Below are 72,089 nucleotides of genomic sequence, written 5' to 3'. Positions count from 1 at the left end.
TGTGGTCATGGTACAATTGTGGGATTTGTAAATAAAGCTTGTGTAGTAAAAGTGTGGGTGGTGTGCAAAAAAAAAATATTGCTATATGCAAATAGTTTAAATTGCAGATGTGAATGTGCAAGAGGTTGGGATAAAGGTTTTTTTTTTATTATTATCTACAGTAGATGGATATGGTGTTGCTTGGCATCACAGTGTTGGTCTGGTTTTTATTTTACATAGTGTGTTTGTTAAATGTAAATTAGAAATTTGAAGTAGTCACTGCTGTACTTGTATAAGCTGCAAAGATTGATTTTTATTCATAGTAATTAATGCATAAGTTGAACTCCTCAGAATTTGATTATCTCTGCTTTATCTTTAGATATATCTTAATATAAATACTATCACTTTTGTATTTCTTTAAAATTTGAATTCAAAATACCTTTAAAGGAAGACATCTAAACTGATTTTCTTATTTATTTATTTATTTTATTATTTGTATTTATATATGTTTCTTTGGAAATCTGTCTGCTTAATTGGATTAGATCTTTGCTAAAGGTCTAATTTTTTTTTTCTTTCCCTTCTTAAGACATAATATTAAATGAAGTGAAAACAGGATATTTTATAGCTTTTTTTTTTTTTTTTAATGGGAAGGGTTTTCTAATTAATGTTGAGGTGTACTTTCTTATTGCATATCACTTTAAAAGAAAAGAATACCAACACTAAAGTGCACCATTTAAAATATTGTTGGGTATACTAATTATATTGCCTTTCTTGAAAATACTGAGATGTCATAATGAAATAAGTAGTCGTAAATCAAAATATTTCTCAGTCTAACATACCAAGAATGAAATTTTTCATATCTCATTTTATACTAACTTTTCAACTTCTTGTGAAGAGATTTTGCATAGGAAAAGCTATTCTCTATCTAAATATAGAAATTTAGATTAAACAAAATCATTTAACCATTTATATTTGTGCCTGATTATTGAGAACTAACCTTAAAAAAATCTTTTTGCAATTTTTGTTAACATATAAGTTGCTCTGTGTGTGTGGAGGAAGAGGGAGAGTACCGAACGGGCACTGTTATTGAGAGAAACTTTAATATCCTGAAAAAATAGTTTGTCCAAAAGTTTAGTTCAAGTAAATTTATACCTACATTTAATCAAATATCAACTTTAAAAATATTTATTTTCTACTGTGTGATATTAGTGAATTACTATAATCACTTGGATTTTGCAAGATGCACATAATCCCATATACTGGTAATTGTTATTATATGTATTATGTGAAGGAACATGCATAGCATTGTTATTTGTTTGATAACAATTGAATATCCTGATTTCATCCATTTGAAATTGCATTAAGTTTCGGATTTTTACTCTCCATTTTTTTTATGACCAGAAAAATCTTGTGTCACCGTCTAATAAATAGACTATTTTAAAATAGAGAGTTTTAATTATATTTAAAAAAAAAAAAAAAAGCAATTACTTTATTATTCCAAATATACTTCAGAATATCCTTAGACAGATAAAACCCAGATTGAATCTGTAACAAATATTGAATACTTGAAAACCAGACCTTATGTTACAAATATATATATGCCAAGACTATACTGCTTATTTTACTAGTATTATCATCTTTTGTTTTGTAATTTAATGATGTTGATTTTAAGAAAGAATTCTTATTTGCAATATCAAAACTCAAACTTGTCCTGCACATTTAAATTCAGAGAAAGGCTACTATTATATACAGAGATCGATTCATAATTCTTATATGTGAAATGAACTGAATATATAAATGTACTGATAAAGTTACCAGAAAATGCACCTTAAAGCAGTTGACATGCATTTTAAGCATTATCGGTCTTTGTGACAATAGGATCAGCTAAATTGGATTAATTTCCTTGTTCATTAAATGGTTGAAAATAATATTCTGTAAAAATGGTTTGTTTTCAAAATGGGAAATGTACTAGTTTAAATAACAAAAAAAAAGTTTTTCTTGTTTGTTATTTATTGTGAAATACCTGTTATAAAGTGTAATTCTTTGTTACTGTTTTATAATTCTTATGTGCATCCTGTTTGTGTTTTCTTGTTCCAACTGTGTGTGTGTGTATGTGTGTGTGCTTTCTACTAGATTTAAAAAACATAAGAAGCACTTATCGACACAAGAAATATACATTTTGTGAGAGGAATACTTCTTATCTAATGAAGATTGGGTTGTATAAAGCTTGAAACTAATAATTACAAGATTCATTCGATTACCACAGACAGTAAAGCTTTCCACCTTCTCCGCCGTTAATTTGGTCGTGATGAACCTGGCAGCTCTCTTAAAGTATTTCTGAATAATGATAGAAAATATTACTGCATTTCAAGTGAGCATGCATACCCATGTCTGTCGGAAGAGTTTCAAGTATTATTTGACGAGTGCAGCTATTGTGTGAGCTAGTCATCCAACTAAGTATCAATTGGAAAAAAAAATCTTTTTGTTTCTTTTAATAATTGTTGCAACTTATCTTAATTCAGATAATGGCTTTTCAGGATAATAAGTTTCACATAAATATTTTCTGAAAGCAATTCTGTTAACAGTACTGCCACCTCTGCTCCCATTTCCTTTACTTATCATAACATTTGACAAGTTTTAGATATTCAGCATTCCTCTCTAAAGCTTCTAATGTTTTGTGCAATAACAGCATTATACAGTTATAGCCATCATACATTCCTTTAGTTTTATTTATAAGGCATTTCATTGGATGTTTGGTCTCTCTGAGGTAGTCATTAGCTAGTCTTTTAATCATTTTGTCTGATTTTATAATTGTTCCTGTGCTTAGGTTTTGTTCTTTGTAAGCTGAATTAAGTATTTGAAAATGTATACTTACTACAGTTGTTTTCATAATTTTTGAGGCGCACATACAGTAATGTGTAAATCACATGACTCTTTTAAAGAAGTTGTTTTCACATCATATCGTACATAGTAATTTATCACAAAAATTAAAGGTGTGTTTAAGTAGGTGTATTAATACTGCTGCAGGACTAACGGCAAGTAAAGTATTATTAGATGGTTGCCTTATTTGGGCACCTTTGTAATTAAATAGCACTGTATATTATTTAAACATTTTGTTTTGATTTGCCATATTTGTGTCCCATAGCCTTATTTAATATGTCACTCCGCAGTACAGAGAACTGCTCTGGTATCGATCGAAATGCTCAGAGCTAAGGTTACTAGTATTATTGTATTTAGTAATGGTGCTTGCTTGTTGGTACCATAGATACTGTTAAGCATGCAGCAATAGATAGATGGTATATGTAAGATATGGAATATGAAAACACAAGTGAACTTCACCTTAGTTTATAGGTCAACAATTTGCAGCAATCAAAACATCATGCACACTCAGATCACTGAGATGTTTTTGTGAAACCATTTCTATAAACATATATTACAAATGGGGAAAAAAAAAACTAATTTCTGTTTAAAATTAAATCCTTAAATTTTTATGCAGTATTTAAACGAAAGCTGTGAGAATATTTTGCTTTGTTGTAAAAAAAATTTCTTTTATAATATAAGAAGTATTAATTTTTTAAACATTGACTAAGAAATAACTTAGACATTTTTGGTATATTTTTGCAAACCACTGAAAGTTGTGTAGTTTTTACATTATAGAGTGTTTCACAGAAATAGAAGAATTAGACTCAAATTGTGACTTATTTTTGTGGAAAGTTCTTGGAAAATGTGCTCCTGTAGAGTTTGTGATTGACATTAATTTTATTATTGTATATAGTGTACAAAATAAAGATTGTGTAGGGAGATGCTTGTCATTCAGTGAGACTTCCTTTTATTCTTTTTTAAATGAGACTTTAACGGGCACATTCACATATGCGTAAGTGCCTATTTGGCTTCACAATGTTAGTCCACGTGCAACAATTTGACTCCCAGTGGATGGATTTTCATGAACATAGAAATCTGTCAATTGTTTCTTTTTTTTTTTTTCATACAAATTGTATGGAAGAAAAATAATTCATGCATTAAATATAGTTTTGATGCAGATTATTAGATTTAGACAGTCTGTTCACTCTTCGTATATATTGTTTTGTAAGACTCATGAATGAGATGTTGCTTGTGAAGAAATACATGTACAGAGAGAGAAAAGAGACTTAAAAAAAAGTATACAGGAGAAGAATAATAAATAGTGTATAGTTGACATGGAAGTTAGTGTAAATACATCATTTCTGTACACAGCCAACTACTAAATAGTTAAGAATTTGCATCATTTAAGTATATCTCATATTGTGAATACCTTCACGAGTTACCATGATATTGTTACTTATTCTTGGCAGATATGAGAGATGCCTCATACACAATCTGAGAGTTATATTTCATAACTGGGTTGTCATTGCAACACTGGATACCTGCCCATCCGCTGATGAGGAGTCAATAAGCTTCAAAATGGTGCCCGAGAATAAGTAACAATAGTCTTCACTGTTGGTGAAGCATTACTTATTCGAGGTAGTGCAATATCATGGTAACTCATTATGAAGGCATTCAAAATACTGTATATATATCTCATATTAAATGATGCCAATTCTTAACTGCTTAGTAGTTGGCTGCATACAGAAATGGTGTATTTACACTAACATGTGTCATTTAACTTCTTTTAACCCTAAAATGCTTTGTAATAGTATATAGTTGTAATTAAATTGAACAGCTAAGTTTAGAGAATGTAAAACTATAGTTTTAGTAAGTGTTCTATAAAGTTATAATCTTAGTAATTAATTGACAAGGAGAAAACTATATTTGTCATTTCTGTTAATCACAAATTTTGTGATTAATAGTTTTATTTACTTTTTTTAAATTCAGAAAAGAAAAACATTGAACATAACCTGAAATGTGACACGCTGTGTACATTAAATAACTTTTGTCTTGTAAATAGACAGAAAAACAAGTGGAAGATCACAAAATTCATAAATTGTGTTAATATAATATTGGTTCACCTCTGCATAATTTATGTTATTGTATGGCACAAGGCCATCGAGTGGGGGTTTGTTTTGCCATTGTTTCCCCATTGTACGATGGCAGATTTGCTTATGCAAAAGGACAAGCAACCTTTCTTAGGTAAGAAGCCTGATACGTAAGATTTAATTTTGGGCAGAGGAGGACATTTTTTTTTTTTTTTTTTTTTTTTTTTTTTTGGAAAAGGGTGTCGGGGGCTGTTAAATGTATGATATATACTTTTCATTGAGTTCAATGGGCATTTTAAAGTTGAGTACTGACTTGTCCTGATAAGTTGCCTACCTACCTGACAACTTATCTGTGAATTCTTTGGCTTTAAAAAATAAGTTAAAACTCTTCTGTAGCATTTTTCCTCTCATTTTTAAAGAATCTGCATGTTTGATGCACAAAACTGTCACCATTTGGTCTGGAGATAGTTAAACTGAGTTAAAAAAAAAAGCCTTCCTCCACCACAATCATTCAAGAGCAGCCAGGATCCATCAGATCTACATATGTGGAATAAGGTTAATTCAGTACTAATTGTAGCTTCTATGCAATTCACTGAAATGAAAACGAATGCACAAAAGTATCATTTGTTAGAAGTAATGTTCCCACCTGGGCACCAAAGTTCCTGTAGTTTCATGAAGCACCATCCTGTAGGTGTCAATGCTGCATTCATAAAGAATACTTTGCCAGTTCTCATTGGCCCCACAAAAACATGGGGCAGTATCGATCAAACCAAGTGCATGCAGTTTATCATTAAGAGATCCATGACCAGTTACAAAGTATGTTCCAAACTGGGAGTAAACCATCGTAACTTTCCTATTAATCAGAAATGAACTGTCGTCGTGTAACCAGTCCAGAAGTCCCAGTGTCTCATCTTGTTTGCCATAAGTTAACTATTTCATTTGAATATCGCTTTTAACACTAGCAGAGTTGTTTAATTATATATCAGCAATAGGAGCAGGTATCTCTCTTAATACAGTAACAAAGTCCTCTGTACACAAGAAACAAATCCAAGAGAATAACCCAGTTAACACTTGAAGAAACTGTTGAAACAGTTTGACCTACTCGCAATATCCTGAAAATCATTAAACGCTGAACTGAATTTAATTTGATCCGAAATCTAACGTTCATAGCCCAGTAATACCATGCCCCCACAGCACATTGTTATTGGGAGAAAAGCTGCTGTATAATATAAAAGGTCTTGCGATCCTCTATCTGATCCAAAGACCCTGATAATTGTTCCAGAAAATTCTAACTTTATTACTGAAGTATTTCAGATGTGGGAAAAATGATAGTTTATAGTCAATACCCAAATGGAAATATTTGGTTTCAACACCAGTGGTATTTGAATGCCATTTAACTTAATCTGTGGTGGTCAAATCCAATTTGTTCTTAAACATTATCTTAGTTTTTAAGGAACTGCTGGTAAGTTTACAGTTTTGTGCCCACGAATAAAAAGACTGTTAGCATCACATTCCAAGTTAGCCCTAGATCTTCCTGCAGTAATAATAATTCATCTGTAAGCTTATATGGCATCAGCCAAAAAAAAAAAAAAAAAAAAAAGTTAACCCATCTGTAACCTCCAAGGATTTGTCTAGTTCTCCTTTGACTTTATTCAACCCATTCTCTTCTCCTATAGATGGAAGCACGTCCCAACAATCAACTAGCTGGATTAAAAGCAAACGTCCACACATCTATCCTGCATCGATCCTTCCTCAACTTGAATTTATGCCCCCTCATATGTGCAGTCTCAAGTCGAAGAATACCATTAACAAATCTGGCTGCAATTTTTTGGGAAGGATTGTGTTAACCAATTTTGCAGGAGCAATGTAGGGGGGGGGGGGGACCTATTATATTCGGGTCACCTTAAAGTAACAACCACCCATGTGTTCTGCGTCTAAATTTTGTGTTCTCTGGTCCATTTGCTGAATGAAAGACCCCAGTTTTTCAGGGGAAGAACCTTGCTATCTACACCTGAGACCGACTAACACAGCTACGAAATGACAATAACTCAAAAGTTCCTCGCATCATCGACGGAATTTGAATCCGGCTTTTACCACCTGATATTGAGAGGACAGTGACTATACTTCATCTTTTAAGGGCACAAAATGTGAAATTGTACATGGCACTAATGACGTTAAGAGTAAGAGATAAGAATTACTTGAACAAGTTCAGGTCAATGCTGGAAAAAAATCACGAGTTAGAGTTAAATTTGAAAGTGCCTGCAATTCTGCCCAGATACGATAGGAGTGAGTATATGATGAGAGCCTTGTCAATCAATTCGGCTCTGGAAAGATTGTGCAAGGCTCACGGGGTAGAATTTTTTTCAGCGTAGTCTGTGCTTGCTAACAGGAGAGACTGCTTATACAGGGATGGGAAACACTTAAATATAATGGGTGCAAGCATATTTGCTGATGCTATCGAAGCAGTGTTAGGTGGGTCGGAAAACTGCTAGCTTGGGGTGGGATTCACAGACTAAAAGATTAAGAGTAGCCTCAGTCAGAGGCGAAAGTGATCCATGTACTGTTATTGTAATGTGCAGTTGCTGAGGACTTCAAGAGCTGCTGGGAGTCATCATGGAACAAGCAAATACATGAGCTATGTTAGGGTAACTAAGAGCAAGAACACGTGCATGTATGCTAATACTAGGAATATAGTAAATGAATTTGAGGTGCTGATGAAGACATCAAAGGCAGATATTGTTGGGATATCAGAGACATGGCATCACACATATAAGCAGTGCAGAATTGGAATTTGGGGAGTACAGTGTGTATAGGAAAGGAGGAGGGGTTATGCTGTTAATTAGGAAAAATAAAATCTAAGGAAGAGCATCCAGTTGACACGGGTGGACAGTGCAATGTTGATTCTGTTTTGTGTGACAAACACGGGGAAAGGGAAAATGACAGTAGGAGTATGTTATAGGCCTGTTGAGTACAATGAACTGTTGTGCAGAGAAATAGAATGGCCCAGTAAATCAGAATGTCTTATAATGGGGATTTTAACTTTCCAGATATTGACTGGAATTTGTGTGTTGGTCACTCGCACGCTAGCAAGGCTTGTGGATTTATTGGAGGATTGATACCTACAGCAACGTGTTCGAGGCGGAACCAGAGTCAGTAATACCCTTGATCTGATTATCAGCAGTGATTATTCATGCATTAAGAATTTGCAGATAAAGGAACTACTAGGTGATAGTGATCAGAGTGTACTGATGTTGGATTTACATAAAGATTTAACTACCATCAAGGGTAAAGGGAAGGGTTTTTGTTTTCGTAAAGGTGTTACAGTTTTTAAATTCTATACAATAGGATCAACTGATGATGTTACCAACGGTAAATTCTAAATTGGAAGCATTCAAGGACTTAAACTTGGAGGCTACTAGGCTTTTCATTCCAACTAAGAAATACTGTTCTAGGTTCAGGCCTAAATGGATGTCGGAGGAATTAATGAGGCTCCTGGCAGAGAAGAAAAATGCATTGAATGCATATAAATTATCATGTGACACAGAAGCCTATGGCAAATATAAGCTTGTCTGTAATCAAGTCACAAAGGAGGTTAGGCAGGCGAATGCAGATTATGAGAAAACTTTGGCAAAGGAAAACAGCAAAGAGTTCTTTACTTATGTAAACTCTAGAAGGAGGGGGATGAATCAGATCGGTCCACCACTTAACATAGATGGTTCAACTATTGATGATCCTACTCAAGTAGCTGATAAACTAAATGAGTATTTTGCATCGACATTCACACACGAGGAGTTATTCAAGGAGGGGAATGCCAGAAGTTTATCAAACTCTAACAGAGAGCTAAGTGATTTTACAATAACTGAGAGCAAAGTGAAGGAGAAATTCTTGAAATTTAAAAAAAAAAAGGCACCTAGGCAGATGGAATCTATCCAGTTATAATGATGGAAGCAGCAAGGGAAGCAAACTCTTAGCCATCCCCAGGGGCTCACATCTGGTAAGTATGGGCTTAGCGCACCCATGGTCCTGAGCTGAATATCATCATTCTTCTCTTTCTTGGTGATTCCTCTCTCTCTCTCTCAGGGTAACTCGGGAATTTTTTTTTTTTTTTTTTGACTGGTGCAGCATAAGCTTCAGGCTTCCTTGCACCATATGGCTAATAATTATGAGAGCATCCTTAGAGTCAGGAGAGGTCCCCATGTACTGGAGAAGATGTGACAATGTATCCCCAATTCACAAGGGGGGGTCAAAGGGTGACACATAATTATAGACATGTTAGTTTACCTTCCGTTCCAATGAAAATAATGCAGTCACTGGTTAAAGAGGTGATACAGAATCATCCAGACAAAATAGCCATAATAGCTCAGTCACAGCATGGGTTTGTTAAGGGGAGGTTTTGTCTGACCAATTTGATTGGATACTATGATGTGGTCACAAAGGAAGTGGATGCAAAAAAATAATTTTGATATCATATACTTGGATTTCAGGAAAGCTTTTGATACTGTTGCACATGGAAGACTGCTGTATAAATCAGAACGGTATGGCATTAAGGCAATTTACTGCAATGGATGAACGGATGTTTGAGTAGGAGATGGGAGAGAGTGGTAATAAACGACACTGCTCGACTTGAACGAATATTATTAGCGGAATTCCCCAGCTATACCTTCATCAATGATATCGATGAAGATATATCAGGCTTAATATCCAAGTTTGCAGATGATATAATGGTTGGCAGGGTTATTAATGATAGTAAAGATAGTATGCTACTGCAATAGGATCTAGAAGAGTTAGGCGGATGGACTGAGAAGTGACAACTAAAGTTTAATATTGACAAATGCAAAATACTCCATATGGAGTAGCAGTAACCCAAGAGAAACGTACCAACTCTGTGGTATTACACTCAGGGCGGTGGAGAATGAAAACGCCCTGGGGGTAATTGTGCAGTCAGATATGAAGTTCTCTGAGCAGCGCAGATGGGTTGCCAAAGCAGGTCAAGGAGTTTTGTCAAAGATATGTATAAGAATTTTGCTAGCAGCGACAAGGAGATGATTATCCCTTTGTATAAGATAATGGTCAGGCCACATCTTGAGTAGTGTTTACAGGTATGGAGGCCTCATGTTTGGAAGGATGTAGAGTTGCAAGGACGAGTACAGAAAGGGGCAACAAGTTTGGTGAGAGGAACAAAGGGGTGTGCTTACGATGAAAGGCTTTAGTTCTGCAAGTTGCAGCATCTGGAGACTAGGCACCTGCGAGGTAATGTGATCGAGGTGTGATCGAGGCTTTGAATGGTTTGAGCAAGCTCAATGCTGACGGGATATTTCCGCTTGCTCAGATTAAGAACTTGAGGGGGCATAGATTCAAATTGAGGAAAGACAGTTGTAGAATAGATATGCAGAAATTTGCCTTTAGCCAGTGGGCAGTTAATTGCTGGAATAGACTTCCATCTGTTGTTGTGGGAGTTGATAGTTTAAATAAATTTAAGGTTGAACCGAACAAACATTTGGAAGACTTCATGGGTGGGTGCCTCCGTAGCCAGGTTGGCAGGAGCAGCAGTGCGTAGCACACGCTTCTTGATTAGACCGGGGTTCGAGCCCGTGAGTCACCAACTACGGAGAATGCGGAAAGGTCAGGGAATAATCACCGCATATACCTGTAGCAATGGCCTTAGTTGCTAATGCTCCTAAAAAACCAAATAACAACATCATGGGTGAAATGGGAAGGGGTTTTTTTTTGGATGATGCTGGCATATGATGTAAGAAAGCTAGCTTTCTTACATCATATGCCAGAATCATCCAAAGCATTAGTTGGATGATTCATATGCCAGCATCATCCAAAGCAACTATTTTAGCATTAGTTGAGGCCTATGATGTAAGAAAGCTTGCTTTCTTACATCATAGGCCTCAACTAATGCTAAAATAGTAGTAGTAGTAGTGGCATGTGATGCAAGAAAGCAAATGTATGAGCTTATGCAGCATCAGCCAACAAAAAAAAAAAAAAAAAACACACCATTCTCTCCAAATGCCTGTTCAGTTCCTCCTTAAATTTATTCAACCTATCAACTTCCACAACGACAGATGGAAGTTTGTTCCAGCAATTAACCACCCGCTGGCTAAAGACAAATTTCCGCACATCTATTCTACATCTGTCTTTTCTTAATTTGAATTTATGCCCCCTTAGGTTCGTAATCTGAACAAGTGGAAGGATCCCATCAGAATTCAGCGTGCTCAACCATTGTGCTACACAGACAAGCAATATAGGGAAAATTCAAATTATTATGTTTGGGTTACTCGTAATTTAATACGTAAACCTGTATTTGTGTCTGTAAATTGTGTGTGTTCTCTGGTCGATTTCTTTTTCTGGATGAAAAAACCCCAGTTTCTACACCTGGGACCAATTAACTCAGCCAAGGAGTAAAAAAAGTCGATTCAAGTTCCTCGCATCATCATTCGGATTCGAGCCCGGGCGTTTTCCACCCAGTGTGGAGAGGGCAGTGATGATACCACTATGCTACCCGAGCAGAGCAATGTAGGAAAGCAAAACTTCCATTTCAACACAACCATTATGGGTGTAATTAACACGTTTTTAATCCATGTGAGTAGCAAGCACAGTTGGTAGGATCGCCATACTCCCCATGCCGGATGGAAAAGACCTGAGGTCGACTTCCGTCAATGTCGGGAGGAATTTTTATGGGACTTTTTTTCACAACGTTTTCGCATTTGTCGGTCTCAGGCTGGGGAAGAATTGTTTTTTCTACCGTTAACTCAATATTTCTTCCAGAAAACAGAAAATGAACCTCAGAATTTACAAAAAATACACATGGAGCAACAGGCCTCAGTCGTTTATGCTCCCAAAAACCCTACTACAACTTTTTAGAACTGGGCTGCATTTACCAAATGACTCTTGTGGAATCCGTTACTCTGATTGGCTTTTAAAGTGGTACCTACGGTATACACTGAGTGTAAATAGATGGTTTCATTTCCTATAACCAATCAAATTAAAGGATACTTCCCTTTAGGAACAGAAGAGTCTTCGTGCGCTATTTTTTGCATGTATCAGGACTGCATGGCTTTTGTCCAGCAACAGGGGAACCAACCATATAGTACACTAGTGTGCAAAAGTTAAGGACCAACACTATTTCTAAAGGTTACAACCACAAAATCTTTACTTAAGGTACTATTTACTGATAAGTGTAGATTCAGTCTCAGCAGCGATTCTGGACGTCAGCTAATCTGGCGAGAGGTTGGCACACGGTATCACTAAGCAAACATCACTGAAAGGGATCGATATGGCGGTCGAGGTATTCTCGTCTGGGGAGGCGTTATCTTGGATGGGCGTACACAACTCCAGATCCTGGAAGGCTGTACTGTTACTGGTGCACGCTACTGTACTCAGGTAATCTTTCCCCATGTATCGCTGCTGAGACTGAATCTACTCTCATCAGTAAAGAGTACCTTCAGTTAAGATTCTGTGGTTGTAACTTTTAGAAATAGTATTGGTCCTTAAGTTTTGTATACCAGTGTAGAATGACATGGATTAATATCAATATATTTATGATTTACTCATGTTTATTTTTACATAAATGTATATTGTTGTTCACCCTTTGAAACTCAGGAATTTGTCCATCAACTTCATGTTTACTATTTTACTTTTCGAGTTCTGAAAAATTAAATTTAGAAATTGTCGAACTTATAGAGCAAATGTTCTTTCCATATTGAGCATTTGTTTGTAAAGAAACCGATCTGTTGTTCAAATCTTTTACGCAATAGCACCAATAAGAGCAATGCCGCGTTGTTAATTGTGTCTTTGGATTTGATTTTTATAGGGTTTGGTTTTGTGACCTACTTAAGGGAGCACTGTATACGCTTACTACTTTCTTTCCTTGCGGTTTGTGCGCAGTGTAATAAAATGTTACAGTGCGACGCTGGTATAGTAGCATCGTGCAAATTTCGTGCAGTTAAAATAAAATGTCACAATATAACCATTTGAAAGAGAGAGAGAGAAGAAATAATTGAATTAAAATGTATAGAATGCTTCTTAATGCAGACTTTGCTCTAATGTGCGCAAGATGTGAAACTGCAAAGGTCAGCGAAAGGTTGATGTTACAGGTGAGCGCCGAGTTCTAAGTCTCGTACAGGCGAACAGGCGCAGCACCGTTGAAGAGTTGACTACCCAATACATGGGTCAACCCGAAACAGTATCTGGCATGACCATGCATCGCAAGCTAGCACATATGGCCTATACAAGCAGACGTCCCCTACGGCATTCTCTCCTAACCAAGGTTCATCGGCCTAAAAGACTTGCCTGGTGCATAGAACATGCAAGTTGGACGTTAGAAGACTGGAAGAAGGTGTGCTGGTCGCATGAGTCACGTTATTTACTCCACGCCGTGGATGTTCGTACGGATTTGGCATCAACAACGTGAGGCTTTTGATCCATCATGCGTGGTATCAAAAGTGTAGGCCGGTGGAGGCGGTTCTATGGTGTGGGCATGTTTGACTGGCAGGGATTTGCACCTCTGGTGCATGTGGAACAACGTATCAGTGGTCTCCGCCATCGTCAACTGCTTGCTGGCTGTGTACACTGCGCTATGTTACATTTTTTTCCCGAATGGCGATGGTGTCTTCCAAGATGACAATGCGCTGGGCCATCGGACACTTGTTGTGTAGGAATGGTTTGAGGAACACAGTTCTGACTTCCAGCATATTGATTGGCCTCCTAACTCGCCCGATATCAATCCCATAGAGCACTTGTGGGACATTATGGAAAGGCATATCAGGCGTCTGGATACACCAATCACCTCCATACCTGCATTGCTGACCGCATTACACACAGCTTGGTTGGCCATACCTCTAACTCTTCCGACATCTTGTTGAATCAAATCCTCGTCGGATAACTGCTGTACTGTGGGCAAAAGGAGGACCTACGAAGTATTAGATAGGTGGTCATAACTCAGTGATCACTCAGTGTACATCAGAATATGTTTGTTCTGATCAGACTCAGAAAGTTCACATAAAGCAGTAAACTTTATGAACCCATTGCTCTTAGCTTTCTACGCAAGATGTTGGTTAACGTTCACATCTCCCATGCAGAATGGTTGTTGTTATTCTTGGGTGTTTGGAGCAACAGTGACTAAGGTCGTATTGCTACATGTATATTGTCTCTAAATTGCGTGTGTTCTGATGTCGATTTTCTGTTTGCTGGATGAAAAATTCGAGTTTCTGGGAGGAAAAAAACATGCTAACCTCTCCTGTGACCGACTAACTCAGTCACGTTGTGACTGAGTTAGTCGGTCCATAAAATTTTCCTCCCGTTAACGATGGGGCTCGAACTCAGGTCTTTTCCACCCAGTGTGGGGAAGCCGGAAATCCTACCAACTGTGCACTCACGAGAGCTACCACAATGGAAAGTGATCGAGATTTTTAACAGCACTACCTTTAAATTTTCGCTTGATGTTTATTTAAAGCATTCTCACAAGTGGCTGATCCAACCTTATGATTTTTATACAATAAAAATGAACATACAATTAAATAAAAATAAATTTAAACAATAAAAACTTAAAAATAGTAACCGGTTCTAGTAACTGTGATATATTATTATAAAACAGGAGCAATAACGGTTACCAATTACAATCGTTTTTTTTTAAATTAAATTAAATTTAACGTTAAATTAAAAATTTATCTCATCGCAATACAACAGTACCTTATTTTTTGGGCATAAAATTAATAAAACGCATGTAAATATTAAGATAATACATTTAAATTATTAATAATTAAAATACATTAATATAAAATATATATATGATAAATAATTCAAATAATTACTACCGCTTGGTGGCGCCTACCATAAAAACGTTTGGCCAGCGATATTTCCAATTTTATTGTGAAAATTGAATATTATTGCAATATTCAATTTTGACATAATTTTTGCATTTTATCACCTGAAATTTTAAACTATCCAAGAAAAACAGATTGATCAAGCCGGTGAGTAAATATTTAATAATTAACGTTAATTAATTATTGTACTGTAATATAACATAAATAAATTAATAATAATTTTTAATTATAACGACAAATCGTTTTTTTTTTTTCTACTGCAACCGTATCAAAATTTAAATTATTACAATACTGCATGATGGAGAAATTTCTACGAGCTTTCTTCATCATGGCAAAGTTCGTCGGTCTTAGGTGAAGGGTTCACCCCCTCTTCCCCAAAGCGAGCAGATTTTTATCCAGAAAACAGCAAACAGACCACAAAAAAGAAAGTTTTATTAGGGTTTGTCGAGAGCAGTCTCATTCATCTGTGGGTCTTATGTCCGTAAGTTAGCATGAGTTCTCTAGTCGGTTTGTCAATTTTACTCGACGAAAAACCCGAATTTCCTGGAGAAAAACTTTTCTATCTTTTCCTGAGTATTCTCCTAGCAATTGAAGGATTTTGAACCTTGGCCTTTTCCACCCGGTTATAATCACTGTGATACCAGCAAGGATGGCAAGCAGACAACACCTATAAATATAGATGTTGCAGTCTGGCCACCCACACTGAGTCCTTATGTATTATATCTGTGCAAATGTGCGTGAAAGACCAGGAATAACATATGAAAAAATTCTACTCCCTCTGCTCAAGGCCGGCTGGTTACAACCCCGATTGAAAATCCTTTAGAAATTCCTCCACTGTACGACGGGATTCGAAACTAGGCATCTATAAATGATTAACAAGTAGCGAAACCACCATATTTATTCGGAGGATCCATAGCTTATTTCGTGTAAAAATAAAAAAATAAAGGGATCCTCTAATTAACTACAACTTGGAATATGTTTTTTTACAGATGCCGGCATGTAGCCCATATAATAAATGTGCATTTATGAGCTGGTCAATAAATATGACCCTGAAATATAAAGTATTGTTAAAATGAGGTAGCAATTTGAAAATTTATTTTAGTGAAAATATACACTCCAACATATTTGTGGGGTTTTGGGTGCATCAGCGACTAAAGCCACGTTACACTGTGTATATATTGTCTTTAAATCGCGTGTGCTCTGTGGTCGATTTTCTGTTTACTGGAAGGAAAACCCGAGTTTCCTGGAGAAAAAACCATGTTACCCTCGCCTAAGACCGACTAACTCAGCCAAGTTGTAAAAAAAAAGGCCTATATAAACTGTGGTGTGGAAAAGACGGTGATATACCAACTATGCCACCCACGAGGGCGCATTTAACATTTAAAGAAACTTTTAAAGCATAAGTCTCCTTAAAGCTTACAATTAATCGATCTAGGTTCATGGTCAACCCTGCCGTTAGCTACCCGAAACTCAGATGCTTGCCATGTTCCAGAGACACAACTGCAAAGGTATGCAGTTCTTAAGGAAATTTGCATCCCTTTACGAGGTGTGTGTTAAGCGCCAAAGCAACCAAGACTAAGAGGGGCAGTATATTGTGTGTGTAATTACGTATATTCTTTGATGTTTGTTGGACAAAAAAAAAAGACATCGAAAGAAGAAAAAAAAAAACGCAGTCCTCTCCTGTGACCGACTAACTTAGCCATTTGTGAAAAAGCCCATAAATATTCCTCACATGGGTCAGCGATGGGATTCGCATTCGGGCCTTTTACCGCCGATCTAGGAGGGCCATAACTATAACCACTGTGCTGCCCGAGAGAACAGCAGAGGCAATGATCTCCCATTTTCGTATTATGTCATCAGGTGTTGACATCTGCAAAGGGAATTTCTTCTTCCAGTTCTCAACAAAACTATTTTTTTTTCAGATTTTCATAGAAAAGTTTGCTTGTAGTCATTGATATATGTAATGTGGGCTTATATAAATGGACACGAGGAGACTTCGATATTGCGATACTTTATTTTACAAATAAAACTTGGCATACTAACAGAAATATAAGAAGAAATAAAACAGATGTATAATTTAAAACTGTACACATATCTGGTAAGTTGTGGCGATGGGATACATAATTCCTGAGTGTGTTACACAACACGCTGACATGCGGTATTTAGTATGACTTACGTGAAATAAATATACACAATAAATAGGAACGAAACGACAATGAGGAGCGGAGTCTCACTACTCTCATCCTTCTTTCTTCAGATGCCTTCGGAACGCTGATTCATTCGTTCTGGTTCGGCGACAGGTAGTCTGCAATGAGCAAGCACATTTAGAATAAGCGACTATCTCAGTTTCCTTATTGGGTTTTATTTGGCACTATCTCAAGGTTATGAATAATATCTATAGACATAATTGAGAGAAAGTGAGTGCTGTACACTTTTCCTTTCTTTCTTTTTTTTTTTTTCTACAAAGTGTGCTACGTTTAGGTAAGGAACAGATTAAATTGCGTGAACGTTGACAATCTTCACCATTTAATATTTTGCAAACCTAACTTTTTTTTGTGTGTGAATTTCTCCCTTTCTCTGCGAGTGACGTAACAGCACGCGCTATCAGCCAACTAACGTCTGCAATTTCGATTATGTTCAAAGTTGTGAAAAAAGTGCTTTAATATTGGAATTAAACGCGTGAATAAATATATGATTTATAATAATCGGATTTAATTTATATTTAATCGTGTATACATTATAAAAATCAAGCCGAATTGCTGTTATATTTTAATAATAACGCAATGCCTTTTCCCCCCCTACAGTTTTCAATCAGGTAAGATGAATATCAAAATGATGTAACAAGAACTGTGACAATTATTTGCTTTCAAAAGAACGATTATCACTTAATATCGATCTTGGTAAATTTGTTTATTTATTCCTGTTTATTTACGATATCGCTGAGTGATTATATGAAGAAAAGTTACGCAAACCTGATATCAAAAAATTTGAATAGCGATTTCATTTTATTTTTTTGACATTGGTAATCCATTATTTTAGTGATGTGATTGAACCTGTGACTGAACTTATAATTACTGTGGTCGATTCACTGTTATGAAAATCTATATCGGTTTACAAATGATAAGGGTTGCTTAACTATTTAAAAGGACACTTATTCGACAAGAAACGTGTGTGAGGATAAAATTTATAATATGAATATAAGCGATAATGAAACCATATAATCACTACCATATGCTACTGCTATGTAACTGAGTCACAGTTCCAACTTTTATTCAACGGTATATTGGGGAATACTACTCCCTTCCCCTCCCCCAATAAAATACTCATTTTAACAGCAAAATATGAGAGGAGTATTATTCCAACCCTTGGAGTATTCCCCATATACTCGTATGAAAATCGGAACTCTGATTCACTTACACATTTAATCAAACTTTCATTTATAGATTCAGTCACATGTCCCTAAAATAAAGGATTATCAAGAAAAAAAGGCTCAAAATTCATTAATTAAAAATAATATAAGCTATTCTTAAAAAAAAAGTAGGTAATATTTATTTACAAAACAATAATAAAATACAAAATTTAGGATATCTGCAGAAAATGTAATTTATAATTTGGCAGTGAGAAACTACCATACCGTTAGGTCCATCGAGGGAGGGGGCGTAATCTCGCGGGGAACATAGAATTTGTAGTTTCTCTGTAATTTAGGGTTTTTTTTTTTATTATAAGCGGAATTTTCGAGAAGGAGACTGTTTGGTTGAAGGGCGAGTCATATATTTAATTTAATAAGTGTATTAGTATTAGCAATGGCCACATGGTGCAAGGAAGCCTATGGCGTATGCTGCACCAGCCAAAAAAAATAAAAAATAAATAAAAAATTTAAAAAAAATAATAAATAAATTAATTAATAAAATAGTTAATTTTATTTATAGGGAAGTCGTTCTAATCAATCTCAAGCCCATTTAAAATTCCTTTACTACAGTGAAGGGAATTTTAAATGGACCTGAAGAATTATGTTTGGGGTAATTTTCTTCTTATTATTTTTTTTTATTTACAGTTATAGAATAAAGAAAGTGAAGTGAAACCTTACATCAATGTAGTAACAAGTTCCTGTCCCGAAGATCCAACCGCGTTTTTAGCTGCCTAGATAGCCTCTGAGTACGATGGCTCTCTGGAAGCGAGAGTACATGTCTAGATGACTGCCTGTAGTTATTGACGTCTTTTGACATGTCAGACAAAGCGTCCACTTGATTATTCGGATCTGCATCTACTTGGAAATCAAAAGCTGGTAGTTCGACTAAGTCTTCCATGTTATCAGCATCATAGGATCGTTTTTTCTTACCGCTGGAAAGAAAATAAACATTATCAGGTGCTGATGAAGAAATAAAATGTTACATGGAACAATTCTTTTTGGAATGGATCTGACTGGAAGTTAGACTGGTCAGAATCATTCCAAAAGTACCTGATCAAACTCTAGGCCAGATGGCCAGAGTCTTATCAAAAAGATCTGGAGCCTGATCAGATGCTGGATTGTCAAATATTGGACATAATATACCAGTTTCTCCAAAAAACGTTTTGGTGGAACTTTTTTTGCCCAATTTTCATACAAAGCATTTTTCTGGATTAAATACGTAGTTAAAATCGATAATGTTTAAATTTTCAAATATAGCGTAGCTATATTTGAAAGTTTAAAGTACAAATTAGAAGTACATTGCATGTTCACTTGCTTATGGCATCTTTTATTATTTTCGCATTAAAATAATCATGGCAAGCACAAGCAAAACAAGCTTATAAAGTGCCGGGGGCGCCATTTTTATGGTTAAAAAATGCAAAAATTCAGCTAGAATTTTAAAGAACAGTTTTCAAGGGGCGCCGTTTTTTTATTTGCCCTAGGCGCCATCAACCCTAGTTACGCCTCTGGCCTTATAGACTGCCCTACCATTAATATCCGGACACCTGCCTTTAGACAAAAAAAAAGTTTTATTTTTTCATTTATTTGTGCTGAAATCTTTTGCTTTTATTAAGGCCTTCAATCTTCACGGCATACTTTCAACCAGCTTTTTATATATGTCAGGTGATATTCCTGCACTCGGCCTTTAACGCAGCCACCAGTTCGACCTTCTTTGGGCGATCTCGATGTGCACGTACCCAACGTTCCAATACATCCCAAAAATGCTGGATACGGTTCAGATCCAACTTTTCCACACCCATGTCCTCAAACCACTCTTATGACCCAAGCAGTGTGGCATGGCGTGTTATCTTGCTGATACAGGTATGGGCCTTCCCCGAAGTATTGCTATAATGTTTGAAGTGCATAATTGTCCACGCTGTCCTGGTATTGCACAGCATTCATGGTTTTGTCGATAACGACTAATGAGCCCAAACCAGACCATGAAAGGAGTTTCATACCATGACAGCCTCCACCAAATTTCATTGTTGGGAGGATACAATCAGGAAGGAACTGTTCCCCTGGCATTCGCCACGCCCAGAAACGACCATCAGACTGGTAGAGTGCGAACCTCGACTCTTCTGTGCACAGGACTGTTTTCCACTGCCCTACAGTCGAGGATTCGTGCTCCTTACACCATGTTAATCTCCGTCTGCCATTTGTTGAGGTGATCAATTCTGTTGAACGTGTCATCTTGCTTGCCCACTTTTACAATTGCCTGTTTGAAGCCCATTTGTCACATTTATAGCAGGTTCTGTGACATGTTGCATGCGTAGGACCTGTTTCCCCATTCATTGAGGGATGTCTGGATATTAATAGTAGGGCAGTGTGTTTTGTGGTCGATTTGCTTGTTTGCTAAACAAAAAAACAAAGATTCCGAGAGAGAAAACCGCTGGGTTGTGAAATGGTCCATTAAAATTCCTTGCGTCATCGACAGGATTCGAACCCGTGCCTTTTCCATCCTGTATGGGGTGAACGGTGAGAGCCCCAAAACTTCTCCAAGGCCTCTTGATTCCATTCAAAAGAGGGCAGGTTAATTAATGAATCGTCTCTCTGTCTCTTAGACGTTTTGTTTCGGCTGCATACCTTTTCTATAGGTACTTCCATAGGCAGTGTTCTTCTGAATTCTGTAATTCCCGCTCTCTCTTCCAAAGCAGTCCAAACACGTGCCGCAACCAGTCAACATCATTTTACTGTCCAACTTAAAACCCACAGAACCAACTTTTCTTCCTCCTCATTTATTCATTCAACTTCCGTTTTCTGGAACAACCTTCATACGTATTTCCTGAAAATTACAATCTACAGAAGCTCAACTGAATAAGTCTGAGGATTCTAGAGAGCTTTCCAACCTTCTCAACGCGCAGGACCTTATTAATATTTATAAAAATTATGAAAAGACTAATATCGTGTTAATTTGTGCTGAGTGTAAAACGAAATCTAGTCACGTTCCTTCCGCTACAAATCCCAGAAGAAGCGACTCCGCTGAGGCCTCGATCGACATCCCTGATCAGGCCGAATCCACTGGTCTCCAACAGCCCCCTTCAGAAGGCAAGAACGAACAGTGTCAACAAATATCTTCTTTCATCTTCTTAACCTTCAACCCATCCACGGTAATAAGTACCATAGGTTCTATACCTCTCTTATTTTGGGTTTTCATAAAAAAAAAAAATATATATATATAATAATAATAAAATAAATAAAAATAACCACAGTGTTACCCACGATGGCTCTATGTAACTAATAGTCACCATGAAATAGTTATGAATACGACTATCTGTTTTTTTTTTGTTTTTTTTACGTATTTTGATTTTGTATTTTTATAGTTAAAAGTTTTCTTATATAGTTGTATCTAGATTGGGATTATTCCCTTCTTACAATTAACTGATTAATAATTTCATTTGAAATTATTAATCAGTTAAAATTTGGTTGCCTGAAAACGCAAGGGTGGTTCTAGCCTTCGTGGGTAGCACAGTTGGTAGGATCGCCGCCTTCCCACACCTGGTAGAAAAGACCTAAGTTCGAATCCTATCGATGATGGGAAGAAATTTTTATGGATCTTTTTCAGAACGTGGCTGAGTTAGTCGCCCTCAGGCGAAAGTATCATGGTTTTCTCCCGGAAACTCGGTATTTTCATCCAGCAAACAGAAAATCGACCACAGAAAACGCAATTTACAGACAATATACACGGAGCAATGTGGCCCTAGTCGCCGATACTTCAAAAACAAAACAATAACAACAAGTGGTATAATCACCCTCCTTCTCCACACCGGGGGGGTGGAAAAGACCTGAGTTCGAAGTCCATCAATGACACGAGAAATTTGCATGGACCTTTGATAGCTGAGTTAGTATGTGTTTTTTCTACCGGAAACTCAGGTTTTTGTCCAGCAAACAGCAAATCAACCACAGAATACACGAATTTACAGACATTATTTAAGCCGCAATATGGCCTAAGTTGCTGATGCGCCTAAAACCCACAACAACATCCTCAAACATGCCCGAACCATGGTATTTCCGTGCCCCCGGGCAGAAAGATTTTTTGGCGCCCTTTTACAAAGTATATATATATATATTATTATTATTATTTCCCCATAATTCGCCAAATTTGACGCCCCTCAAAGAATGGCGCCCTGGGAAAGGGCCCCTGCTAACTCGTACCTTAATCCAGCACTGACCTCAACTCCTAAATTTTTAAGTCGAAAGTTTAAATTAGTTTATCTGACTCTAAATCTAGTTCGTAATGTAGGCAATAGATGGCAGGACCTTAATATTTTCATTATTATTGTGATTATATTGTTTTCACATGTTACACAACCACGTGATACTTCATTCTTTTAATTTTTAAATGATTGCTTGCCGACATTATCAAAAGGGGGCGCTACATCTAATATGAAACTTGAGCGACAAATCATATAATAAATAATAATAAATTCTGTTTATTAGTAATTAGTCAGGAGTTCATACAATACATAAATTAAATGCAATTATTAATTCCATTTAATTTATTAAACGAGAAAGACATAATTTGCAAAAATTTAAACCGTTAAGTCTGGGTGGAAGGAGAGAAAAGATACAACGTAATGGTTATTTTTTGTTTGGTTGAGATGCATTAGTGTTAGTTTAGCAGTCTGGACAAAAGGATTTCGTATTGATCTATTGAGACAGTGGCTAAATTCAATGAGCTGATAAAAATGTGTGAAGGGAAAGTGCTTTTAAGTCGAATGGAGTCTGGTTAATAAAGGGGAAAGGGTGGGTTTGGATCTTGAAGATTTTCTAGGAATTTTCCATCTTATGAATTCCCAAATTTCTGGGCAATCAATGACAGAGTTATACAATTTGGCAAAAAAAATGAGAGATTGCTGTACCAAATTGAAAGAGAAAACTTAGAATAGTTAAGACAGTCAACCATGAAAGACCAAGACGAAATTGGTTCATAGCGGGACTTAAAAATTATCCATTTGAGAAACCAGTATTCGAGAGAAGAGATTTCTTTTTAAAATTTGCTTCATCATTCGGCTTCATCATTTTGGAGAAGAATTGAATGCCATATTGCCAAAGAGTAGTACAGGAGGTAAAAATAAATCTGTATTCAAGAAATATATATATTGGACACAACTGTGAGACTTACATGACGTCTGGGTCGATAACTCCGAAGGCTATCGGATTGGTAACACCTTTTCCCTGCCCTTTCAGTTTGGCAATGGCTAGCAGCGTCTCGAGTTCGGCCAGTCGCTGATCTGAGATACCACTTCGCCGGTCCCTGAAAAAGAAAAGCTTGATTTAACTGCTAATATTTAAATAAGTATTAATTAAAATAATAAAAACAAATTTTAGCGATCCTTAGGGTACTCAACACCAAAATCCTTTACTAAAACTTCTATTGCGTCATTTTTTCCAGTTATCATAAAATCAAATATCGTTCTCGCATGAACAGAATCTGCTGACAGTTGCTTCCTAATATAAACAATAGATGGCAGCACTACATTTCAAATATTTGAAAATATAATCCGGTAGACTGATTAGATACCTGCACCGGAACATTCATGCAACTTGGAGAAAAATTGTCTGAAAACTCAACTTCTACTGTCCGAAATTTTGAGCAACTAACCAGAAGGGAAGCAGTCAATCAATGGTGCCCACTGAGTGACTAAACGAACACACTATACTGATGCCTCGTGGCCCTAGCTGCCTTTGTGTTTAACGCGCGTCGAAAGCATGGATCAGCGCCGGACCAAGGTATTTCCGCGTACCTTAAAGAATGGAGCCGCGGGCAAGTGCCCTGATAGCTCGCACCTTAATCCGGCACTGGCATGGATAGTGTATTTATAGTGCATCATATTTTGTTCTTTAAGTACAGTATGACCAAAAATAAACTATCCCGAAATAATTCTGTTTAAATTGATACAATACTTCATATTTCATCATAGGATGTATTAAAGGTGAGAAGCTCCAAGTTTAAGGCACATGGTTTGAAACTACAGAATCTTTCGAATAGTCCAGCATGTGTTGTTTTTCTTCAGAACAAGCGCAGTTATTGCTAGTGAATCACGAAAAACTTTCTCCTTGACAGTCCTCCATAAGTTGGTATCTGGGATTTCTAGATGGGGTTTGAAAGGTGAATACAAGTAGTCATCTCATCTGAAGATAGGACACTTTCAAGTTGCTGGAATAAGTCTAGGTCTTCAACTTTGCTTTATGAGACACACCATTGCCTTTTGATATTTTATCTTGCAGAAATGAAATCATTTTAATTCAATGAATCTAATCATTCTGATAAAGGAATGTTCGACAATAATCACCCTTTTACAGATAAACATTGTGCTTTCGTGCACTTCAACTCAACTGATTTTCAAAGTGGTTAGACTTTGGTTAGGAACATGCGCACAACAATCTTATTGTATCTAAGAACGGTTTAAGAAATGGCCTAAAATTGCATATGTTACCATCCAGAAGTCTTACACGGGTAAAAAGAAACAACAAAAGGGTGGAGCTTTCTACGACACACCCATTGACACCCTATAATTTTCCTGCCAAATAGCTTATTGCCATCAGGGAGATTATGTCACAATAGATGAACATAGTGTTCAAGCCGAAAATTTCCCGGATGAATGGATTCGAGTGAGAAATACAAGAAGGATGAATCACAGATGATGCAATGTATGGTCTAAGTTAAGTGATATATTGAACCGATGCCAACTTAGTGGTATCCTCTCACAATCCTTAAATTCTAGTAGAAGTTTTTTGAAGACCAAACTGCGCACAGTTCCTTTCTTCTACTATTGAGGAATCTTGAATGGGGAGTTGTATACAGACTTTAAAAGGATGGATGCTTTACCGAATGGCAAAAGTTTTACCTTGATGATGAAAAATGCTAAAATTTGCATCTTCTTCGATAAGCTGAAGTTGTTTTGCTTCAATACATTCTGGAATAGCCTACATTCACCTTCGTAAACCGTTTGGGGTAGTGCCGCTTTTTGAGGTCAATACCGAGTTCATCAGTTCACTTCTCTCTCTCGGGAGCAGTTTCTTTTAAAATACACCGACGGAGTGAACGAAGTTTGGGACTGCGTCTGCTAAACTTCGTAAACATCCAAAACTTTGTCTACGACTGACGTTTCAACATTTTTTTTAACGATATTTCTTAAGTTAGAAAACAGCGCAGGAATTTACTGATCAAAACAGTGTCCAAAAATGAAGTAACAAAAAGAAAAGTTCCGAGAATATTTCAAAATACTGTACTCTCGTTCTATTTTAATAATGAACTTTCTGGTATATAAAAGCAGGTCTGTAATTTTTCTATCAGATAATAGATGAAACTTGAAATAAAATATGGGTGGAGGCACGCATCTCTGCAAGTTTATCCTGTGATGAAGTGACCCTAGGCCGGCCTTGGACATTCTCCATATTGTGTTTCTCTGCAGAGGATCAGCTCAACGGTGTCGCCTTGCAATACAATACAGTTTGCATTTCAAATATGAAATAAAGGGACCGGGTGGTTAAGCGAAAGGGTGCATTAGTACACGTGCCTTGAGTGACCTGAGTTCAAACCTGTGACTGCTAAATACGGTGCTGTTTCTGGTATTCTCTCTATCTTGCGAGCTCCTCTGAGTGTGTGGTCGTCCCGAAGTATAAATCGTTTATGGATTTGACGATCAGTTGCACGCAGAAGATTATTCAGGTTTTTCCTCCAGAAACTCGAATTTTCCATCCCGCTAAAACAAACCAGCCATAGAGCACACAATATGTAGACACGATATAATATTTCCAAACCCGAACTTCTGAGAGAAAAAACATGTAACCTTCGACCGGGAACCAACTAACTCAGCCACGCTTTTAATTTCTTAAAGAATTACTAGATTATTCTCAGACATTTCGTGGTACTTCCTGTACCACTTCTTCACTGAATTACAGACGTTTCGTGGTACTTCTTGAATGAAGCAGTAGTTCAGGAAGTACCACGCAGATTTAAGTGCTCATTATTTCACCAATTTCCAGTTCTAGATATACCGGCGCGCCATGTCACTAAAAGAATATTTAATTCTTCAGAATTTGCGCCAAAGAAACTAAGGCCATGAGGCGTTGGTTCGATGTGTGTCAGTAGGACTGTTCTATGATAGGTTTATCCTGTTCTGAAGAAACAAAAATAAAAAGAACCCTAGTTTCTGGAAAAATCCAAACCCTCGCTTGGGAAGACTAACGATATTTTAATCGGAAAGACAATAAAATAAAAATGGAGTACACTGTAATTTCGAGCACAGAATAAATAATGTTTTAAAATAGAACTGGTACTGTAAACAGGAATAGTGTCAGATTAATCGATTCTCAGTCTAATCTATAATCTAAAACAGCGAATACTTTTTTTTTAAGTTTAAAGATAGCTCGCAGCTGGGATGAGGACTTTTTACGCCTCTATCAGCCATGCGCCCGAGGACTTCGGCAAAAGATTAAAAATTCTGTATTCAGCTTTTAATAGAAAAATACTTTTTTGGTGCTAGCTATAAGATAAATAATACTTTCCATAGCCATACCGAAAATTGATATTATTCCTCCCAAATAATTCAATACATTTTTCCAAACTACTATACTACTAATATTTTCGTGGTCAGTGTACTAAGACTATACAAACTTACCTGTTGGAGGTGGGTCGACTGGACACCAGACATGTGACTACGAACAACCCGGCCACCGTCAAAATACCGGACGTCCTACGAGCATGGGACAACATTGGGGGAAATTCGCAGGGGCAAACACCGTGAGGACACTATTCTCCTTACACAGTTGATGTGCGCAAGTACTAAGAGTACACAATCTGTTTGCAGGGTGTTCTGACATGATGTAACCGCAGTCGATATTAAATACTAACGGAGGAACTGACGCGAGCGACTGTGGCGCCACCAAAAGTGCTTTATGCTTTGCGTTACGCCATAAACTTAAACTCGTGTCGATGTTGAAGTGTGGGGGGAAAAAGCTAGGGAGTGCCAGAGGGGGGTGTTAAGAGGGCGCACTACAATGAAACTCGAATGAACTCTGACGTTTTAACCTTGAGTGGGACTCGGAGTTTATCTTTTGGTTTTATGTTTCGAGTAATCTGACGGATGTTCCGTTGTCTTTTGGTGTGTTCGTCTGCGTTCTGTCGTTTCTGGAACGCCTGATGATGGGTACACACGAGGAAGGCGAACTTTGTTAGTAATGATGCGCTCAGAGAGAGAGAGAGAGAGAGAGAGAACGCACAAACACGTTACTCATACAAACTGGCTATGGTTGTCAAAGAAGCGAAACGCTGTTTGTATGGGGGTTGGAGAAGTTCAAAACGCGGAACTCCGAACGCGTCCGTGGTCGAAGTTTCAGTGCGATCTCAGTCGACTTTAATAAACCCCTTCTCCGAGAGATTTGTTTAAAGTTTCTGTCCTGTGACTAAAGTTCATTGGCTGTTTATGGCTTATTGCTGATTGCAGATGTAAGTAAACAAACGTCCATTTTGACTTCTTCTTTTTTTTCTTTAATGTTCCCATATCGTTATATTTTAGATTCTTATTGTTTACCTTCATGTGTAAGCGGCTTATGTCAAAGGTCATGAAAGGAGTGTAGAAAGCATTGTAGAAATATGAAAGAAAATGTTTTTTTCTTAAAAAAAAAAAGAATGAACTCTTGAACTCGACATTCTGTAGTTATTTTTCTAGTCGGTTGATTTTGAATTTAGCCGGAGGTCTTTGGTTTTTTCCACCAAAGCACTCTCTCCAACGTATATACTGTTGTTTTGTTGTGTAACTGGTCCCTAGCATCTTACCAAAAATCCCATCCCTGGTATCAGGCTCAGCAAACAAAGAAAGCTCGTCAGGGACATTCCTGTCTTCTTTGAGTAAAGAGTCCAAAGATCCTGGACAAAATTTCACCCCATTACATTCCATTAATAGGACAAGATTCAGTATTAACAAATATATACACTATTTACAATCAATAGCAAGTCCAATTTGGCTTCAACAATTCCAAATTGGACTTGAGCTTTCTTAAGGATCAAATAGACGAATCTTCAGAGGCGGTAGAAATCCGAAAGTGGCTCTAATATATAACAAAACATTGTTACCATCTTGAAGTAGTCACTGTGAGAAGTCATAGAAGTAACTTTTCAGTACACCAACCCTGAGGTACAAGGAGTCACAAGAACATGTCTATCTTGAGTTAACTGATCGAAGTTCATCTCTCATTTTGAATACACGTTTAAAAATGTGTTAAGAGCATTAAATGCAACCGGAGATTGAACAAGGATCTATTTTCAGTAGTGACAATCAAGTAAGATATGATCCACGTTCTCTTCAGCCCCACAGAGACAATGGGAGACAGTCCCAATTTAAAAGGTTTATTAGACTATGTATATAAAGTGCTTAGCATCATAATACACAGCCATTTCTGAATAAACAGAAAATTTTTAAGGTGGCATCGTTTTAGGTTATATCTCATATTGTGAAAGGTTTATTATTAATGCTGCCATGACCCTCCAGCAGGAATGTGCTTTGCAATCCTGGAGAAAACCATAAAAATTCTTTCTTCTTGAACTCTAAGAGAACTTATTAGGAACTACTCATCCCACAGACAAACCAGCCTTGGAACCAACATGCTCATTTTAAGGACGTGTACTTATGCACCCTGGCGCCAGCTGCCAGGGTGCATAAGTACACGTGCCTTGAGTGACCGAAGTTCAAGTCCGTGACTCCTAAATACGGTGCTGTTTCTTGTATTTTCTCTATGTTGTGAACTTCTCTGACCATGCGGTCGTCCCAGAGTATAAACAGAAAATTAATTAGTTAATATAAAATTCTGATGATTTGAGACCTGAGTTGCCTTCTTGCTTCCCACAGATGTATTGCAGTGGATGGTATGGCTGCTCTCTTTAGCCAGGGTCAGGCGGAGATGCACGGCCTTTTCCAAGCGACAACTATGGTTTCATCTCCCAAACTTTTTTGCGGGATGAAAAACTCTAGTTTTTGGGTGTCTAACAGGCCCAAATACACACAATTTACAGAAATGGTATATAATAACTCATAACCTTGTAAACTGGCTTCTTTCAATCAGAGCAATAAAAAATTATTGAGCGTATTATATTGCACAGTTGTTATAATCACCGTCCTCTCCACACCGGGTGGAAAAGACCCGAGTTCGAATCCTGTCGATGAGGTGGGGAATTTTTATGGGCCTTTTTTGATAACGTGGCTAAGTTAGTCGGTCTTAGGCTACAGACTGGACTTACCGCTCACGTTACATTAATAGCAAAAATTCAAGGAATAATCCACAGGTGGCCTCCAAATTCACTTAAAATCGGTGTTGGCCTATTATATATGGTATTCTGAAATTCCTTAAATATAAAGCTCCTTAAGATTCCTCCAAATGATCCTGATATCCTTATTACAAATGATCTGATCAATTATCTTTTAAAACTGATGGCATGCCATTTCAGGAAGATTATTACCAACAACTCTTGTGTTACTAGGACCATGACTTAATCTTTGGAGACAGTATTATCTCAAAAGACTAAGATCTCTGTTTTATCCTTATCTGAAGGATCATGTTTTTGAAAACAATCTGCTTCAGTAGTTTGGTTCTGATGTGTGATGTTTTGAAACTGTTTTGAACATTTTATCTAATTTAGATTATCTCTGAGTATCGAATACAGAAAATGTGCCCAATGCATTACCATTTCCCAACTTGCAAAGATAAAAGATCTAAGCTGTATAGGGAGGGCTCTTAAGTAATGCTCAGAGGAAACTTTTCTTCTTTTTCTTTCTTGAAAAGGAACATTAAATTCGAAATTTCTAAGCAACATACTTGAAATCCGTAGGAAATAATCTTCTCAAAGGTTTTATTAAATCCCTTTGGAATACAAAAATCCTATTGACCTATTAATGGTACACTGACTTTAAGAAATACAAGAGGGAAAAAACCAATTGATTGTCTTGAACATCGAGTTGAGCTTCTTGAAGAAACTTTGTCTAATAATTATAAGGGTAAAAATATTACTTGTCCAAGAAACAAGGCTGTTTCTAACAGAAAGATATTGTGGGATAAATACGCAGAAAGCCCACACAATGTTGCTGCTGTGGGAGTGATCCGTTTTGTTTTTTATTTATTTTTATGGACTTAAATTTCTAAGATTGGCTGACCATTTCTATTTCAGTTTGTATTATCCGGCATGGTGTTCTTTTCTTTTTATATCTGAAAAAATAAAAGTTGCATTCCCTACATGCAAGGGTCCTATAAATCATAAGCATGATACCGTTGGTTTATTGTAGAGTTTTAGGACATCGTCAATTTAGGCCGTGTGTTCTGTTGTCGATTTGGCTGTTTTCTGGAAGAAATACTTAAGTTTCTGGGATAGAAAACCATGCAACCCACACCTGAGACCGAATAACTCAAGCACGTTGTGAAAAAGACCCATAAAAATTCCTCGCATCGTTGACGGGATTCCAACTCAAGTCTTTTCCACACGGTGTGGGGAGGATGGTGCTTCTACCAACTGTGTTACCCACGAGTGCCCCCAAATACATTTAGAAGCCTTCAACTTCTGTTGCCATTTTCGATCCCAGAATGATCCCACTTGTTATGCTGGTCCACCGTGAAGCCTGACTATCTGTGGCTACACTCTGCCTTCTTTTTTTTTAGCTATCCTGTTGTCTAGTGTAGAATCTTATCAGTAACTCCAACTTATTCGTTTATGTACCATTCCCTCCATGAGGGACGATATTAAAAACTTCGCTGAAGTCCACTTAATGACTACGGTATTATAATTTACCAAATTGGTCAGGAATGGACTAAAATTTCATATTTTGTTTCGTTTTGTAAGTTTGAAGAACCAAAACTGTGTACTTGTTGACTAGACAACAATTTTGATATCGTCGATGGAATTTGGAATGGTGAAACTTGTTGACCAACTGGAAGGCGATAATGGAATATTTCCATGATGTAAACAGGTTGCTTCTGTTTTCTAAATATGACTGTCATGTATTTAATAATTAAGTGTATTATACATCTTGGTCATCTGGATGAAGAAGGGACTATTGAAACCCATTATTTATGTTAATAGCTAAAAATATAAAATACAAGTACAAGACCTGTTTATGAGTCTCCATCACTTACTGAATGAGTCGCCTCATTTGCAGAGAGTTCTTTGAACTCTGGAGTTTCAACGTCTGATGTGTGGATGAGAATAAGAAAAATGCGCGCATTTCCCTTTTAATTAATACAAACTTCTCGTGTTGTCTGCCAAATTTAGATGTGTATGACATCTCAAAACATATCCTTTTTCTCCACTTTGTCCTGTCATCCAAAGATCTATTCGTGTATGACTAAGCATATTTTCGAGTGTTGCGTATCTGAAGGCAATCATCACACATCTCTTGTCTATCGTCCACTTACACTTTGTGATATTAGAAAAATACCATTTACTTTAATTGCAATATGTACAAGACACTAAAAGAGTACACACGTTTTTTTTATTTACTTACACTCAGTGATCAATGAATTATGACCACCTATGTAATACCTTGTTGAGCCACCATTCTCACGCATAACAGGCACTATCTGTAGCCATGTGCCTGCAAGTCTTTCCACAGTGTCAGTCAAATAACGGTTGCGTGACCATACGCCTCACTTCCCATTCCAAAACAATTCCACAGGTGTTCAATTGGATTGAGGTCAGAGGAATTTGGAAGCCAATCGCGATGGCTGGTATCTTCACTGCGTTCCTCGAGCCACTCGTGCGCAGCGTGGGTCTGATGACAAGGCATATTATCACCTTGGAAGATTCCTTTTCTGTCCGAGAAAAAATGCAACTTGGTAGGGTCCACATGATCTCCTAAGAGCTGTCGGTAGGGGTCACCAGTGAAACGTCGGTCCATACTCACCAGAGGTCCTAGTTCTTGCTAGCGCAATCGTCGCCACCTCCATGGACAGTGGGCACCATGCACGATGGGTGCATGGACTCGTGTTGAGCTGGCATGTTGCACCAGGTATTTTAACTCATAATCTTTTTCAGTTTTCGCTCTTTCTTTTACTGTCTCTCAAATGCACAGGTAGCACAGTGTTTATAATCACGTCCTCTCGTATCGGGTGGAAAAAGGTCTGAGTTCGAATCCCGCCAATGACACCTACACTGTGCTGCCACTTTATTAGGTACACCCCTGCTGTGCACACAAATGGTTTGTCCCACAACATTGCAAATCAAATGACCACAGTTGTGGATATAAATGCAGCAGAACAACCATTCTAGTATCACTTAAGCGTAAAAACCGTAGCAAGAATGGGGAAAAGGAGTGATCTAACGGACTTCCAATGTGGCATGGTAGTAGGTGCAAGACGTGCTGGACAAAGCATCTCTGAAACGGCAGTTCCCTGAACTTTTCACGCACCACAGTTTCAAGGGTGTATCGAGAATGGTGCAACTAACAGAAAACATCCTCTCAATGGCACTTCTGTCGAAGAAAATCGCTTGTTGATGAGAGGTCAGAGGAGGATGGCTAGAATCGTGCAAGCAAACAGATGGGCCACAATGTCGCACATCACGTCAGAATACAACCTTGGTGCGCAGAACAAAATATCGCAACGGACCTCTAGTCGCACAAAGTGCGACTAGTGGTCCGTTGAGAGCACGCCTCCTGTGGGCACAGCAACACCAGCACTGGACTATCGAGGATTGGAAAACAGTTGCTTGGTCTGACGTGTCGAAGTTCCTGGTGCATCATGTTGATGGAAGGCTCAGAATTTGGCGAAAACAACGTGAATCCATGGACCCGTCATATCTGACGACTACTGTGCAAGGTGGTGGGGGGCAGTGTTATGGTGTGGGGGAATGTTTTCTTGGCACACGTTGGGTTCATTAATACCCATAGATTCACGTCTGAATGCCACATCGTACTGAAACATCGTTTCTGACCAAGCGCATCCGTTCATGTTGACAGTTTATCCTCAGTCAGATGGTTACATCCAGCAGGATAATGCGCCGGTGCACAAAGCCCGAATCACTGTGAAATGGTTCCAGGAACATAACAATAACTTTTCTTTGCTGCAGTGGCCCGCTCAGTGTGCGGATCTCAATCCTATTGAACATCTTTGGGATGAGCTGGAAATGTCTGTTCGCTGCATGCCTAAACCTCCGTCAAATCTGAAGGAACTGTGTGACACACTCATGTCTGCATGGTACTTCCATTTCTGCACAACGTTTCAGCATCTTGTTCAATCCATGCCTAGACGAATTCGGGCTGTTTTGAAGGCTAAAGGAGGCTCAACACGCTACTAGGTAGGTGTACCTAATAAAGTGGCAGCACAGTGTAGATTTCAGGTGGGATTGCATGGGTTTTTCATACAGCAAACACACAACCGACCAAAGAATATGCGCAATTTATAGACATAATATATTGATGCCTCACAACCTTTTTTGCTTTCTGGAAAAATGTTTACCTTATTTATTATTATTTTTTTTATTGCAAATGCAGAAAGGTTTGTGTTCGTTGGAAAACTGCATCCCCAGCAGAAGCAATAAAGGGGTCTTGCGTGTTTGTTTTAAAATTCCTGTGCCTGATGAGCTCCAACACCAGCAAAGATACATTCGAATTCCGTTACGCTAGATGAAAAACGCAAGTCACACCGGACCCGTGGGTATTGCATTTATCAATGCGCCGTGTGACCTTGAACCTCCCTCATGACGTCAGTGCATGTGATAAAATATTTTACATCATAGAAAGTCGGGTGCAAACTGGAAATCAAGAGAGCTCATTGACTCTGAGTGTTTCAGACGTTTGATTCAAGTCAAAAACAAACGAGTATCAATTTTATAGTTTGATAAAAAAAAACAAACAAACACTTCATTACGTTATAATTTTCAATCTTGTTGGAGCAGGAAACCATGCCCACTCTGGTGATAATAGAGGACATAAGCTCAGTTTATTTTCATGACTTAATTCTGGGCATTAAAATATAAAAAATATATATATATGCAATTATCACACTACCTTCATTTTGAATTCTAGTACACTCACTGGCCAAAAAAATTAGAAACCTTTTTGGAATTGACGATAATCAAACGATTAATCGCTAACAGATAATCAAACGTACGATATGCAAATATAAGTTGTCACATGGTATGATTACAAGTCCTTTGGTATCAGATTTAAGCTTTAATAGGGATACTTAGTCGATCTGATGATCTTTCCGATTACCAGAAAAGTGTTATTGTTGGATGTTTAAAAGAAGGCACAATCAGTGGTGTGCTGAAAGCAACCAACTCAAAAGTATACTGGTAGACGAAAGGAGAATGCAACTCTAAAAGGAAAACATGCGATAAAAGGTGTGTACTCCAAGTCGAAGCCACAGGAATTTAAAGCGAATTTTACTTCATAATAGAAGTTCTATTTCTCGGCAAATGGACTACGTGTGGGAGTTGAAGAATCTGGGAGTTCACAGCCGTCTGAATATATGAAAGCCACTTCTTTTGTAAAAAAATCGAAAGATTTGACTGGAATGGTGCCGGCAACACCAATCTAGTCTGTGGAACACTGGGAAAAGATAATTTGGATCGACGAGTCTCGATTTATGCTTTTTACCACCAATAGTAAGTTTAAAGTGCATCCACACTGCCCCGTATTCACCATTCAAGCGCTTAGATGTTGCATGCCCTCGTGAGTGGTACAGTTGGTAGAATCGCCGTCCTCCCAACACCGGACGATGATGTGAGCGGTTTTTATGGGTGGGTCGTGACTGAGTCAGCCAGGATCAGGCGAGGGTAGTATGGTTTCTCTTCCGGAACTCGGGTTTTTCATCCAGCAAACAGAAAACCGATCACAGAACACACGCGATTTACAGACAGTATACACGAAGCAATATGGCCTTAGTCGCTGCTCACCTTCTGCTCAATCCTCTACTTAGATAAAGGTTTCTGATTTTTTTGGCCAGCGAGTGTAACAAACCTCTTTTTTAAAGACTAAAATTTAAAATACTCTTTGCTGGTAAGTCTTTTGTCTTTAAAACAAGTTCAATCTATTCTTGTGTTGGTTCTTGGTGCAATAACCGCGAACCAACCGTTTTGGTTGGCCACATTTTATTACTACTACTTCTGCCGAAAAGAATTCAGCCATTTCATGCCGATTTTAACTGCTAAGGCACGCCATCCTGCAGAAACATACATAGGCCTTGTGTAATGGGTTTGTCTTCCATCAATGACTTATACAAGTCATTGATGGAAGACAAACAAAAAATATCCAGAATTAAGTACGTTACCATAATTTTGAATTCCATTGGGTACTGAGGTAATGTTCCAGTGTCGATTTCTTTAAACAATTAACTCATACATTGGGTAAACAATCTTTCCTCCTTAAGGGCACTGTGGAACCCATCTACGTTGCGGATCCTCAGTCTGGATTTCTAGAGGATCGATGATACTGGTTAAAACAAGCGAAAATTATTGGTGGCCAAGTGTGGTTTATAAAGGGGACTACTCGTCATTTCCCAATCCAAGGATCCCAGCGTTTGTTTTTTGCCAAATGGTCTCGAATAATTGTGCGCTAATTTCCAGCAGTTCATCCCTGTGTGTATCATATTCTGAGTGACAGAATATAAGATACTAGTATCATCTTGTGTTATGTTCACTACGCATTACCTCTTCTATAAGGCAGTCTTCTTACCAGCAATAACATACGCATCAGGAGTCTGGTTCCACAAGGCGGTAACAGCAGTAAATAAAAGGAAGCTAGAGACAATTCAACGTTCAGTCCTACTGACAATCTCGAGAGCCTGCTGTACTGTAAGCACCCACGCCCTCCAGGTCCTCTTGGGCGCTCTCCCCCTGGACCTGGAGATCGTCCGCTGTGGGTTGCTTTATCAACTATCCAAAAGCAAAGCAATCACCTGCCTAGACTGCACAACTGATCCGGCAAACGATCTTAAACTCGAGAAAAAACGCCTTCTTACCCACCTACAGCAGGCCTGGCAAACCCGCTGGACGACTTCGACAAAAGGGGAAGTCACCCGAAGATTCATACCGGATAATCAACTAGTGTTTCCCAAAAGCCCAAACTGGTTTTCACCGGGACTGCTGACATCTTACCTGCTCACGGGACATGGCGCAATAAGAGCAAAACTCTCCAGTTTCGGATTGAGTGACACCCCTCTCTGCCACTGTGGACAGCCACAGACGTGGGAGCACCTCATACACCACTGCCAACTATACGAAGACCTCCGCTGCTTCTTAATAACTAGAATACGTTTCTCGCCAATAAACCAAGAACAATATCTCCTGGAGAGCGAGGACAACTATAACGCCTTAACGCAGTTTGCGCAGGATCTTTTCACTAGAAGAAAGAACATACCCACAACCTTAGCAGGAATTTTCCCACAAACTAACCACTCGTCATCCATAATAAAGATCCTTAGATGTGTCAACCAAACAAAAACCTAACAGCTACAATCTGAAAAACTAATCATTAACTTAACCTGGATCTGACCACTGGCTTAAACTGGAGTCATTATCTGAACTTGACCACTCACACGGACGGGACAACATGTCCCAGGACTGGCATACGAAGACCTGACAAAGACATTGTGCGGTTTGCTGCCGAAACATTAGGTGATCTGAACCGGGTACCCTCACTTGGTTCACTTTCTTTCCCTTCCCTTGGCAGGGAATGGTTACTCTGTAGCCCCCTCCTGCCATCCCCTATCTTCACCTGGTGAGGCATGGGCCTGCCCCGCCGACTTTTGGGGTTATCTTCACTATTGACCCCATATTTCTGTCTTTCACCCCCCCAGTCTTCAGTCTCCCTTCCCTCTCTAGCTATCTTGCGACTAGCGTTTGACCCTTGCCAAAACTACACAAGCCCCACACTAAAATTAAAAAAAAAAAAAAAAAAGAACTCTAACCCGTATTAACTTATATCTCGGCCTGACCCAATTTCTAGCGTTTCTCCCCACCCTCCATTTTTTTTTTTTTTTTTTTTTTTTAGGTCCTAGCCACTGAAATCTCAGGAAATTAGGTGGCAGGACCTGCCAGAGTAAATAGTAAATTTCTAAAATACTGGTGTACCTGGTCTGCCTCCACGAGGTATAGTGTGGGCAACAGTGGGCCTCATTTGAGACCCAACGGCTAAAAGACCAGATGAACAACGGTACAAAACATTACACGCCACAATATCCACACACTTTTAAACCTCTGGCCTCTACAGTGTTCTGTATAACACCACAATGTATATTACGCGGAGATGGGGGAAACCCCTGGTGCCGTTAGACCCTAAACACACTATATACTATACGCATTACACTCATGTTATGTCCATTATGTGAATTACATCTTTATGTCATGTCCACTTCCCAGAAAACTCAGGAGATTCTGAGGATGGGCTGAGCAAGAGCTTATCGCTCTACATTTCCTGGCCTGGCTTCCCGTGCAGGTGGATGGTACCTAGGGATCGTTGGTGTTCTACCACACGTAAGTTAAGAGGCCATATGAAAAATATAACAACAAAACCCATGCCTACACGCACAAAATCACACATCACTCTCATTCTGGCCTTTACAAAGTATTGCATACGTCACAGAGATAATATCATGGAGCTTGGGGGGGGGGGGGTAATCCGGTTCCCGAAGACAAATTACACTACCATAAGCCAAAACATTATGACCATTTACCTAATAGCTGTCGGGCTGCCTTTCGTCGTGAAAAATGCTTGCTCTCGGTGTCATCGACTCCACAAGGCCCGCGAAAGGAGTCCTCACGTATCCTGGACAGATGAGGTCCCAAAGTTCGGCAACGGAGCGAGGCACTGGCGAGAATTCTGCGTTCCACCGCATCACATAAATATTCGATAAGATTGATGTCGGAGAAATTTGGTGGCCAGGGAGCACACGAAATGCTTGAACAGGACCCTCGAACCATTTTCCTGCACAATGCGGGCCTTGTAACATGAGGCGTTGTCTTGTTGAAAGAGTCCCGTGCCATCTGGATACACGGTCGTCATGTGTAGGTCATAAGACACAATACACATGGGTATATGACTTAACTTTCCGGGTGACCAACACATGATGACTGTGTATCCAGATGGCACGGGACTCTTTCAACAAGATAAATATTTTTCCAGGAACAACATTTCAAAGAATCGATCATCACTTCTCTGCTTTTATCCATTCACAAGTAAAATTATTAAGTACTCTTCTGTGTTCCTTCCATCTAAGATCTCTGTACTGAGATCTTGTCTTCTTCTGGGACTAATTTTTTGAAACGAAGCTGGAATAAAAATTGCAATAGCTAAAAGTGAAGAAGATACTAGAGACGGTTGGCATTTATGCAATTATGTTAGGAGTGAAACTATTAGGCAGTAAAACTATTATCATTTTATCGATTTGTTAAGAGGAGATCTTCCTTGACCAATCAGATTGTTTACTATGGCGTAGTAACAGAGGAACTGGATGCAAATAGTTTTTACATTCGATCGAATGATTTCGATAGTTGGAACAAAACTTCCATCTGGTATTGAGATAATGGGTGGTTTGGAAAAAGTTAAAGGTTTGTACTAATTATTAAAATGGATCGGAAAATGAAGTGAGTAATATTTTTTAGGCTTGTGCTGTATAATAAGGGTCAAAACCTTTTTTTATTGTGAATGCAATTTTTGTTCAAAAGAAATACGAAAATCTTCACGCATGGACAAGGGATGTGAACACAGAAATAAGCAATTGGATTAAATATCATACCATCGGCGTACCTCAGAGAGGTACGCCGATGGTATGATATTTAATGTCTTCTGTGGTCGATTTTCTGTATGTTGGACGAAAAACCGGAGTTTCCGGGAGGAAAAACCATGCTGCCCTCGCCAGAGACCGACTAATTCAGCCACGTTGTGAAAAAGGACCATAAAATTTCCTCACGTCATTGAGGGGACTCGAACTCGAGTCTTTTCCACCCGGTGTGGGAGGACAGCTATTCTACCAACTGTACTACCCATGAGGGCGTCTCAAAAAATCTTCCCACGTCCCACTCTGCTGGCATGCTTGCCTAGGGTTGCTGATGCTTGCATATATACTTGCTTCTTTGCATGATTTGGCTAATATTAGTACTACTAACTAACTAAACAAGGAAAAGGATTGGACAAGCGTTTATAATTTTCTTAGAACTGCAACTCGATTGCTCTGTTAACTTATCAGAATGACCTGTAAAAAATTTAGTTAGAACTAGTGGGTTAACTAGGGTTGTGGTGCCCAGGGCAAATCAAAAAAATGATTCGGGGCCACCCGAGAATTGCTGGTCGGTTTGCCTGTTTTTCCGAGAGGAGGAACCTTGCTGTCCTAGCCTTAAACCGACTAACTCAGCATGGTTTTTACTCCCGGAAACTAGGCTACCTAAAACCCAACAACAACCAGTAAGTTTGGTTTGGATCAAACTGTAAATGCAAAAGTTATTAAAACACTTACCAAGTTTGCTCTCCATTTCTGAAAAGTAGTGTAAAGTTATTAAATCTTTAAAGATGTGACGTTTTCTTGTTAAAAGAATGATTATCGCAGCATGTAAATGACCTTCAGAGGTCACCCGGTTAATTGAAATTTTTTAATGATTACAGAAATGCTGATTTTGTTGTTTGTAACTGGATGGTTGTATTGTGTTTTATGTAGGGCGGCTCCAGTACTTTGTAAACTGGATGATGGCGTAATGCTTTTCATCATTTTGTAAATCCGGCTTTAGTAATGGAAGAAGAGTTGTTTTCGTTTTGAGACAGCACTTTTGTGGTTCGCTGCACAGCTGAAAGGGGTTTTATCTTCTTAGACTGGTTGTGCTTGTGGGTGGTAGAACGTGCTCATACTTTCTAATTAACATGCAACAGCGTAACTTAACAAACATCTTGTTGTGTTTTAGTATTTTCGCCATTCATGGATTAAAAAATCTTGAAATGTGAAAGGAAAGGTATTTTAAACTTCTTAAAACTGAATTAAACACTTTAAACTTCTTAAATGTGACTCGTTTCTTTTTCCTTGTTTAGTTCTTAACTTCTGTAACTGAGAAGTGAGAATCTGCGTTTTATCCCAAGGCATGGACATCAAAGATAAACTTCAATAACCTGTATCCTGGTGGGTATCACAGAGGATATAATCATCGTTCTCCCCCAAACGTTGACTTCGAGCAATATAGCCTCAGATGCTGATGTTCCAAAACCACTAAAAAAACCAACAAATCTTCCCAAACCTCGTGGAAAAGACCTGAGTTGGAATCCCGTCTATGGCACCAGGAATTTTTTATGTACCTTTTTCACAACATGGCTGTGTTAATCGGTCTCAGGCGAGGGTAGCATGGTTTTTCCTCCCGGAAACTAGTCTGATGCGCCTAAAACACTCCAACAAACAAAGAACAAGGAGCACGTGATGCCCTTATGCAGAAGAACCGTTTTCATTTCGTGAAAACGGTAAATTGGAAAAGTATATTCTTTGAGTAACCACCTAACTGTATACTTTTCCAATTTACTGGAGATTATGGGAATTGATTTGACAGCAAGAAGATTGATAGAGGAATTATAGTGTAATCTGATGAGAGTCTTGTGTTTCCTACCATTGTTAAATATCGCGCAGCTGCGACAAAGTTGAAGGAAGAGAAGTTCGTTGCCGAATAGCTCTCCAGCGCAGCCCACATACCCTCAATTGGATAGAGATCAGCTGAATATGCAGGGCTAGGGAAGAGGTGGAAATTCGTGTCATGTTCTCTGAACCATTCTTCTACGATGAACTGTTACATTGTCATCCATAAAGTGGCCAACACTTTCGGGATAAAAGTGAACACTACATGGTGCAGTAGATCTGATACAAAATTCAGGTACTCCCTGAATAATATTTGACCTTCCATCGGTATCAACGGACCCAGTCCATGCTAAAAAACTTTCCTCACACCATGATACCACCTCTAACTGCTTGTGTTGTCCTAACAAGGCAAACAGGGTCCACCGCTTCGTGAGGTTCATGCCATTCTCTCTGTCTACCATCAGTGCCAAACAAAGTGTATCACGATTCGTCTGACCATATGACTTTCTTCTATTGTTCCACTGTCTAACCGTTCTCGGCACCACTGAAACGAATTTTTCTGAATTTTTACAAATGACTTTCGAATAGGCCTTTGAGATGTGGAAAAACAGCTTGCTTTCCATTCATTAAAACCTTTTGAGATGGATGCTTTTGATTAACCAGTTAGGATAGGATCGCCATCCTCCTCACTCTGGGTGCAAAAGACTTAAGTTCGAGTCCCATCGATGACGTGAGGAATTTTTATGGGTCTTTTTCACAACGTAGCTAGATTAGTCCCTCTCAGGAGAGGGTACCATAGTTTTCCTCCCGAAAACTCGGGTTTTTCAGAAGGCCAAGCAATATAGTCTTACTTACTGATGCGTATCTGTCCACATGGACAGATAGGGGTAGTAATGAGGAAGTATTACTGAGTATAAAATGTGAATACTTTGCTTGTCATTCATCCATAACCACTTCCAGACGAAGTTGAACACGTTTAGTTCCGGATAGAGCATTACACATGAAACTTTAGTACCAAAATAATGACAATGCAATTGCAGCGTTAAGAAAATTTCAACATCTGACAGTGTCAAAAAAAAAGGACCAATGCACCGTATCAACAACAAAACGTACAGCGAGAATTGATTGAGGAAAGGCATTTAGCTGAAGGCTTAAGAATTCCGACTTTGTTTTCAGACTGTCAGAAAACAGAGAGTAAGCAATGGCCCAATTGATTGATCAATATACCACAATATTAAGTACACTCATTGGCCAAAAAAATTAGAAACCGTTTTCAATTACGTCAACAGATAATTAAGCGTAACGGGTATGCAAATTTAAGTTGTCACGTGGTATGATCAAAAGGTACTGTACGCTTTTTTGGGCTTCTGATCCGATCATGGGGAAGACAGGTGATCTTTCTAATTTTCAGAAAAGTGTTATTGTTGGAGCATGTTTAGCAGGAGTTACAATTGAGAAAAATCACTGGTGTATTGAAAGCATCCATCTCAAAAGTATATAATGAGAGAAAGAAGAAAGGAGACTGCATCTCTAAAAGGAAGATATGTGGCAGAAAGTTGGTACTCCAAGAATCAAGGTTTTACAGATCTCTCTTTTGTACTCAATGGAGGTGGTTTCTGTGGTCGCATTGCACTCACATGTCTAGACACCTTACAAAGCTCGCTATTAGTCTTAGATCAAAGATACGCGACACGCGTGCGAGTTACACCGTGGCCGCGCTGTAGGGGTACTAATTGTGTCACGGTCGCTGCTACGTATTTCATTTCGTGTCGCATTTTCGTTGCGATTTTTGTCAATCCACAGACGCCAGTTACTCCTATGTGAAAACTGCGTGGGGCGCGCCTAAAGAAGTTTTACTTCATAATTATATCTGAATGTGTCGAGGAGCACTCCCAAGATTTTAAAATCTACCCTGAACCCCTAATTTCAGAATGGAAATCGAATTGAAAATATCTGGGATATTTTGGAAATGACAACTGTCCTTTTGGAAAGCATAGAAGAATTGTCAAATCCGGAACTAGAGTCCATTAGACACCTAGTGGAATACTTACTACGATACGTAAGGGTTGTAGTTCAGTGAAAAAGGTAGTTCGTCTAGTGATTTAATCTGCAGGTCAATAAAAATTCAGAGATTGAAATTCAAGATTATAAGAATTTCCCGCAATTGCCCCAATGGTGTTATTTCATTCACCGTGGGCCAAGTTGATTCGTGTGTTCTGGGGTCGATTTTCTGCTTGCTGGACGAAAAGCCCCAATTTCCGGGAGAAAAAACCAGATTACCATCGCCTTAGACCGACTAACTCAGCCACGTTGTGAAAAAGACCCATAAAAATTCATCACCTCATCGATGGGACTCGAACTCAGGTGTTTCCCACCCCGTTATGGGGAGGACGGTGAGTCTACCAACTGTGCTACCCACGAGGGAATTTTGAATGTAACTGACACCCTAAACAAAGTATTTCATGTTGACTACTATGGTCAGATAAAGTTTCCCCAAATACAGAATTCGTTTGTTTTTAACTTTCTTTGAAATCATTCAAGAGGAATTTTAATCTCCTAGAAAGTTTAATTGGTTGCGTAATATTTTCAATGTTCTTTACCACAATTTAACAATTTTTGGTAAAAGGAACAAAGCCGGAAACAATTTGTTAAAGTTAATTAGCACGAGAGTAAAACCAAAAACAAAAAATTCTTCGTGAAATCACTAATTAAAGAAGTTTTTGATATCTGCAGACCAAGGATTACGAATAATCTTTGTAAAAGTCATTTCTAAATGGTCTTCCTTTTAACAATTACTCCCAGAACTGAAAATTCACCTTCTGAAGCTTAAATCCGCCATCTTAATGTTCATTTAATTTAAAGAAAGGCTGGACGAAGGCGTTATTAATTTTCAAGTAACCACAGATTTGCATCTAAGGGCAGAAAATGCTTTCTTTGAAAACAGTATTGCTTATTTAAGTGAAAACAAATTGGTGTAGTTCCGGTGGTTAATTAAAAACCAATAATTAATGCCTTCAGAAGTTATTGGTTTTTAATTTACTTACAATTAATGGTGCCTACATTGTTTCAATATGGCGAATAATGTAAGTATTGTAGAGCCTCAGAAGAGTTCTAAGTACTAGTTTTTGAATCCCTGGATGTCTGCCCAACCTTTTGGATTACTTTTGGGTGTTTAATAACGCTGAGGTGGATTCCTTTATGCGAAAAATGCAGAAACAACGCATTCAGTCAAACAACGCAATAGCGTAATATTTTTGGTAACGTGGTGTACATGTCACCTGTTACTGTTTCCTCTCTACTGCTGCTAATAGGAGTCATCAGAAGAGGTGTGTGTGGCGTCTGTTCTGTAAAAATAAACCTCTGATTTATCGTCTCTGTCATCTTGCAATGACAAAGACGCAAAAGGTGGCCTTGGTGTAACAGTGTTGCACGAGCGTTTTCACAGCAAGCACTTGTTCAGGTAGCTCATTACATGAACATCAGAGGTCGCTAGTGCACCAATTCGAATACACAACGTTTGTGACTTAACTCGGGTAATAACTGGGCCTGTTGCTTGTCGAGAGTGATGGGTACCGGTCTACTAATACCAAGCGCTTTGTTGGAGTTCTATTTTTCTTTTAAAAATGCAACATCTGATTTTGCAATAGAGAAATAGCGTGCAATGATTTTATAATTTGTAGATTGAGGAACTGGTCACGGAGGAACTAGACCATAGTGGAATAGTGTTTTGTGCAAGGCGCCACCGGTGGTTTCCCACATCTGCGCCATGGTACTTTGTGAAGAAGACAGAACTTTTGAATTGGTGGGGATCTGATGGTTAGTTTCACAAAAACTGTGGATGTGATATTAGGATTTTGATCATGTCTGGAATAAAGGCGAACATGAGGGCGTGTACTGCCAATCATGTACATGAACTGAGAGATTAATTGCTGGATGTTGAAGCCTGTGGGTGTGATGCATGTGGACGTTGCCAACGTTTGTCATTAATCAAAATGGTTGTTTCGAAGATAGGGTGGACACGACATCCATTGCGCCTGTTGACCGAGGTATTAGAGCATGTGATATTCAACGACTCCAACCAGGCGCGTCGCCGGTAGTGGCAGGACCTATCTACAGTCACGACATCGCGGTGTGGGTCAATGTCGTGGTGGGTTGCCCAAACGTGTTCGGCAATGGCCGAGTGTTCTACATCCAGAGCGCACTGGCCTCTTTAACCAAGTCTTCTGTTTTCTGGAAATTTGGCAACCAGTTTTCTTCGGGATCGCCTTAGTAGGTGGTGGCAGATGCAGTGGCGTACCATGACGAGTTGAGCTCTCGTGCAAGTTTCTTTATTCGTTCATAAAATCGTTTTTCTTATCCTTTAGGGCTCCCCCACGTTCTCATAGCCTTGGCGCGATTGCATCAACTGCGCCATGGATGGTATATCATTGGATAAATGACTCTCTGTCTTCTAAATTAATGCTGATGTTCTCCAAGGTTCTGTTCTTTTTGCCCACTCTTTTTCCTCCTCTGTATTAATGAGTTTCTTTCAAAAAAGGAGTCTGCTGCTTATCCTGGATAACACTCAGTTGTTGTTGTAGTGTTTTAGGTCATATTACGCCGTATATAATGTCTGTAAATTGCGTATGTTCCGTGGTCAATTTGCTGGACGAAAAACCCGAGTTTCGAGAGGGAAAAAATTCTACCCTCGCCTGAAATCGATTAACTCAGCTACTTCGTGAAAAAGACCCATAAGAATTCCTCACGTCATCGACAGGATTCAAATTTGGCTCTTTTCTACCGATGCTTCGTGATACCCACGAAGGATGACACTCAGATTTACAGACAAGACCACATATCTCTATTAGGGATTTGACCCTGACTTCTAATCTCTCTTTGTATACACACGCCAATATTGCTTCCCTCTGCATCTACCAAACTGGGTTTTCCATTTCGCTCTGGGCGTTACTTTTCTGCTAAACAAATACTTCGAGGAGTGATATTTAGCAATATGTGAAGAGGCAACTGAGCGTTTTCAGATACATTGAGTGTCCTTGACCCTAACAACATTAACCACTATTTTCAGTGGTCCGAGGAGATGCAATGGAAGATGAAACTGTTCTTAACGGTACCAAGAGATTTACGATGATAGGAAGGGCAGGAAGCTCAGAAGAAGGGCGGCATTCCCTAGTGGAACATCAACTTATCTTTAGAGTTAAACCACATAATCACTTAACTCAACTATATCTTTGATGAGATAAAGTTATACAGGACAAAATACAGAAATTAAATTATTTTTGGTTAGACTGAAAGTGATGAAAATTTTAATTATTTGAAACTCAACAGAAATGTTTAACTTTTATTCAAAATTAATTTAATGTTAGTGTATATTAAATTTAATATTAATAGTTACTAGGGGGCTTCGCCCCCTGCTTGTTGCGCTCGCTTCTTTTGATAAAATACTTACGGAAGCTTTCGACACTGTGTGTGTCTCTTCCTCAGCTATGAATACATAAATATGTTACTTATGGAAATCAAGAACGGTACCGCGTGGTCATGCTAGATAAACAAAGCGCGTGCACGAGTTTATCTAGCATGACCACGCTAAAACAGAAGCTTGTTTCACCACAGTAAAAGCTTCTGTTACGTATTTTGTCCACTCATTTAAATTTATTCCTAGTACCGACTTCCATAACCCCAGATGGAAATTTGTTCCAAGATCCTTCCTAAAATGAGACTTCCAGATCTGTTCCCAGCACTCAAGATGTGGCCTAACCATTGCCTTTTACAACGGTATAATCACTTCTTTATTCCTGCTTGCAAACTTCTTGTATACCAGTGACAAAACCCGATGAGCTGTCCTGGCAGCCTGTCTGCACTGCTCAGAGAACTTAATATCTGACTACACATTATTTTTCATCCTCCACTACCTTTCAGTGTGGTATCACACAGTTTGTACATTAATATGGGATTTGCATTACCATATACATTACTTTGCATTTACCAGTGTTGAATATCAACTGCCACTTCTCATCCCCCATATGCACTAAGTTCCCTAGATCTAATTGCAGTAGCAAACCTTAATTTCTGTCATTATCCACCCCGCCAGCTTTTCAATTATCTGCAAATTTAGACATTAAGATTGATATGCCTTCACAATCATCAATCCATCATCATGGATTGATGATTGTGAAGATGACTAGTTATTAATATTACTGGCTCTCCATGGACCATCATCATGGTCAATGGAGAACCATTAATATTAATAACCACTCTCTGTGGATATTTTTCTCTTTTGTGTTTCCATTAGAAGTTCTTCTGTTCTAGTCAAAATGAAATAGAAAAAACAAAAGTGAATTCAGAGTTAGTTTCGAACCCAAAAACTTTTCATGCACGACAATGACACTGCACATTGAGCTCAATTGGTGAAGGAATGAAAGTATCTTGAAACTTCAGTATCTTGAAACTGAAGGTATCCAACAACTGAATTGGCCAGCACCATCACAGACTTAAATCCAATCGAACATGCTTGGGACGCAATTGAGGATACCATTTCATGCCCACAACCGACTCCTTGTGTCGCTTGATGAGCTAAGGTCTGCGCTGGTGGAAGAATGGGATTTATTGCCACAGAATCTTGTAGACACTCTGATATCGAGCATTTAGCCATTGGAGAGGTACACACCCGTACTGATTTTCAAGCGTCTTGTATCGACTACTGTAATGTGGCCTTTTTGGTAATTCTTATACAACCCCTATAAATGTCCATTATACTTGTCCGAAGTTTCTCACTCTCTCCTCTTTTCATCATTATTCCATAGTCGCAAGCTTACACCAAGTTTTCTACGCTTTCTGTTAATTTTGTCGAGCAGTGTATGTAGCAAGAAGTGTTTTTTTATATATTTATTTATTTATTTAACTGTTTCTTAGCATATTTTGGCTGAAGTAACCTTCTTTTCCAATGAGATCTGCCATTTCTCTCTCCTTTTCAAAATAATTTCCTTCGAAGTGGAGGCACTTGAGCACCATCGATGAACCCACTCCTAGAAGTTCTCCCGGAAATCATTTCTTGATAAGTCTTTGAGAGTGGTCGCAGATTCTCGACTTTCTTTAATGTGCCAGTTGAAAATTGCGGTTTTCTTCAAACACTTGTCTCCATAGACCTCTGACATTTCTCTCACAGTCTCTGTAATATTCATGAAAGGACAGAATTCAAAGGATACCTGGTTCCTGGGCAACGCGACGCTGTCACCCCTCTCGCTAGTGGACAAACCCACCGCTTGGCAGGTATATAGGTACACTACAAATAATGTAGTGTACCTATGTGGTAAACAATCCCTTGGTTCCAAAAAACAAACTCTTACTTTCTCTACTGCGCATCAATGTGGAACTGGTTTGTTAATATGCAACCGAACTTATACAACAGTAAGTCAGCAAGTAACGTTATTTCCAGGAAGAAGTCCTTTTGAAGAAGGTTTGAACACTGGAATGATTGATCCATGGCAGTGATGGACTGGTCCTCGGGAGCAGATTCTAATGTCCTGTGACGTTGTCCTGAGAAGGAAGTCGATGGAGTTAAGTTCTGTCTATATTTCTTATCCACTGCGAACTTGTAGAGGTCGCCATCCAAGGAGTGTATGTACTGCAGCTATTATCCGATCGGTTAGGAACTGATCGGTTAACTTTCGGTTTGGAGTGGTCTGAAGAACTGGGTTGGTCTTAAGGCTTGATATGAAGCTATGATGGGTGACTCTAGTTCTTAGTACCCGACCCAAAAAATCAAATTACGCCCTCGTGGGTAGCACAGTTGGTAAAATCGCTGTCCTCCCCACACTGGGTGGAAGAGACCTGAGTTCGAGACCCGTCAATGACGTGAGGAAGTTTATGGAGCCCTTTTCACAAAGTGGGCGAGTTAGTCGATCTTAGGTGAGGATAGCATGGTTTTTTTCATCCAGCAAACAGAAAATCGACCACAGAACACACGCATTGCAGACAGTGTACACGGAGCAATATGGCCTTCGCTGTTGATGTCCCTAAAACCCAAAACAACATCAGGCTAACCACAAGTTTAAAAAAAAATCAGAAATGAACGCAGATAAATTTGTAGTTTGTATCTAAGATTAATACTGTTGTTGTAATAGGGTTTTAGGAGCATCAGCGACTAAGGCCATATTGCTTCTTTTATACTGTCTTTAAATTGCATGTATGATTCTCCTGGAAACCCGAGTTTCCAGGAGAAAAAAACCATGCTACCCTCGCATGAAACTAACTAACTCAGCCACATTGTGAAAAAGCCCATAAAAATTGCTCACGTCATCGACGGGACTCGAACTCAAGTCTTTTCCACAAGGTTTGGGGAGGACGGCGATCCCACCAACTGTGCTACTAACGAGGACCTATTAATACCATATTGTGTACATAAATACTGTTAATAAATCATGCAGTTTAATTGAATATTTACTTTTCTTTTATGTCTGGGAAAACCACGGTTGGTTGTTGTAAAAGTATCGGCTCATCCATGCTGGACAAAAAAACTGACTTTCCGGAGAAAACACCATGCTATCTTCTCCTGAGACCGACTAACTCAGCCACGTTGTGAAAAATCCCATAAAACTTCATCTCATCTTTGATGGGATTCGATCTCAGGTCTTTTCCATCGGGTGTAGGAGGAGATTGATTGTAACAACTCTGCTATCCTCGAGGACTCAGTACTACCTATAACAGCTTTACATAGGTAAAGCATCTGTGACACGCTCTATTAGTCTCCTTAAAACTTCTTGCAATGACTTCTTCTTCGTGTGCTGAAGCCATTTCACCTTTTTGATGTTTTTAAGTTTATTCACATTGCTTTTTTCTTTTTTTCTTTTTTTAGGAGTAGCGAAGTAAAAAAGTTTGTTCTGTTAGCTCACCATCAATAACCTCACCATGCTGGGATGAGAGGTGAAGAAATGACTTTTAACTTCGACTTTCTTTCACTTTGGAAACTGGATCGTTGTTGAAAGAGAGGGTTGTCGACTTTATTGCGGTTTATATTAAAAGAGAAACAGTTGGCGCGTTGTTGCTCTTTACCAACACACAGAGCGCCGGTTGTTTTTATTGAAATTTCCCCCCATAGTCTGTAAAATATTACTTTGTGGGGGGAGTGAGTGAGAATACTTCCCTGTAGGGAGTTAGTCATGGCTACATCGCTGTAATCCGAGAGTCCGTGGGACATGGACATATTACAAAGAATAAGAATAGAAAGAAGAACGTTTTGGACCATTTTTATAGGTTTCTTCTGAAAGATGATGCGGTTAACTAATAACAAAAGTAAGATTTACCTCCAGCTATATTAAAGACATCAACAATATCTGCAGCTACGCGATTAATTGTGAAGTGTGACGTCACTGTGACGTGTGACAGGTTGACAATGAGCAGAAGATGAAATTTTGGAAATTGTCACTCGGTTGCCTAGAGGAATAAAAGAAAAAAAGGGACGGTATAAAAAAAGAGGCGATGGGGACAGCTGGGAGGGAGGAAACACAAAAGATAATCAGGTGACACATAAAGAAAGCCCGATTTCTGGGCCCATACAAAAAAGATGTCTAAGAAGATGACACTTTCCCCGAAGTCAATAAGGTCTTTAAGAATTTTGGCGTCCTTGAAGAGAATAATAACAGGTTAGACGTGGATACTCGAGTCGATTATGCTCCACCTCAACACCACACTGTTGTTAACAGATGATTAAAACCAGATCTTTTAGAAGAATACCTTTGTATTACACATTACCGTATTTTTCGGTAAATAAGATGCACCTCTAAAAGAAGATGTTCTCAAGTTTAAAAATATCTTGTGGGTACTCGTCTTATAAATACATTTGTTGGTTTATGCAACTTAGTTTTTATATTTGGCACTTATAGAATGATATTGATCCCTGTGGGTAGCACAGTTGGTATAATCACTGTCCTTCCGTTAGTGGGTAGAAAAGACCCGAGTTCAAATCCTGTCAATGACGCGAGGAGTTTTTATGAATCATTTTGGCAACGTGGCTGAGTTAGTCGGTCTCAGGTGACGCAGACTGTTTTTTGAAAGCCTAAAGGCAAGTAAGGCTCATGCATATACCTAGTAATTTTTAGGAAGGCGCCCAGAGAGTGCATATTGAACCATTGAAGTTAATTATGTGGGCCATTAGACCCTGGAGAGATTCCTTTGTATTGTAGAAGTGACAGCGTATCGCCAATACATAAAGGCAGTTCTAAGAGAGAACTTCAGCTGTGGAGAAAATCTTAGAGACAATTGTTAAACGTGCAATCCAAGGATATTTAGATAGAACTTGCATTCTGAAGGACAACATGGTTTTGTTAAGGAAAAATCAATCCTAGTTTGCTATTTTGATTGAGTCCCTCATGAGAGATTGCTTTATAAGCTGGAACATGGGATTATTGGAAAGATTCTAAGATGGATTGCAGGATGGCTTCAGGGCAGAAGATAGAGATGATTAATGGATGTCCTTTGGATTGGTGTAACATCAGAAATGGGGTTCCGAAAATTTGCAGACGACCTAAAGATTTAGAGTCCTTAATGATCTGTAAAATGACATTGAGTTTCTTGAAAGGGCTCAAAGACCAGCAACTCTCATGGTGAAATCGGCAAAAGGGCAACCGTACGAGGCTTGGCAACCTTAGATGGGACCTGATTGAGGTGTGTTCCAGAACTGGGGGCCATAAATTACAACGGAAGAAGTTTACACTGGATTGTAGGATGTTTTCTTTTAGCCAGCGGGTCGTTGATTACTGGAACAAGTTCCCTTTGAGGATAGTTGAGGCTACAGTTTGAATAAATTATTTCGATTAATGAAATCTCTTGATTACCACACCAGGTTATTGAGATTATTCGATTATATGCACCAAGAGATTCAGCCTACGTAAATATGATATTGGACCTCATATAATTTTAGTGCCTGTTTTTATAGTAATATAGTATTTCCTATATACAGAAAAATACGGTATTCCTCCTGTGACATCTCTTAATATCGTAAACAGTGTTGTTACTCGTGCTAACATTTTTAGTGATGAACCCACACAGCTTCAATGGTTATAGGAGAAGAGCACCCCAGGTGGTAAAACGATATAACACTCTCCTACTGGTGTCTCCTATTACATCCACCGAGTAAATAAATTGGATCAGACCCGATTAATACCAATCTCGATCCAGTAAGGCGACTTGTAAAAGCAATTAAGTGACAGATGGTAGCTTAGTAGTTACCCAAACTAAGATCAAGTTTTCATTACGAATGTAGTGCCATCTATCGAAAAAATTAGGGAACTATAAACAAGTTCGAGTTTAGTGATACTAAAAGTTCTTCTTCCCGAAAAAAAAAATCAATAAATAAATAAAAATAACGTGGTAACGAGTAAACTCATCCCCCCACCCCTCAAGGGTAGACATTTTGAGGATTACAACATCGATATGTCCATAAAACTTAACAACCTCCCCCCCCCCCCCAAACAACTTTCGTCGTATTCTCCGTGGCGTTTTGATCCGCTGAATGAACCTCGTAAAAGCAATCGCCGAAATGTACGCTCGCACTTTCCGTACATGTCGACACGTAGTCGGGAAGCTCGTCTGACGCGTTCCAAATTGCCGTATATTGGGTCAACGGGATCAGTTGAATTATCGCAAACGCTCATCGATTTTACGACACATTTAATTCGACAAACGTCTTACGACTCCGTAAATACATACCGCACTAAATATACGGCATTTGGGACGCCGTGTGTCTTTTGTATATTTCAAGCTTTTAATTAAAAAAAATAAAATAAATAAACGCGCCAGTTTGAAAAAGAAATGATATTTAATTTTTAAAAATAAATATTTTTAGTGTTCAAAATGTATTTTAAATTAGGAAAATATAAAAAATTAAGAGAAATTGGAAGGTTCGATTAATTTAAAAATAGAAAAAGTTTAAAGCAAAACTAAAAAAAAAAATAAAAATAAAAAATGCCGTGACCAGGATTCGAACCTGGGTTATTGCGGCCACAACGCAATGTCCTAACCACTAGACGATCACGGCTAACTGTTCACGCAGCCCATCTCCTTTAAAACCCAAAATGAATACTACTCGAGGTTAATAACACAATAAATTTGGAGCGCCATCTAAAATTTTTTAAATTAGCCACAAATCAATTAAATAAATGTTTATTAATCGTATTGTATAACGATAATTACAGTCGAACCCGGATAAGATGTTTTCCAAGGCACTGGAGGTTTAGAACTTCTTACAAGGGTAAATGACCTAAGGGCAGTGGTGGGATTCAAATAATTTAACAACCGGTTCGCTGCTCTAATGACCGTTCTAAGTATAAAAAAACTATACACCGAAAGGTAGTTTATTATTTCATGCAGTTAATACTTAAATAAGAACAATAAAAGAGGTCCAAAAAACTAGATTATGTTATAAGAAAGAGTTTTAAAATATTAATGAAAAAATATTAAATAATACCTGACAAAAAACAATAAAACTGTTATTTTAGGTAGTTCCATATTCTTCTTGATTGGCGTCCTCACTTGCAATTTTCTTCGCTTTTATCCGAGCATCATCGGCTGAGTGATTTATCCTTAACCATCTTTTCACTGGAGGAGTAGGATCCCATTCCTTTAGAGGTAGGCCGATTAGACTAATAGTCATTGTGTTTGATATATTAGAAACAGTTAGGCGACTTCTCTTCTCTGAACATATTATGTTCATCTTTGAAAAACCCCTTTCCGCTTCTGCTGAACTTACAGCAATTGTTCTGACAATATTTTTAACTCTTTGAACACTTTCAGGAATTGCATAATTCTGGGAATTTTTTAAAACGTTTTCCACGAAATCTCGGTAATCATTAATATCAATTTGGTAATTAAAAATGTCATTAATTACGAGCAATTGTTCTTCAGCTGCTTTCCATGGAACTAGTACTTCTTCCATATTCCAGTAATCTGGCTACAAAAAATTGAGAAATTGCAATTTATTCCTATTTTTTCAAATTCGTTACGATGTTTTCTAAAAGTCTTCCCCTAGGAAGCCCGACAAATCGATGATTTTCTACAAATTTTATATTTTTTGAAGGTTTCTGAAGTAATTAATTCATCAACTTTTTTTTCGTATGGACTCTTTTCCTTTCCAAGCATTTGAAATGCTTTAATAGATCTTATCAAGAGTTTTTCAGCCTTTATTATGTCTATATTTCTTGCTTGCAGTGCATTTGAAAGAAGAGAAATTCCATTTAAAATATCAATCATCAATGTGCCAAATCAGTTATAAAATATTATATATTTTCAAGACGGGCAGCCATACCTAAGTACTTTTTATTTGAAGAAAAATAGTGATGTAGCGCTGGATAAGCGCGCCACACAGCTAGGGTTGACCTTAAACTACAGCCAGCCCATCTTGGTCCCAAAACTCTACCAATCTTTATAATTTCAATTACAAGTTGTTCAGATATTTTGGAAAGTTCAATTTGGTTCTTATTGGATTGATGAAAAATAGTATATATCTTATCAATAAATATTTTAAAATGATTTACTTGCTTTATTTCCTTTATCGAATCATCTAAAATAAGATGGAGGCGATGATTTAAACAGTGTCATATTATTATGTTTGGAAACTCTTTCGCAATCCTAGTGCTCACTCCAGATTTTCTCCAAAGCATAACGCTGGCACCATCGGAGCAAAATCCTATTAAATTTTTTTCTAGGTAGTTCTTAATATGCCCAACATTATTTAAACTTTCCATAACTGAAGAACTTATTGTCTCTGCATCTTGTTTTTCCAATTCAACTAGTTCGACGAAAATTGTTGGCGTTGTAACTGAATCCAAGGCCAATTCTAATACAACAAATTCTGATTTTTGTTTCTTATTGAAAAAACCTGTCAAACTCTGTTGCCTTTTCATCCTTTTAAGGGCTACTGCAAAAAATTTAAAAAATGTTTTATTTTAATATATTATAGAGCAGGAGCGGATATGTGCCTATATATTTGAATATTTTACTGGTTCTGTCCACGTGTGGTCATATCATAAACTCTTATAAACAAAACACTATGCTTATATCATTGATAAACATCAGTCAGAACACACATTTTCTTCATTTTATCGATACTAAACGAAAATTTCTTGCTGAATTAATAAATGGCATAGAATACCAGGCGCCCACCTTAGAGAGGACCCTGATCACAAGTGCCATTTTAGCAACCGGTTCGCCGAACTCAACAAAAAATTAGGTATCGGTTCTGCCGAACCGGTGCGAACCGGCTGAATCCCACCACTGCCTAAGGGTATGAAATATTTACACAAATAAAAATTAAACGATCATTTTTATGAGAAACGTTTTTAAACTGAGGATTTCTTAACATTCTGTTCGTTAAACTTATTATCAAGTTGGAAGGATGAGCTCCTTTGGAGTTCCAACGTACCTTAAAAGGTCACAATTACAATAAGACAGAGAACAATCCACTAAGTAATTCAGAAGTGTTCAGAAAAATTCAGAACTTAACGACAAAATCTTCACGTGGTCGAAGCAGTCCAATTATGGATATTTATGAAAACAATTGCAATATGTCCGTTCCATTATATATAAATTTTTATACTAAAAAGGTTTTAAGGCTGAAAGCATCAAGACTACAGAAAATGGATTAATTGATCAAGTTAGCGCGTAGCATCATTTTAGTTTTTTGTAAATCACCGAAGTAGGTGGCATCGTTTTTGTGATATCTCATAATGTGAATGCCTTCACAACGAGTTGCACTGACATTGAACTAACTAGAATAAGCAACGCTTCGACGCTGGATTCTCGAATAGGCAACACTTCTCCAGCGAATTCTAGGCGGAACGGTGGTGGTATCCGCTGAGAATAAGTAACATTAGTCTTCTCAGTGGTGAAGCGTTGCTTATTGGATGTAGTGCAATATTAGGGTAACCCTTTCTGAAGGCATTCACAATATGAAATGTAAAAATTCACCTACTTCGGTGAAATTTACACTCAATTCAAAGTTCTCCCGAACACCTCTTTGCTGCTATTTACAGCGTGGAACAAGGTCGATAATTGTCGCTACCTGTTGTCTGATGATGGAACCCAATAGGTCCGAAACCGGTCACAGTGCTTTCTAGTTTTTTTTATGAATAATAGATTCCTCTACGGGGTACAGTGAACAGATGAAAATCGGGACAAATCGAATCTTGGAAATGAAACTATTGGAATAAAACGCACTATAAAGAAGAAAAATCAGGCCTAGTCCGGACCCATCTGTAAAATCCAGGGTGATGTATTTCTCACTGCCTTGTTTTTCTAGGGCACTCTAATATTATCAACGCTAATATTATTTCATAAAACAGTACGCAAAATGATCTATAATTTTATTTTTGTTTTAAGTAAAATTAACAATCACTTAACTATAGGAGCACAAAAATCCAAATTCAGGTGCAGTTATCTTGTTTTATATACGAAAACATTAACTATAGGAACTCAAAATAAAAATACATTTTACAATTCAAAAATTCCAGATCATTTTGCTTCTGTCATGATTTTAATTTTTATACCTTTTTTTTTTTTTTCTATTGTGGAATTTCTAATTCATTTTATAAGGGGGTTCCAGCAACGGGATTACAATTATTTAGAATGGTTGGGAATTTCTCCAAGATAATATGCAAAATAGACAAAAATCAAAATTAATATGCACGCATATTCATATTTATAAAAAAAAAGTATATTACAGCATGGGAGGATTTGAAGATTGTTTTTTTCGTTGGTTGACCTTCCTGAGAATTAATTATTATTATTATTACCATTATTAGAACGGCACCAGAGTTTGTCGCTCATATCCATATCCTATAAAATATTTTATCTGAAGAAATGTATACTCCCGGGTTGATTTACATGTTGAAATACCATATTGAAGTGAGTTATTATTCACAAGGACACCCTGTTGCCTCATCTTGAGATTGGAAAAATCCGATTGCAGAAGCCTTTAGAAATGTAGGAGTCTCGATCAATAGTTTGAAAATCAGAGCTCTAAATAAGCAAACACCCACCACCCAACGAAAAAATGTATTAAAGAAGTTGGTTAATAGCACATTTTGTCGTTTACATGAAAATTTACATAAACCTAAACGTTCATCTAATTTTCTGCTTAAAAACAAGCAGAAAATTACCTAGATGAACGGGCCCCTACGGAGGGAATTTGGGTGAATTTCCAAACACGGAATTGTAGCTTCAGGGAGAAAAGTTTTTCGAAACTAAAACGTACAAAAGTTGCCTATTGTGGAATTTCTTGGGCTCTAGCAAAATTATAGCCGAGTTTACCAAATAAAGCCAGATTTATTTATGTTGTAATACGGTTTTAGGAGCAGGGCCATATTGCTTCCTATATACTGTCTGTAAATTGCGTGTGTTCTGTTTTCGATTTTCTGTTTAATGGAATAAAAACCTGAATTTCCGGGAGAAAACCTTGCTACCCTTGCTAAGACCGACTAACTCAGCCACGTAGTGAAAAAAAGCCAACAAATATTTCTCGCGTCATCAATGGCACTCGAACTCAGGTCTTTTCCACCCGGTGTGGTGAGAATGGCGATAATACTAACTGTGCTCCCTACGAGGGCAAATTTATTTATATCTTATTGGCTTAGAATATAAACTATGTAGATTTTTGTACTTTATAATAATTAAGAAGTTTTAAGTTTTAAGTTATTACTTAAAACTTCTAAATTGCAGTGAAATAAATAGACCTCCATTGAAAGTGATAAATAGTCTCTGGACATTGACTTGTCTGGGCATATATTCAATCCACATTATCGTTTTGGAATCATCCATCATCCCCCATCTACCACATGACTCATATGTCGCGTGGTAGTAGGAGGATTTTAAAATAAAATAAAAACTGGAAATAAAAAACGAAAATTTAATCACGAAAAATAATAATGAGATCATTTATACTAATAAATTAATATAAGTTATTAATATTAATTAATAAAGTTTTAATTTTAATAATTAATAAAGTTTTAATTTTAATAATTACTATTTATAATTTATATATTAAATATTTTTAAATTTATATTAAAGTGATGGGTAGAAATAAAAATAAGGTCAGAAGCTGACATGCAAAATTAAACAACTATCTTTATAAATAAATAGCTTGATTACAAGCCATTTTGAACACACAGACTTCAATCAAAATTACGAAACTAAAGCACATTAATCTTAAAATAAAATCAAGCGTTCACTGATAGTTAAAAGAATGCAGACTTATCTATATTGAAACTACGTTACAGGGAAAAAAAAATAACCAAATACAGTTATATAATCAAGTAGAAACGAACGAAAGATAGAAATTTATAAATAAATCGAGCTTAATGGCCTTAGTACCAAAAATCGCCACTGCAAGCAGTAGCGCTGCTAACTTCCTATCTTTTATAAATTTCGTTATCTCAAGAACTGTGAAATGGAAAATGTATATAAAAAGATAAACTAATTAAATATTCAAACACTATTCTTATTGTTATCATAATTTTTAAGACATATGCAGCATAAATATTCATATATACAGCGATGATAAATGAATTAAAGATAATCGCCAACACACTCATGATGAAACTGCAACTTAGAAGAATTTCGCAAGTTGGCAGCCATAGCGTTTTGGTGTATGGACCATGAAATGACGTTTTATGGTACCAAGCACAGCTGGTTGTGGAGTACATTAATGTTTTAGAAAATGCCTTTTGGTATACAATTTAATTTTTTATGAATTAATAAAAAAAAAACGCTATGCTTATATAGCTGATTTTTGCCTTATCTTGCTAAAAATAATTATGGTTGGTGTATTGACTCAAGTGGTGCTATTAGAGGCCCTGATAACTGCACTTTACGAGGCCCTTCTAAAAATAGCCCCATGTTCACTGTTAAAGAAGAACCCAGTATAACTCGATTCGAATACTTCGTTACAGGCCGGGCGCTAGGGGTGCGCAAGTGAGACACTAGTCACAGGCGCGGTCTAAAATAGGCGCTGGTGCGCTAGTGCATATATATGCGCGTTAAATGAATTAGGCGCCGTTACGAGGATTTGCCTCAGACGCCTCAAACGATAGCACCAGCCCTGCTTCATTACCAGACATACTCTTTAAAGTCTGGTTCCATAACTCTATTATTGGGTGTCTTTCGAACTGTTCTTTTTGTAACGGTTGTGCAATGAGTGTTGCAGAACAATACTCATTGCACAAGTATTGCTATCATATGATCCAATGTGGCAGTAGCGTCTTTTACATATTCATAGGTTTACATTTTTTATTGTTTTTGTGTATTTTGATTTTAATTTTATGTATTTTATTCAGTGTTAACCACAGTTTATACACTCTCCCAATTAAAAGTTTGCAATCACAGCGTATGACAACAGATTCCATTATTTTTTTTAAAAAATTAACTATGACAATATAAGGGTTATTACATATATAAAAAAAACATACTACAGAGTATTTTAAGATTTTTTAAATAATATTGAAAAATTTAAAGCAAAATATATTGAAACTATTATTATTAACAACTATACTGATTTTTCATCAAAATATCCTCCAAGAGATTTTATCACTGTCTTACACAGACGTGATTCTGGCATTTCATTTTTTAGTCTTGACTGACATTATTCCAAGCGATCTGCGAGGTTTCCCATAAATTTTGTGAAGATGGGCAGCTCTCATGGACTTGACGGTCTAGATGATCTCATCCCATAAAAGCTCTATTGGGTCTAAGTGAGGTGATTGGAACGGCCACACCATAATTTAGCAATATTCCTTCTTGTTGTTTACTTGCTAGAAAGTCCATGCACAGCTTAGAGCTGTGCTTCGGGTCCTTGTCTTGTTGTAATATAAAATCTCTTCCACAAAATTTCGTCCAGAGAATATTGCATTATGTTCAAGAATATTTTTACAGCCTTCTTCCCTTAAAATTGGTCACCCACGCCAGAAAAACAGAAGCAGCTTCAGATCATGATGGGACACAATCGTGCTTGATTGTAGGCACTAAACAATGTGGCACCATTTTTTATTCAGTTGATCGTTTCGCATAAACTCTATTCTTGGATACATACATACAGTACATACATGTATTAACAGCTTCATCCTATGCGTGCCTCCAGGGCCAAGGCCCATATGGACTAATTCTCCAGGTCAAAAGAGCATACATACAACCTATGATTTAAAATGATGTATTCATAACTATCTACGCTTGGATCCAAAAATTTCAAATTTGGATTCATCCGTCCACAGAATGTTTTTCCACTCTTCAATTGCCCGATGTTAATGGCTCTTAGCCTAGCCAACTGTTTCTTTCGATTTGTCCTTTTAATAAGGGTTTTTGCACCGCTACACGACCATGAAATCCTGCTTGTTTAAGACAAAGTTTTACAATGGATATTGACACAAGAGTTTCTTGGTTCCTATTGAACTCAGCTCGGATTTCAATTGAAGTTAGTCGATTGCGTTTAGAAATCAGTGTTATGGTCTTATCTTGTGCAGTCTCTAAATTGCCAGTCTCCTTGAATCATCGAATGGTAGTTTGTACTCTTTTAAATGAAATACTTAGTGTTTTGTCAATACTTCTCATGGAATAACTTTCTTTATACGGAATTATAATAGTACTCTACTTCTTTTTCAACAGTCAGTTCCTTATTTCTTGCCATGTTTATCACGAAACACACAAAACTTACACCAAACTGCAATATTGAAAGAATACTCCCACTTTCTACAATATTCTAGAATCATCTACAGTCTTCTATAATATTGAAACAATACTCCCACTTTCTACAATATTCTAGAACGATCTACAGAAAGCTTCTCAATGTTTTACCACATTCAGAATCTTCTAGTCCTTTCTGGAATATTCTAGAAAATTTTGACATATTTCTTAAATTTAACTTTTTTATATATTTTTATGCATAATAGAAAATGTTTTAATAAAAATTGTTAAACAAGTTGGTCCTATATTTTAATAAAAATTTTGAAAATTAATAAAAAGGAAACATGGTTCCAAACTTTTAAGCGGAGGTGTATATATTATCTCACAGATCAATTATTTTAAGAATCAACATTGTGGTTTATTTATTTTGAATTAATCATGAAAAGTATAAATTCATTTATTTCAGTGTTGCGATGTTTTGACTTGATTTCTGGCAGCATTTATTTGAAAAATTAATTACGCAAAGGTACCTGGTTACATGTCCTCCACCCCCTGCTTCAAATAAAGGCAAATTCATAACAGCAAATCTCTGTGAATGCTATTCTGTATTTCAGAACTAATTCAGACAGTTATTTGGTGTAATATTTTATCGATTCTTTCTTTCTCTCTCTCTTTCTTTACATACTGCTGCAATAAACAGACTTTTTTTTTTTCTTTCTAAACCGTGATTGTCTTTTTGAATTTTAGTTTTGAAAGATAACAGACGATATGATTTTCTGATTTAATTTAGATTTCATCACATTTTTTTTTAAGTTCTGCTTTTTGTAACGTGATCGTTTGGCAGCTGCCCTTCTTTCAAACAATTGAGTTATGAAAGTTTAACAAGCGTTAATTTTATTATATTTTAATTATCAATCTGAGGAAAATACGATTATATTCAGGCAGTTTTTCCTTTCTTTCTTTTTTTTTTTTTTCTTTGGCACGTGCTTGTGTGCTCTCGTGCATTTCGTAAATAAATTGATCGTCGTTTGGTAGTTTGACTTTGATGGACAGCAGAAGACGCCAGTTTGTCTGTAAATACTGGAACATATTTATTGATTTTCCAATTGCAAAGTATGATCCAATGATAAAAGCATTTGGAACATGTTCAAACAAATCGACCTAATGGAGCTTCTGACCATCGAGGAAGACTTTTTTTTCGATGATACTGATTTTGATGAAATATTATACGGATTATTTGAAAATGACGTTTCAAATAGCGTTCCAAATAGGGGAGGACGGCTATCCTACCAACTGTGCTACCCACGTAAATAATAATCATACCGCATCGAGTGGAACAGGATAAATTGGTCAGTTCTAAAAATCGGAGACAATCTCCCAAGGAAGACAGTGGAGCAAATGACGCTCTTCCAGTATGGCTACCACAAGAGAAGGGCAAGATCATTCATCCTCACCAAGTGGAAGTGCTTCCTGCGCAACTGTGCTAATACCCATCCAGGAAGGGAGAAAACGCCAACGCAACAAGCGGAGCATTGAAATAAATACGTACATCATGCGAGCATACTACGAAATAACTAAGCTAGAGATCGATATGACAATGTACAGGTCGAGACTACATTCCAAGTGGTTGGAACGATTCCCGGATATTCAGGCCACCGAATAGCGGACCAGAGAAGGGCCATCGTCACGAAGAACCTGATAGCTCGTGCAATCTTGAAAAAAATCAAACAGGACGTGAGCCATCATCTACGAAGAGCAAAGGATATGGTCAGTACGGAACCAGAGGAGGAACAGCATACTACTGTGGAACCAGAGCAGGAAGTGCAGGAATAAATACAACCCAGAGCAGCTAAAGTGGAAAGAGACGACGTTATGATATCCAAAATAGAAGGAGAGTGGAACAAGGCTCTAACAGAATTCGAAGGAATGGACTCCACAAAGACCTACGTTGTACCGAAGTACCTCGACCCCTTCTTACGTTGGTTCACACCTGGATGGTCACCCATAGTGTGCTTGTGCATGGAGGTTATACCCAGGATTACTAACAGTCCCACCATCATGAAGGTGCAAGTAGAGGATTTGGCTGTCACAGACAGTCCGGACTTCGCCGAAATTGGGTCCACTTGACTTGAATGTCACCTGAATATCAGTTCCATCAGCGTTTTAGACTGCCAGATAGCAAGCACAGCTTGTCTGGCATATCTGAGAGAATGTCTGTGACAACCTCAAGGACCTCTTGCTCAGATTACTCACCTGAGGGAGCATAAATTCAAATTGAGGAAAGTCAGTTACCGAATAGATGTGAGGAAATTTGCCTTTAGCCAGCAGGTGGTTAATTGCTGGAATAAACTTCCATCTGTCGTTGTGGAAGTTGATAACTTAAATAAATTCAAAGAAGAACTGAACAAACGTTTAGAGGGAATGAATGTATGAAATGGTTTTTATTATTATTTTTTTTTGGCCGATGCTATATAAGCTTGTTTTCTTGCATCACATGCCTCGATTACTACTACGTTGTAAGAAAAGCCCATAAGAATTCCTCATATCATTGACGGGATTCGAACTCAGGTAATAAAAATGTTATGATAATGTTTTCTGAGCAGTGCAGACAGGCTGCCAGACCGTTTTATTTCTATAAAAGTATGTAGGTAATTATTGCATTGTATCGAAGAAGAGTCCTATGGGAACATGATGACCATGAAGGGATACAGATGGTCTGCAAGGATGGACAAGTAACCTGCACCGTTCAAATATGCATCTAGACCATTATCGACTGTCCACCTGTACTTGTTGACATGATGGCTACATAGCTTCGTGCGGTTTACGCGAGATACGCACCCTCCCGTTGGCTCTAAATAACTGGAAACGGGACTCATTGGACCAGGTGACTCGTGTCCAATCATCCAAGGTCCAGTGCCGATGTTCTTTCGCCCAGTTGAGGCGTAGAGTCCTGTGTAGTAGTGTTAGCAATGGGGCTGTGGTGGGTCCCATAGCCTATTGCGGCTAATGTCCAGGAACCAGATATTCCATAAATTCTATTCTTTCAGTATACATACACCACCATCAAGTTAGAATTCATTCTTAGCAATTTTTACAACACTAAAGAAACTCGAATTATAAATAATGATTTATAATTTAAATCAGACATTGCGTTAGATTTTTCAAATAATCTTTCCTTTTTTTTTTAAAGATTTTTTGTTCAGGTGGCAACCAAAATTAATTCGACCATCAGGCATTTGCACAATCTTTGGCTATCGGCCGTTCCTTCTCTTTCCATCAAAAACAAATTTTCCTCTTCTGTTTGCGAACCCATTGACAAGCCTGGATTTTCGATTTTTCTACCACAGTTTGAGATTCCTGCGTATTCTGGAACTTTATAGGAAGATTTTTACAAGTAGAAGTACTGTTGACTTGTCTGTTGAAGAGCGTTGTATTAATTTCAGGCACCTGTTTGCCGTAGGATTCACCATATTCAAGACGCTGTAGCAGTGACGTCTTCCATACACTAGTCTCTTCCCATAAAGAGGAACACCCTTCCTAAAATAGACGAAGAGCACCCTCGGGTTGTTCAAATGTGTTCTCTCTGATATCGTCTTATTTCCTTTTTGCATATGTCGTTAGAAAGCAAGTCCAGTTATATAAAAAGCTTTTCGATTTTTTTTTTTTTTTTGTCACATAGTTTGGACCTCAGCCAAAAGCCATCAGATTTTGAGATATCCTCTATCATCTTTCGAGTCGGAAACATCGCTTGGAGATGCATCTTTATCTGTTCTTCATAAATTTGCATTTTATTCTTCTGAAAAGAACCAAAAAGAGGAAAGTTGTCATTCTTAAAAAGAAATTGTTTGTAGATTAGTAAACAGCAGTTTAATTAAAAAAAAAAAAAATCCCTTTTCCAATCACTCAGACTCTTCCGACCATCACATCTGACCTTAAACTTCCCCAAACTCTTCGCCTTGGCCGTTTGTTAGGTAATTTATTCTAGTGATCTACAACGCGCTTCCCAAAAGAAAACTTTAAGAGATCCGACCTCTTGTTACTCCCTAGGTTTCCCTCCCCTCGAGTCTTGTTTATCCTACAAATCAAAATATAAATCCTGTGTTCATATTGACATCTATTTGCCCTCGTTACTATGGCTGCCCTCCTTTGACCTTGAGAAGCTCTGACTTAGACGCTACCTCCAGACCTAAATATAATATTCCAGATGCATTTTGACCCTTATTACAAACCCATGCTGTGATTCCTTTAGAAGTCCATTCTTATCGAGGTGGTCCTGTACCGTATCTTTAATCTTAGACTCCATGATCTTACCTACCATAGAGGTCAGCCTAACCGGTCTATAGTTTCCATCACTTCTTTAGATTCTCTTTTATAAACTGGGACAACATTAGCTTTTCCATTCCAAGGATATCTTGCTGGAGTCTAACGATGATGACCACAATAACATGTACTCATGTGTCCCCCCTTCATTTGTACACTGCTCGACAAAATTAACAGAACGTGTAGAAAATGTGGTATAACTGCAGCTTGCATTGAAGTGGGACAAAATTTAGTATGGTGGTGTACTTTAAAATAACGATAATACCTCTGTCTCCTCCAATCGAACGTGTGTGGGACGCCCTTGGACAATGCGATGCCCAAAGGCGTCTCACGCATGTTCAATCGGATTTAAATCTAGTGATCGTGCTGACCAGGGCAGTCGTTGGATATCTTCAGTTTCAAGATATTCCTCTACCACTTGAGTTCTCTGTGCAGTGGTGTTGTTGTGCATGAAAAGAAAATTTGGGCCAACCGCACCCCTAAAAAGTCGCACATAGGGTCTGAGGATCTGTTCTCGGTACCTCTGCACATTACGCTACTCCTATGAAAAATATGAAATCGGGTATGGCCGTTGATCATGTTCTGCCCCTCACGAGAACACTACCTCACCGTAAGTGTCCCTTTCTCTGATGTTAGAGGGATGGTACCGCATTCCTCATTGTCTCCAGATGAAAACAGTGTCGCCGAAGACATTTTTAACAATAAAATATTCACGAAAACCATTTTGTTCTGTTAATTTTGTCGAGAAGTGCATAACAGGATGCATACCATCTACCACCAGATCCTTACCCCCCCCCCCCCCTCACCATCGGGAACTTTTCCAGTAGACACTTTTCAGTGATGGTCATCTTTAATTTTTATGGAATGCTAATTCATCTTCACCCTTTCTCTTTGGTTGAAAATGCACCTTCAATGGTAAAGATCGATTCCCTACAATGCCAGATTTACTGAGACACAGTGACGCAGGTGTTCCAATGTCCAAAGGTCAAGGGGGAAACTAATTTTTCACCATAAACACTTTGTTTTGTTGGTGAAAGTGCACAGTTACTCCTGTAACTCTCATGACTTGGACTGATCCGGTTGTTTTTCCTGCTACAAAAGCAGTTGAGAGAACGGTAAGAAAAATCACACTTGCACGAGATAATTATCCAGAATTATTTATGATGCCAATCATGTTTGATTTCCTGTCTTCATGTTTAATTGAGTTATGGCTCGGAATGTGTTTATATTTAGCATTAGTAGAAGCATATGACGCAAGAAAGTAAGCTTATACAGCATCAGCCAAAAATAAAACTCCATTTCACCCATCCATTTGCTCCAAATGTTTGTCCACTTCCCCCATCAATTTATTTAAGCTATCAACTTCCACAACGACAGATGGAAGTTTGTTCCAGCAATTAACCACCCGCTGGCTAAAGGCAAATTTCCGCACATCTATTCTACAACTGTCTTTCCTCAATTTGAATTTATGTCCTCTCAGGCAATTAATCTGGGCAAGAGGAAGAATCCCATCTAGTGGAAATCAGCGTTTCTTTGATGATATACTGCCTGGCCATTTTATTGTGACTAGAGACTGTACATATATGTGTGGGAAGCTGTTGTTGGGTTTTTAAGAGCATCAGCAACTAAGGCCCTATTGCTTCGTGCAACTGTCTGTAAATTGCCCTTGTTCTGAGGTAGATTTTCTCGTTTCTGGATGAAAAACCCGAGTTTCTGTGAGAAAAAAACCAAGCTAACCTCGCCTGAGACCGACTAACTCAGCCACGTTGTGAAAAGGCGCCCCATCACTGACAGGATTCGAACTCAGGTCTTTTCCATCCAGTAACTGTACTATCCACGAGGGCTCTATTCGATATTACTTGATAAATTAAGTATTATAACGAAAAACAAACAAACCACCCATTAGAACCCACACGCCTTACACTCGCCAATCGCGATGGTTTTATTATAAGAATGGCTCAATATTACACTAACTATACATTGTCTCTCATGGCCTAATATGCCTTTACTCTAAACAGTTTGGATTATTCTTCCCACTGTTACGCGATCTCTGAAAATCCAACATGGTTCTTGACCAGCGTGCATTTAAATGAAATTGCAATTAACTCATTAATCATGCTCATTAGAATCGTATTAGAGTGGGGTTGTCACAATTTCAGTGGGTGCTCGAGGTAAAAGAGAAGCGTTGCTAAATAGCCAATTATTTCCTTTCCGCAGATTAACCTCAAAAGGTTACAACAATTATTACGACTAATTATCTCATAATTTGTAATCCTAAAAATAGGCAACAGAATATGTCAACTAATGGCTGAAATAAGAAGTAAATTATGAAACGTAGCGCAAGTTGGAGCAGCAAAACAATAGCAGATTAACTAAATTAATGGATTATTTTTCATAAGTAATTAAAGGACAAAGTTTTCGTAAGCAATTGAAGCAAATAGATTTCTTCAATTTTGTTGCACAATTCGAGCGACCTCTGTTGTCATTTCTCGAATTCTTCAAATTATTATAATTTATTATTAAACACGTGAAACTATAAATAAATGAACACGTAACTAAGTAATTTAAATAAATAAAAGTTTGTTGCACAATTCGAGCGACCTCTGCTGTCATTTCTCGAATTTTTCAAATTATTATAATTTATTATTAAACACGTGAAACTATAAATAAATGAACACGTAACTAAGTAATTTAAATAAATAAAAGTTTGTTGCACAATTCGAGCGACCTCTATTGTCATTTCTAGAATTCTTCAAATTATTATAATATATTATTAAATACGTGAAACTATAAATAAATGAATACGTAACTAAATAATTTAAATAAATAATCGAATCATATAAAATGAACAAATAAATACATTTATTATTTATTTATTTATTTATTAATGAATTGATTAATTATTTTATTTTTGATGGTAATACTAAATTAGTAATTTAATAACACGATAAATTAAAGCCATTTTCCAGTTCAGAAGTCTCAGAAGTTCGCTATAGGATTGAGGACAGAGCTCTGGGCTGGTAAGTTCGATGCTCCTGCCCTCAAAATTATTCACAACCGATTAATGAAATATTTTCAGCAATTCATCTGAGCCACCCAGCATGACTTTACCAAAGGTCGATCAACTACCAGTAATCTTACTATCTGGGAGCAGGTTCTAGACACCATCGATATGGGAGGACAGGCCGATGTGATGTACACAGACCTAACTAAGGCTTTTGACAGTGTCCCACTTGCAAAAAACTAAGCCAGTATGGAATACTTGACCCATACATTCCTGTTTGATGAGTTACATATCGTATCGGAAACGGTTATCATTGGACAGGAAATTTCAAGGGAATTTATTCCATCAAAAGGAGTTCTACAAGGATTATCACTTAAGCCTCTCTTATTCACCATCTTTATCAATGATTTACCGCAATTTGTAGAGTTGGGTCAAGACTGGTCAAGCTTATGCTGACAATCTTCAAGCTACTCTCAAATCTTTAGCTATTTCAGTTGCTTTAAACGGTCTGGAGGTAAATTCTAGGAAATGCAGCTCGATTTCCTTTGCAAGTTCGAGAAAATCTATGAGTTTAGTAAATCAATACTACAGCAAGGATATTCCGATTACCAGAGTTGTCGATGTTATCTGGGTGTTACTTTTACCACTGTATGTGCCTTTGATAAACATATTAGAAATATATTACTCCAATGGATTCATCAAACGGCAAACATATAGATTCAAAGATCTTCAGTCCTCCGTGCTTTTATCCAAAGCAACTGTACTCCCTATATTGGAACTTGCTTTTCCTATATGGATCCCGCACTATACATATTTGATACAGCAAATTAAACCGCTGCAAATGAAGTTTCATCCACTATCTTTCCAGACGTAATCCCATGTACTACCACTGAATTTTCTACCCGAATCTCATCTCTTACTTCAAGCTTCAATCTTTGGAAACTCGGAGAATTGTTCTCGATTTAAACTGTTGTACCATATCTTCACTGGTTCAACTACCTTCCTGATCTTTTATGCCATATTGATCTTCACGTTCCAGCGGTGACTACAAGACAGAAGACGACATTCCACATCAGGAACTCTAGGTTAGAGATATCTAAGAACTTGTTCTTTAAAAGAACTATGGCTCTTATGAACAAGTATGATCTGAATATGTCTGTGGACAGGAAACAGTTTCACAGAAAATCACACCCAAGCACGACTATCAGACTGGTTGATCGTATACCATGACTCAGCACTCTAAAGCACAACTAAATTGTAAGATTCTATTGATCTACGGTCCAAGAACGGGGGGAGGGCATCACACCAAGCTAGATGGGCCTGTAATTAGTAACTGTGGGTGTAACTATTCACTAAATAGTCGGATTAATTAGTGTCTTGTGGACGGCTATACGACCGTGGTAACCCAATCATGCATCGTCCTACGCACTGTACTGGTGCTGATATGTGTCCCAATTGCCTTACTGAGGGCCTGTAAGTGCTGCGAGAACGTCGGTCTTCGTTCCGAGAGGACAATTCCTTGCAGAGCTCCCGTGTAACGTTCAGTCAGCTTCAAACTTCGTGACGGCTTCAGCAACGGTCCGTTTCCATTTGCAGATCACCTCACCAATCGTCGATCTAGAGATCTTCATTGCCGCGGCATCTTATATTCACAATCGTACTACTGTCTCCGATTGCCTACAAACATGTTTATACTTGTCTGACACGCGACCAAGTACCAACGGAGGGGTTTTCAAATATTAATGGTAGAGCAGTGTACTTCTGATATTAAAAGTTTTGAGAGTTAAGTTGCAGGAGAGGACCCATTTGTCCTCATGTCAAAGCACATAGGACCACAATTAACGCGCCATGGAAGTTAACCTACATGGATGCTCTTTACAAAATTATTGCGTATCGTACCTCGTTCTCATTCAGTCATGTTAGAGTTCTAGTTACTCAGGGCATGGTCATTGCGTTAAGTATTTTCCTCCAAATACTTAACGCATAATTCCTTAGGGGTTGTATAAAAATTACCCGAAGGGCACATTACAGAATTCGATACAAAATGCTCTAAAATATGATCATATGACATCAGTATGGCGCATGATCCCCTCCAACGGCTAAACAGGGCTGACAGCAGTGAAACATGATCGATATAAGGGTGTCTATAAGATTCTGTGGCAACAAATCCCATTCTTCCTCCAGTGCAGACCTTAGCTCACAAAGTGACCAAGGAGTTGGCTGTTGGCGTGCAGTGCAACGCCCAAGGGCATCCCACACACGTTCGATCGGATTTAAGTCTGGAGATCGTACTGGCCATAACAGTCGTTGGATATCATCAATTTCAAGACATTCCTCCACCACTTGAGCTCTATGTGCAGTGGCGTTGTCGTGCATGAAAAGAAAATCTGGCCCAACCGTACCCTTAAAAAGTTGCACATAGGATTCGAGGATCTGTTTTGGGTGCCTCTGCACAGTTACGATATCCCTATCAAAAATGAAGAGGGGTGCAGCCGTTGTTGATTATTCTCTCCCACACGAGAACCGCCTCCATCGTCAGTGTCCCTTTTTTCTGATGGAGAACTATACTCTATTTGTCAAGGCTCCAAGTCACATGTTCATGGTACCAGTTTTGACGAGCTCTGCAGTGGTTTGGGGTTAATGGGATATTAACCACTGGCTACCTTGCATAGAGTCCACTTGAATTGAACCTTTTAACCCAGTCCAATTCGAAATGTTTTCATCTGTTCTGGTTGACATAGCTCTTGGGCGACTTTAGCCAGCTTTTCTTTTAATGGTTCCTGTGTCCTCGGACAACATACCACCTCCGCCTGCAACTACCTGGTTTCAAGTCATCCAACGACCTGCCAACTCAAAGAATCATCTAAAGGACGATGGCTTGCCATCCATGGGTACTTACTGGAGATGTAGCCATCCCACTGAGCAAGCCAAAAAACGGGAATGAAGTAATGTTGTGGCAACCAGTGTTTTTAAGGGAATGAATAATTTGCATAATGTGTGGTCCTGTAAGATGGTAGATCGATTTCTATTGGATAAAATATTCATGGAAAACATATTGTTCTGTTAATTTTGTCGAGCAGTGTAGGTGAGTACCGCGTGGGTGGTGGAAAAAGGGACGAAACACGAAACTAATTAAAAGTAAAGAGAATTATGAAATAAAATTAAACCATACTTTTGGATTAGCAACTACTTAACCAAACTGTAATATTATTATTATTATTAAATCAAATTAAAATAGTTGAAAGTAGTGTGAAACTTATTCTAAAATTCTTAGAAAGACAGAACGTCTTATCTCGTTAAAGATGCACAAAGAAAATATGCTCATTACTTACTGAGTGTAATCGGATTGACAAGTGCATTCTACTTGGTGCACAGAAGCAAATCTTTCCAGAGAATTCAACCATTAAACGGTTTTTAACGGCTGCTTTAATTTGCATAAAGATGAAGACTAATTTCTTTATGAACATCAAAGAAAAGACGAATTAATGAAGGAAATTTCCTTCGTAATCTTGAAACATCTCATTTGTCCTCTTTTATAAAACTGACCCTTTGATATTCCATGCGTGCCTGTTTCCATAACGACAGTTACCATGGTGATTGCTAGTTTAGAAATTTCTAGTTTCTCAAGAGTTACTTTAGTTTTTACATTAGTGTACTTTGATTTGTTTAAGATATGATAACGTAATTGCTTAATGAAAGGGGGGTGAGGTCTAATTCTAATTGGAGGAGGAGGAGGCCTTGTCACTTTTAATTGTAGTTTTAATTTTAATATACGCTTACTGCCCAAAAAATTAGAAATCTTTATTAATTTTTATTTTTCCAATTCCCAGGTTCATGGCACCTGGTGGTCGTAAAAATGCTGTATGAGCCCCTTGAAGTGCCCTTACAGAAATTAGTCCTTCTTTAACCTATGATAAGCATCCAAGCTACTACCCAAGTCTGCGCATCTAAAATGAACGCGGATCCGTCCCTTGCACATACCAAGTCAGGCTTCCTTATCCAGATGTAACATATCGGGGCTCCTTTGAAACCTGCCACCCCTAATAACTCAATCGGTCAAGATCAATACCCACCACCGCATTATCTCAACGAATTCTCATCCCATGAGGGACTCTACCGCCATACACCCAGCTCTACAATCCCTATTTTAGGAACGTCTCTTGATGTCCTTGAGAAGGTAGGGAGGGCGTTTATCCTTGTTTTCACAAGTTCTATGAACTCATCCTGACAATAGCCTTGTCCTGTCCCCCTACACATCGATGTTGAGGCCACACTTTAGCAGATTCCTTCAATATTCCTATGGGACTTTGTTCCCATACGAATTTGTCCATCCATTTCCAATTTCATCGCTCCCTGGATCTAGTAGG

General features: G+C 38.0%; 2 protein-coding genes and 1 non-coding gene across 7 annotated transcripts in view; 1 reads left to right on the top strand and 2 right to left on the bottom strand.

Moving 5' to 3' along the window:
* The window catches only part of trc (Serine/threonine-protein kinase tricornered), a 188,593-nt gene extending 188,273 nt beyond the window's left edge, over positions 1–320 (top strand). For all 5 annotated transcript variants that reach the window (XM_090383881.1, XM_090383880.1, XM_090383882.1 and 2 more), the window contains one exon: positions 1–320. This exon is cut by the window's left edge and continues 393 nt beyond it. The gene's annotated coding sequence lies outside the window, so the exon portion shown is untranslated.
* Positions 321–16,753: 16,433 nt separating this feature from the next.
* Positions 16,754–27,014, bottom strand: LOC150079874 (uncharacterized). The gene is made up of 4 exons (XM_090383355.1): positions 26,834–27,014; positions 23,332–23,463; positions 18,849–19,102; positions 16,754–17,066 (listed from the first exon to the last, which is right to left on the bottom strand). The coding sequence occupies exons 1-3, from the start codon at positions 26,926–26,928 to the stop codon at positions 18,850–18,852; spliced, it is 480 nt and encodes a 159-aa protein (XP_090239481.1). The 5' UTR covers positions 26,929–27,014; the 3' UTR covers positions 16,754–17,066; position 18,849.
* Positions 27,015–52,698: 25,684 nt separating this feature from the next.
* TRNAH-GUG (transfer RNA histidin (anticodon GUG)) lies at positions 52,699–52,770 on the bottom strand. Its single transcript has one exon. It is a non-coding gene; the product is annotated as a tRNA-His (tRNA).
* Positions 52,771–72,089: the final 19,319 nt, after the last annotated feature.

Source organism: Mastigoproctus giganteus, chromosome 10 (assembly GCF_048544385.1).
Source record: "Mastigoproctus giganteus isolate SK-2022 chromosome 10, ASM4854438v1, whole genome shotgun sequence".
Classification (NCBI taxonomy): Eukaryota; Metazoa; Arthropoda; class Arachnida; order Uropygi; family Thelyphonidae; genus Mastigoproctus; species Mastigoproctus giganteus.
This window is presented reverse-complemented; position numbering and strand designations above follow the sequence as displayed.

Bases quoted from the DNA above. Each gene is read 5' to 3' on its own strand.
- LOC150079874 (XM_090383355.1), bottom strand. From the start codon at position 26,928: ATGTTGTCCCATGCTCGTAGGACGTCCGGTATTTTGACGGTGGCCGGG. The intron at 23,464-26,833 runs GTAAGTTTGTAT...TTTCTTTTTCAG, and splicing joins AGTCGACCCACCTCCAACAG to GGACCGGCGAAGTGGTATCT. The intron at 19,103-23,331 runs GTAAGTCTCACA...TTTTCTTTCCAG, and splicing joins GTTATCGACCCAGACGTCAT to CGGTAAGAAAAAACGATCCT.